Source organism: Lepidothrix coronata, unplaced genomic scaffold, assembly GCF_001604755.1.
Source record: "Lepidothrix coronata isolate B3197 unplaced genomic scaffold, Lepidothrix_coronata-1.0 Scaffold150, whole genome shotgun sequence".
Classification (NCBI taxonomy): Eukaryota; Metazoa; Chordata; class Aves; order Passeriformes; family Pipridae; genus Lepidothrix; species Lepidothrix coronata.
Window position 1 is genome coordinate 66,256 of NW_016690330.1, and position 72,089 is coordinate 138,344.

At 38.4% G+C, this 72,089-nt stretch overlaps 2 long non-coding RNA genes across 2 annotated transcripts; both read left to right on the top strand.

Annotated features, from left to right (window-relative positions):
* The first annotated feature begins 2,704 nt into the window (after positions 1-2,704).
* Positions 2,705-13,662, top strand: LOC108504027. The gene is made up of 3 exons (XR_001876972.1): positions 2,705-2,729; positions 3,467-3,493; positions 13,354-13,662. It is a non-coding gene; the product is annotated as an uncharacterized LOC108504027 (long non-coding RNA).
* Positions 13,663-40,494: 26,832 nt separating this feature from the next.
* Positions 40,495-51,350, top strand: LOC108504029. The gene is made up of 2 exons (XR_001876974.1): positions 40,495-40,528; positions 51,254-51,350. It is a non-coding gene; the product is annotated as an uncharacterized LOC108504029 (long non-coding RNA).
* Positions 51,351-72,089: the final 20,739 nt, after the last annotated feature.

The following is a 72,089-nucleotide window of genomic DNA, read 5'->3' on the forward strand; positions in this document are numbered from 1 at the left end:
GTTCCACCTTTTCTCAGATAGACACACCCTGTCGATACACAACTTCCCTACACTGCAATTAGGATGTTGCAGTATGCCCTGCATGGGATCACCCCTCTTCTTTGTGGAGGTAACTGTTTTCAGAAAGTGTTCTGCACTCTGTGGGATTTTCTGAGCTGTAAAAATCAGCAAACAGAGAACCAAAGCATTTTTTCACGGTAGCCATGATATAAGTTGAAATATAGATATTTAAGTCAAATACTGTTATTAAGCAGAAGTACTTATAAAAAATTATATTGTGTCTACAGTACAATAAAGTTACAACACTGATGACAGTAGTTTTGTTTTCCCTAATACTGTACAGGAATTTTTTGAACAGGATTGTGAGTGCATTACTGATAAATCAACAGCACAAACCCAGCAAATATGTAATAGATTAAATGAGGTATATGGTAAAATCTGCCCTTTAAAACTACAAAACTCCAGGGAGGCTAAAACATGGAAACATCTACATAAAAGTTGCTTGCATAATTCATAGCAAGGCTTAGTATCATCTCCATTAGAGCCAATATAAGGAATACAAAGGCAATTTTAAAACAACCAGTGAAACATTTAAATTTGCTCTGCATTCAGACAGTGTGGAGATTCCAGTGAATCTTAAGAGTGCATTTCTTAGTTTAACATTTGTTTTGCTAATTCCTCCATGTCTCCATGGATTGTATTTACTGTTCTGTTGCTAATGCATTTTAAAGCTTTAAAGCTTTTAACCTTTAATCTCCACTTATTCAAGTGAGGTTAAGTGATCTTTTTCCTTACCTTGTGTCCAAAAACAGGTCTTCAATCAAACATTCTTCTGAAAAGACCACACTCACACTTACCTACATACTCATAAGCTTCCTTTTAAATGCGGAATCCTTTCTTAATGGTAATTCATAAGAAACATATTAAACAGCTAGTGCAGCATTCAAGAGCAAAATAAACACTGTTTTTTTCCCCGTGTCTTTTCACATTTAAAGGGGGAGATACAAAGCACACTTGACAGAGACACATAGACAGGGTGCTTCACAGCAAAAATGATATTACATTTATTTGAAGTAGTAGCGCAATACTACTACTGTACTGCAACCCATAGACTTTGCTGAGATAAGAACCGAGTGTCAGGGAAAAAAACAGAAAATCAGATATGCTGTATCCAGGCAGATGTGTTTTTAAACAAATCAACTTCAGAATTAGTTTTGTCAGTGTAGATACTGAGTTTTACTTAATTCAACAAAGACTTCAGGAAACAGCAATGTTTCTAAACATTCGTTCAGCTTTTCCATTGGCATTCCTCCCTGATTCAATCCCCAACACATTCTACCTTCCGGAGATGCCTTCATCTTTTTCTTGATGAAGAGGGAGCCTGGGAGATGAGCTCGGAGCAAATAGCCAGCCTTTTGACAAAGAAAACTAGGAGTTAGTGTTCAGCCGCCTTACACTACAAAGGGAGGCACACAAGTACTTGAAAAATCTGTCTACTATATCCCCTTTCAAAAATGTCAAGTTCTGCACCTTTGTTCTTGCTGTGCATGGTAAGATAGGAATCTGAGGACAGCAGAAACAAAAGGCCTGCAGAAGAGGAAGTAAGTAGGCAGGAGGCTATACAGGTCCTCAGATGGGTCTCTTAGTGAAAAAAAAAATCCCTTCTACAATGGAGATTCGCAGAGTACCTAAATCCAATTCTTATTTACTCCTTGGCCTCTAGGCTGAAATTGTCAACTAAGTCCCTGGTTAGCTAATCTAATATTTGTTAATGAGATCTAATTACATGATTTGACCATGAAATCTTTCTTCTAGAATTTTCCATATCCTCCAAGATTCTGTATAAAAACAGTATGTGAAAACGGAGATGACATGAAAGTATCAGTTCAGGGAAATGTTGACATGCTGTTTCATTCTATGTGGATTACTGAACACAGACAGTGTCAGTCTTAAAATGAAAACAAGTGAATGAGAAATCCAAACTTAAGAGGCTACAAAAACTGTGACTTTGAATTATGAGAGACAGATTCAAAGCTGGTTGTTTTCCTTAGGAATTTTTCTGCTTACCCTACAATCTGTCAGTCAGCTTCCAGAGAAATCATACAGCAAAATATCCTTTCAGTATCAAAAGCTCAGGGTTGTTGCTTGTCTACTTTGTTCACATGGTAAAAAATTACAAGAAATTTGAAACCAAATTAGTTCGGTAACTTGTGGAAAGTAGAAATACGGTTGACTCTCAGATGATGTAACAACATAAATATTGTGCTCAGGGACATTGCAAACCAGCAAATAGCTCATTTCAGTATCCAATAGTATTAAAAAAAAAAACCTTTAAAAGAATCTTGCGGCAAGTTTGTTCAAAGATAGTATTCTAGGGTGTTTCTTTTTTTGTTTTGGTTTTAATTATAGCAATTGCCATTAATAAAAGATTCTGAGGTAAGGACTTGTGCATTCCATTCACTCAGTGCCGTGTTTAATTCCTATCAGTGTTCAATCACTTGTTACTTTATTTTTAGGGGCAAATTTATAGCAAGCTGCTGGATCACATGTACCCAAGTATTTGAAGTATCTGCAGCTGCTTACATTGCAAGAGATCCAAGCTGCATTCCTGTCATGAATCATAGATTTGTGAGGGCAGAGCCACAAATATATATTAAAAAAATGCAGCTTACAGGGCTTGAAATCAGATTTTAAACCACCTTCCTAAAGGGTTCATACTGCCAGAAGAGGTGGGGCACTCCTTCACCCAGGTTATGGTCTCTTTCCCTGCATGGGGCATCTTTAGCTTCTCATTGTGAGCTTCTGCTGGAATGTTTGCTGGAGACACACCATACTCACTGTGTGACTGTAGATAGAAAGGATAATTAACAGAAAATTAACAGAAAATCATTCAGGACCAACTTCCCAGGGAGGGACAATGGATTTTGCATTGTCATTGACGCAAATTCTTTCCTGCAGGATTTGCTTGTGCAAACAGGACTTGGACCTATAACTTACGTCCTTTTGCTATATATGAGAGTGTCACCAAACGGCACAACAGCTACTGGTGGTGAAATAGGTGAGATAGGAAAGCTATCATGCAAAAAATCAGTCTGTGGTGAATAGATCTATGTATCAGTGAATGTCTGTGTGTGTGAATGGACACAGACAGTGTAGTTCATTCTCAATCACATTCTCTATTTTGAGAATGTTGACAATTGCCAGGTTACTCTGAAAATATTTGGGACTAAAAAGTTTCCCAGCTGCTGTTCTGACTAGATAATAAAAATGAGAGTGATTGCTGTTAGTCACTAGTGATTGTTTTGTGATTCATTTTTAGCTTCCGATCATGAAGGAAAAAAACCTACCATGTGACACAGATATCAACCCAACCAATACAAACAGAGTTAAACAAACAGTTCATGAACAACATGTAGACTGAAATTAAAATTGTTCACCACTCCTTTTGTTTTTCTTTCCTTTACAGATTGGAATAATTCTGAAGGGAAAGAGGGTAAGTTCATATGTGAGTCACTAACCAGAGAGGGCTGAGCTGCTTGCATAGTTTGAAAAATTCTCCATATAATAAGATTAACATAACAATATAAGTATGTTCATTCAATAAGTAATAATTGTAATAATTATACTATGAAAATTAGAATTGATTAGAATCCTTTGGACTTCATAAAAAGTTCTGCAATTTTATTATATAAGACAAGAAGTCTCAAATACTGTACATGAAGGCAGGTGAGACTTTAAGATCACAGAAAGTTCCAATTTAAATGAAAGCTATGTTTGCCAATCTGCATATATTTTATCCTTCAAAATGGCCACAAAAGCACTTGTCTAATTTCTTTCCTATTTTCCATATCTTGTATATCTTCCTGCTTTTCTTTCCTAATCTACAATGCCAGTTTAATGGTTCAAACTTAATTTTTATTCCAGGTCTTCTTTTTAATGGGAGATTAATGTTCAGTCCCCTGACAGTTTATAAAGAAACTGTGTCATCTTGTTACTTGCATTCTGAAGGAGATATCTGTAATTTCTTGATGCAGGGACAACATACAAATATTTTTCTCAGATAATAAGAAAAGAGTGAAGAATAGTAAAAGAGGATTTTCACAAAGCAGTATCTTGGGAAGATGAGAGCAATGCTTTATTTCAGTATTTAAAAGCCTCTTATGTGCTTGCCTGTGTTCAGTGCTAAAAATGCAACACTTTTGACATGCATACATACAATGAAATGAATGTGTCGGTGCTTTTCTAGGATCATGCATTTGAATGAATAGTTACCAGACAGACACAACAGTAGTAAGGCTGATATCAGGAGTACATAATCACATGGAGTAAAAAGCACCTGAGAATAATAGTGGGCTGGGAAGTAACCCGTGCCTTTTTTTTTCCCTTATTAATATTTTTTGTCAGTGCTTTATCTACCCTACAGAAGGAGGGATAATTATGAGCTCAAACAAATACCGTTTCTGAGCCCCTTCATGCACCTTGCCATCTGAGTTTAACTTCCCCTCTAAATCAGCTATTTGTGTGATCTCTTAATGTTGAGTTTGGAGAAAAGAACAAAATGTAGAATGACTTGTGTAAGAATGCCTGTCTTTTTCACTTCTGAATATTATAATGATGTTTTATACCAGATTTTAAAGGCACATCTGTTTATCATTTCAGTGTTCATGAAGTGCTATCAAAAAATAATGCCATATTATTTATAGGTATTGCAAAAGTGCTACCTATTAAAGGGTTTTCTGAGAATAGCTATCTATTACTCATCAATCCACGCTGACTAGCAGTCTTTTATAGACAATTTCCCGCATTTGGTATGTGTATGTATGTTTACATGGACACACACAAAAGCCCAGAGAGATTCTTTGCTGAGTAAGAGGAAGCTGAGTTTCAGCCAGTTCTGCCTGGAAGCTTCATGGCCCTGCTAGTATGGAGTGCTCCTGAGCTAAAATAATCAGGGGAGGTTTAGGCTGGATATTAGGAAAAAGTTCTTCACACAGAGGATGGTTGACCACTGGAACAGGCTCCCCAGGGAAGCGGTCACAGCACCAAGACTGACAGAGTTTAAAAAGTGTTTGGACTCACTTTTGTCTCAGGCACATGGTGTGATCTTGGAGGTGTCCTGTGCAGGGCCAGAAGTTGGACTTCGATGACCCCTGTGAGTCACTTCCAACTTGGAATATTCTATGATTCTGTGATTCTGTAAAATACTCTTTCTTGCACAGCACTCTTCACCATGGAGCTAGGCTCTGTTGTTAAAGAACAATATATATGACTCTACATATTTTCCTAAGGTGGTTGTTTTGGATTGATGACAGTGCCTAAAGAAACACATAATATAATTTCCTTCAAATTACTTATAAAAGTGCGTTCAAATATTTGTTAAAGAATTACAGGGCAAGAATTTTCACAACTAATTTGAAATCCCCTTGATTTCTTTTCTCTTCAAAAATGTTGCGGTTAATCATAGCGCAGAAACAACACCATATGTTTAATCTCAATAAAAATAAAGAATAATTTTGTGAAGAACAAAGAGAGCAAAGATGTATTCAGTGCAACTATCCTCATTTAGACTGCACTGTTACCAGTACAAGGACCTTTTCTACAAGAAGTCTGCAACATAACTATGACACCTTTTGCCCTAGCCTGGTCCAGACTTCTGGTTGCTACTACAGTACAGGTTATGTTTGTCAGAAAACATTCACAAAAATCAGAGCATGTCCCTGTCTGATTCCTCAACAAAAAATATTAACTAAACCACTTTCTTACTACTCCTGTTTTGAAGTATTTGCAAACAGTGACAGCAAAGGAACAAATTAAATCAGTTCTTACGTGAAATCATAAAAGATTATTTTGTTGTATATGACATTCAGTCAGACTAAAGAACTACGCATTTGCATATCCTTGTTTCAGACTTTTATATAAAGTAAATGGTCAATCAGTGTAGAATAGACTAAAAATCAATAAAGCAAATACATTTTCCTTGTAACTTGTCCAAAGGTTGTGATTTAGTTACAGTGCAACTTAAGTTGTTGATTCAGTTACAGCATGTACGACAGTAAAATGTCTTTTTATTGATCACAAACTATGTGATCACAAAACAAAGAGAAGAGAGTTTTAAAATCCCAAGTCCAAAGAAGAATTTCGTCTTAATGGGCTTTATTACAACCATTTCCCTCACTGTGTCTTGATCTGAAGTCCACAGGAGTGGATTTCAACAACTGTCTTTCCATCGACTGCAGTGAGTATTAAAATGGGTTTTTGAAATCTTATACAATTAAAAAATTGTAATAAAACCTACATATGGGAAACTTTCATTTGCCGGAAGCATTTCTCATATGGTGATTGTGTTGATGACAGTGACATTTTGCCATACAGAATGCAAACAGAAGAACTATGTAGAGAAGGAATAACTCACTTGAAAATTAAAAACCCAGATTTTCCTCAATTTTTAAAGTGGAATTACTGGTTCAGTTTTTTAAAAAGTCATCTTTTAATGGAGGAGATTCTTGTCCATTCCTTAAATGGAGGACTTTGCAGACCAAGCCAACCACAGGCAACAACAACTGTGTATGGATTTTTTTTATGTGCATACACAAGTGTATATACATCAAGTGTAAAATGCCTCTTCTTAAAATCAGTTGTAATTTCTGACCTGGGAAGGCTGGCTGAGGGCAAAGGGAGAGGGAGAAGGATTTTGTTACGACAGGCATAAAACAATTCTGGCACCAGATTTGCAACCGCAGAACAGAAGAGAGTAATGATAGTTTACATTTTTTAAATTTCCAGGAGGACATATTTAACATCCTACGGGCTTATCACTTAAAAATATATGCCATCAATTCCTCAAATAAAATTCTTACTTTTAATAACTTCTACTTCGACCTTGCAAAACAGACAATGCCATGATCTTCCTGAAGTCTTCCTTAAATCTCCTCTAAAATGTTGCCTACTCCAGTGAAAAAAAAAGGATCAGGATTTATAAAAAATTTGAAGTGAGATGGTAAGTGACTGCCATCCTTTAAAATCAGGATGGCTTGGACATGAATTTCCATGCACTCCCTCCCTAATGTCAGTCTCTAGCAAACAGACCATTGAATTTGCCTTCACACAGCCTGAACTGTCCCAGAAGGTCCAAAGTAACCCAACCTGAGTAAATAAAGAGATTGATGTGTTCCTGGGTTCTTGTTTTCCTCTGTAGTTCCTTAACACGTGATAGATTTCATGTAGTTAGTCCATTAAGCAAAAGATAGTGAGATTGTGGAAATTATTATAATTTAGAGTCACTTACTGCCTGCTTAAGACAAAAACAGAAATTGTTTTTCTAAGTAACTGATGAGAGTATTTGCCTAAGGAATGGAACATCCAGGTACAAATCCCCACTTCAGAATACCTGTATACCAAATAAAATAGTTATGGCAAGGGGAGCTGAAACCAAGGAACTCAGCAGAATAGGTATGTGGGTGGCCTGGATGCAGTCTCTGCCCTGTATGAGGTGAGAGCCTCTGTCACACTCTCCTAGCAGAATAGCTTCATTATTAGTGTGAAGTAGAAAAGCAAACCCTGCCTATACATGTTGCTGTATTTTGACCATATTCACAGGATCGGGCCCATGATACCCCTAATGTGAGATTCCTGCTTTGTCTTAAACTTAAACAGCTTCAGTGCCTGTGGTGATTTAGACTTTAAAAAGCTTTTCAAGTCCACCTCTACTAAATGTTTAGTAGGAATACTTATTAATCTTATTTGTACATGGTTCTTTCAGTGTTCATTCTTGTCACGAAGGAATTGTTCTCTCATCGGAGAGATCTGATCACTAGCATGAGGTGGGGAAAAGAGAATAGGGTATGTATGCCAAGATATGTGAAGCAGTTAAATACAGAAGTTATAGCCAAGCTCTTGCTTTGGCCTTTGTACAATCTGTGATGTTTCAGTAAAGTGAGAGGTCATGGTACATTCTCAAAGCATCTTAATATGGGCCACCAAGTAACAGACAACAGAGCAACACAGCCATGAATTACAAAGACTGGTAGGGAAGTGTTAAGATTTTAAGTAAAAAGTATGCCAATGCTTTAAAAAGTGCAGTCTGGGCTGGAGGGTATTGGGATATTGTATTCCTTCCTCCCTTCCCCCCCCCACTTTCTTCTTCTATATTCCTGTATTCTATATTGCAATCTGTAAAAAAACTGTAATGCATTTTGTATCACAGCTGCTTACTGTACCAAAATGCAGTACTGAATTTGGAAGAATGCACGGCACATTTTAAAATTATCTGTACCACAGATTCTGCAACGATAAGGGTTGACATTCCTGGGAGGTCAACCGCCAAATCAATTAAAGACAATTCAGATGTGGAGGCTGAGCTACTGATGGCATTTCTTCCCAGAAGATGATATGAAAGAAACACTCAGCTTCCTTACTACAAACTTTCTGTTCTATTCTGCCTGGAGAAGGGAGAGACTTGGAAAGGATGTGTCCCATATATTTAAAGTGTACAATAAGAAGCTTCTAAAAGGATACTGAAAACAAAAGGAAAATTTTATGAAAATTTAATAACAAATAAAGATGAAATAAAAGAATATGACTTGTGTGAACTTGGCAGAGGTAAGAGAGAATGGTTATCTTCTGGGAAGTGAATATGTAAGAAAATAAAAGACTTTGAAAATATATCTAAAAGACTTTGAAAATACATCTTTGGTTTGGTTGGTTGCTTGGTATCATAGTTCTTTGTCACATTAGTTTTTTCTATTATAAATAAATGTTTTGAAGAGATCTGTTTCATGAATTGACCTGCTAGAACAGTACAAATATGCTCTTTCATGTTACCCTCAATTGAATAAATAGCATTCTTTTTTTTTCCTTTGAAAAAAAGTCACTGTTATTCCTCTAGTTCAACAGTCTCTCACTTTCCAGTATTGCAAGCCAGTTTTAGTTATTCTGATGAGTCACAGGGTTGTGCTGCCAGGAGGTTCTTTTGTATAGCCAATGCGTTATTCCAAAACTCTTCATTTTATTTTTGCTAGAACTTTATCTAAAATAACTTTGACCCATTTAGTCCTAGATTTGTCCCACTCAGGTTTCAAGCACATAACTTACACAGAGGAGGTTAACAGCTTCCCGAATATGCAGAAGACACCCTCAAAAGTTAAATCTGGTTCAATTCACCGCAACACTTCCTATTGTCATTTCACTCAATACTGAGAAAGCCTCAAGTGACTGCTACTTACAGACACCTCAGTTAGGTGGAATTAATTCAGGTCCTGAAGTCTTTAAATCTGTACTAAGCACCTATTTTTAAAGACACGCTATCTTTCATACAGATCCCATGGCTCTGATACAAAATTTACTTGTGCAACTCTCATATATTTGGCAGGCTTGATCTTCATAATGACACCTACGACCCTTAAATCTGAGTACCTAGAAATTATGGTATAAGGTATAGGACTGATGGGAAATGTCTACAGGTAGTCTAGCTACAATAATTTTTACTAGTTGAAAAGTATATGAAATGTGAATTAATGGGATATGCAGTCCTGCAATCACCAAATCATGTTGGGATATATACTAGTGGGTTGTAAAATGAAGCAAAGTTTGAATAAGTAACTTCAATTTGCAATATTCTATACACAGCATAATTTGGAATGAGATATACCAAGATCTTAGTTTTTCTTCAGATAAATTTGGGTTGCAAAGATTTGCTTCCCTTCCCTGTATAACTGCATTTTGCTTTGCTATGAAAGACCATTTCCTGATGAACTGACAACTGTTCAGCTTCTAGCAGCACTCTTTGTTACTGTGTAAAGGAGCTCACTATACCACAGTCGCTGAGATTGCTGATATTGTTGCAAAAATTCTTCACCAAAGTGTTTTTTTACATACAAAATCAATGGAAACATTTTCTGAACTTTCAGTACTTCCCTTGTCCCCTCCTTTGTGTGTGTTTGTTCTTACTCAGCCCCATCATCATCTGGCATTGTTCTTGACTAATTGTAATGGACTGATTCTTAACACGTGTTGTCAGTGGATTGTTTGCTGGCATATCTGACAATATTACCATCTACTTCAATCTCTTATGAATTTTGGTGGCTTTATGCTGTGGAAATTTAATAAACAGACTGGTAATTTAGAAAAAGAAATGTCAGCAAGATGTGTGGGATAGGACAAGGCCTACTCTATATCCCATATTCTTCAAATGCAATTGTTTCTTTTCAAAGCAGCACAGCTGTTCAGCAATCAAGGACTATCTGTATCCCATATGCTAAAGCCAGATGTCAATATCACTGTGTGTGAATTTGCAATGCACTGTTCTGAACAGTCAAACCATATTTCAGGGGAGGACATTGTCCAGGGAACTGAAGCGGGAGAGTTTCCAGCACAGCTCCCTGCCAAAGTAGTAATAAATCCTTTCTTTAGGGTTTAGACAAAAGCTTTGCATTATGTGGAAAACTAACTCTTCTTTCTTAACCAATAAAGCAGCAAAACTACAAACCAGTGTTTTAAAACATGCTTACCTCTCTCCACTGCCTAGGAAAGGCACAGAGTATGAGCAGCTCAGATGAAAGCATCTACTTTTTATCAAATGAATCCCACCCTCAGTGCATAGTCACATGTGATTATGAAAGCAGAGATTTACTACCCTCCACCCCTACAGTGCATGCTGTATCTTCCCACTCATTCCACCTCCCTGCATGAGATATGTTCGTCATATGTGTCTTCCCCTCTGATCCCTTTAAATGCTCTTTGCTCAGCCAGTATTGCTGAGGTAGGTGGAAACCTACCACCACTCCAGTGACCCCAGCAGCATTTAAGATGCATTGCTTTCTTGGTCGTTTACTTTCCCATCTACTTTTCTTCTTGCTCCATATCTGAATCCTATCAGCACAAATCACTGATTTAGATAGACTGAGGGAGATCATGGACAGATCCTGTGTCCCTTGGAGCACAACATCTGCGTCAGGGTCGGATGTTGGAGAAGAGCTGTCTCACGTACCAGAATGACTCTAAAGATGATATTAAAAAAAAATTGAGACTACAATGAAAATTCTTCTAGAGATCTATTCTTGTGATGCCATGAAAAAAATCTTTCTGGGGTAAACCAAATGTTGGTAATAAGGCATTGAAATTCCAGGCAAAACTAATGAGAAATGAAAACAGAAGTGATGTGGTATTCAGCATTCTGAATGACAATTCTTAGGCAAAATGAAGGGGCAGAAACTTTGAATACATACTGGATAAAAGGAAATACATTATTGGATTTCCTTTTTTATTCACCAAACCCCTAGGGTCCCATCACATACTGAATTCTCTACAGTTCATTATAATATAAATCTCACCCTTTTTCCATACACAGTGCACTTATTCATCATCAATGAACAACTATCTTACACCATTAATTTTTTACATTTAAATCCAAGGCTATTGCTGGCATGGAAGCTACAAGACCCCCCAGGAGGCAATATAAAATTGTACACTGAATCATGAACATTAGAAGTTACACAACCACAAGTGAATGACCTCACATTTCAAATAGTTTGATCCAGGATAGTCTTTTTAAGTGAGAGAGACTGCAAGGTTGCTTGTGTGCACATAAATCAGTGGAGCACATGGAAATTGCATATAAGAATATTTCAAACAGAATTTTTGCTGTGTGTATACCAGTAACAGTTTGAGAAGCACAAAGCTTTCACCAAAGTTGAAATGAGTCTCTTCTTTTTCATATATGAATATAATTCGCCCCCCATTCTCCCCCATACTATTCAAAGGACAGATGTAATTTACATTTTTCCTTTCCTGGAAGATACCAGATGGTTAACAAAGTGCTGCAGGAGCTGAATTCAGAGGAAAAGAGATAGATCTTATTTCCAAGAACTGTATAAAGTTCCAAATTACTGTTTAAAGGTTTTTACGGCACTTTGTTCCCAACAGTTTATTGCATCCTGACTAAAGCAATTTTGGCATACAATCCCAGTAGGATAGCTTTGTCCTCATATATGTTAAAACTACTTCAAACCTTTGACATCTGATTGAAAATGTTAACTTCTCAGGCATTATCTTTAGCTTTGTTAGCCAAAGAACAAAAAAGAGTACATATTTGGCAGCACCCAGGATACTGACCTCAAAATAGCCCCCAAAGAAGTAAGTCAATCTCTTCTTACTGCACAATAAGGCACATACGGTCTTTGAGGGACTGTATGTAAAGGAAAACTGTTCTAAAGCAGCTGAGTAGCTTGACAGCTACTCAATACATTTGAGTCTCATGAATGGTAACTCTGAGACTTGTAGGTGTTTAGACACACTCTCAGTTTAAAAAGAACCATTCCCAAGGGTTTTAGAGAAGCCTGCTTGACTTCTGAATTGATTAATGAAATCATTGGATAAAAGGAGGTGTTTGCACTGCATGAATGAGCTCTCCTAACAAGAAAATGGCTGGGATCCAGCCAGCAGAAGACAGCATCGACCTATCCCTTCTCCAGAGCTTAGTCCCAGGATTTGCAGAGATGCACGCCTAATTACATCGGTTTCAGGCTGTTGCACACAATCTGACATTAGGCATTCGCAAAAGCCCAGCCTGCTTTTCTAAATCCAGCCTGCCTTCTGCATAACAGTTTATGATTTAAACACTTATGAAGGATGCAGGAAGTTTAGATGCCTGAGTCTTTTTAGCTTGAGCTGTGTCCTAAACTTCATGCTGTAGACCAGCTATGCACTGTACTTTCCTCCTGTATAAACTTTGTTCTTTTGAGCAAGGTCCGGATTTAAGACAGATCATTTTCTTACTGCTGGAAGGAGAACAACAAATAATTCAGGAACCTCTTGGGTAGGTCGCTCAGCTGGGAGAGGGGAGACCTGGTTCAGGTCCTGACCTTAGTCTCTACTTTTTTTCTAAATCTCACTCATGCAAACTGCATAAACATCTCTGGGAGGGGAATCAGGCATCTCCCTGCTCCCTGCAGAGTGCCCTAACTGTGAGGCCTCAGAGATCTGGGCAAGTTATCGCTCAGCATGTGGGACACTGAATCATCCTCTCAAGATGCCTAACTTTCTTACTTGTCTGACTAAGCTGCCTGAACACCTAATTTAGGTGCTTTGACTTATTCCCTGAGCACTGGGCAGAAATTCTGTAGGCACTGCAAAGATAAAGTTCAAAACAGGCATTATCAAACTAGCTCTAAATCACTTTTCAAAGGTCTTGCAGAAGTCCTAAGTCCACTAAATGCACATGAAAAAAAAAGTCGCCCAGAGTAGTTTCTATTTTTACATATTTGTTTTGCCTCAGTCATTCTTGCATCTGTTTAATTGCTAGGAAACTGTGCACTAGTGCAGTCATTTCCTAACCAGGTATGTTCTCTCCAATTGCAGATCCTTAGGTTGGCCTGACAGATGAAGACATCATCATCATCATTGACATGAAGGTGAACAGAAGATGTGGCAAGGCAGAAGAATGGTTGACAATCCGTATGGCAGTATGCCTGGCAGGAGGTGTCAATTCCCTACCACAAAGGCTGCCCTCAGATTCTTCTCCTAAGGAGAAAACAAGAGAAATCAGACCGCTCACAGGGACACAATGTGGAAGAGGACAAAGGGCAAGCCTAAAGAGAATAGCAGAGTATAGTATAGCACTGCAAAGAATACAGTATTCATTCTCTGCTCTTGCCTCCCAGTGATTTTGCTGCCTTGCCCTCTGTACTTTATATTCTTTAGCTATTAAAGGAATTAAAAATTCAATAATGCACATTAAAAACTGCAGCCTTGACCTGAAGGAATGGAAATAACTGTTGAGGGTCTCTAAACTTTCTCAGAGAAAGCACACAAGGACATTTACAAACTTGCAATTCATAAAAGAGCAGCAAATTATTTCTTTATTCTATGCATCTATAAGGCTTGTGTTATTTTTATGCAGAAGGTCAAATTAATTCCACATGTAATTCAACATAGCAAGTGAAGCTGTATTGTGTCTTCATATGGCCATATAGATTACCTAGACTATCATTTAAAAAACAACTAATTGTCACAGTCAAAAAATATTTGTAATAAAACAAATTAACATTTCATCATGTTCCTTCCTATGGCACATTAAAGCTGCAACTGTTGGTCTTCTACTACTCCGTCTTAAATCTATGACAGAGTATTGGAAGTGTTTTTTGGCCTGTGGTTTGAGGAGGTGTTTGGAATATATGTTCCATGAATGCTTCAGGACTATCCTATTTTTTGCATGTGATTGGAAAGGACTGGTTTTGGTAAGCTAGGTGGTCTGTTCTATCCTATGATCTTATCTTTTGGTTTTTCAAAGTCTTCATCATATACTTTTCAATATATCTTTCACACTCTTGGACTGGATTGCTACTCTCAAACCGCTGATGGATAAAATTTAACTGTTTGTTACAGAGAAAAATGTCTGAAGTGTCAACTAGTTGGACAGTATTCACTTCCAACAGTGGGATATCAATCAGAAAAAGTGCATCTCACCATAGGTTAAAGAAACATCTTTCTCCATTTTGTGACTTTAGCTGTATTTTGTTTCTATTGAAAAAAGGTATTTTTCTGTGTAAGGCAAGTAGTTACTACTGTATCCGGCATCTATTTGAAACTCTATCTGGTCATCCTGATTTATCTTTGTCAAATAGTAAGCCCTTTGGCTACAGCCTTATTTTCCCCACAGGTGTAAAAAACGTAAAACTGTAATTTATAAAACAGAAGATGACAGAATCCCATTTGTACTATACATTTAGATGCCAAAAGTAATCTTATTACAAATAACACAATCTTCTCACAGCACTTGCTATATTATTTTCCGGGTGGTCTAAAAAGTTGATTCAGAGAATAATGCCACAACAGCAACTCATAGTTCCTAAGGCCAAATAGCCAGATGTGTCAATAATCAGTGCAAACTGGAAACAGATGTACGTCCTCGTTGAATAACAAATGTAATGAAAATACTTCCTTAGCTCTCTCATGCTTTCACACACACAAGAATTTATGTCTTCCATATTTTTTAATTGAATTTATTTGCCGCTTCATTTTTATGTCACCAGGATCTCTTTCAAAATCTTAGTCACTTCACAATGAAGTAATAAAGATTAGTATATCTGCAGCAATTGCTTAATATCTGGTCGAATAGGTTCTACCTGATCATTTTATCAGCAAAATTCCTTATCATTGAGATAAGATGAAAACTGTTTAAGGCAGATGTGAAGGCCAAGTCTGGGTACTCTTTCGCACCTGCAGAGTTTCTCATGTGTATGAAAGTAGATGGTCTATAGGATTGATAACACAGCTCAGACCACTAGCCAAATCCCTGACATGGCTAAATAGACTTAAGTATTAAGTGAAAGTAAAAACATTCTTTCCTGAATATTTCATGCTATCAGGATCTTTGTGAAACCTTGTATAAAGCTACATGTCCAAACCTGATCTGTACCTTCAGTCCTTGCTTGAAAGTGATGACAGATCGCTTATGTGAAAAGCTACTTTAAAACACAATACCGTCTTCAAAACTGAAAATAAATACTTTGTGAGCTAAGAATCCAGGTACTATTTGCTTAGACTGTGATGTTCAGCGCCAAAAAAAAAAACCCACCCCAAATTCTTTAAAAGGGAAAAGTCACATTTTTCTCAACTAAAGAAGTTTGAAGCTTTTTGATCAGTATTTTACCCCAGATTAAGGCAACATTTTTCACTATACAGAAAATACAGCATTAATGTCAGAACCACAAAGCCTTTATACAAGCTTATATTATGCCTTTTGACACTAACTGGAACTGTCACCTTATGAAATTAAACAGGAAACTGGGAGAAAAAATTATCTGTCTTGTTCCCAGATGCCAGTATGAACGTTGATCCACATCAAATCTTTACCAGTCAGACAAGTTATGTCTGTGTATGAGAAGGGTAAAGAGCATGAAGGAAGAGCTCAGGAATGTGAGTCATTGCCACAAACGGAACCAGGGAAAACACTTCACATTAAAACTCCAGAAAGATGTTAGAGCACTCATCACTTTTGTTAAAAATGAGAACAGGAGGATAAGCAGTGTTGTAGGTAAAAAAGGATTGCAAACTTGTTATACTACTGTTTTCCAAGACACTTTCATCCTTTAGGCTCTAGCTGTCTCCTCTTCCTTCCCCACCTTCTTCCTTCTGCTCCTCCTCCCAGTTGTTCTCCTTCTTCTTCCCAGTGCTGCTGTGCCAGGTCCCCCAACTATACCAGAACAATTGTTTGATAGACTGGGCTCTGAACCCTACTTAATCAGAGCTTCTCTTCAGCTCAGACCATTTCAGAATCTCAGTGCACACTGTAGCTCTGAGAGTGGTTAGTCAGTGCAAAGGATGGGGCCTGTGCTCTGGGTTGAGAGCTGAGCAGGAAGGCAGGGAGCAGAAGATCCAAACTTTTTAGCTATGGCATTGCCCCATAGCTACTGTATCCTGAAACTGCAACTTCAATAACAATGTTTTGCTCTTCTGAGTTTACTGCAGATGAAATCACAAGTGTAAAAAATAATCTGTGTGAAAGGTGTACTAATATTTATACATACACAAGTTTATTACCTTGACATAGGAATGTGACTTACAAACAGCAGCTGTATATCAGCTCCCATGTGTCTCCTTGGATGCTGATAACACAATAGAGAAAAAGAAGGTGGGCAGATTTAGGCAAATAGGAGCAAACTGCACTCTGATTCTTGTGTTAAATTTATAATCCTTAAATAACCAAAACCATGGGCAATTAGGGATGTGTCAAAATATACCCCTTACCCTAGTTTCAAAATCTTTGAACTCAAAATCAAGTGTAACATGGGCTAGATTTGATCTAGCAACATTAATTGTCATACAGCCATAGGGAAGATGAAAATAAAAAAGGTTAGTCACGTTTTCCAGATGACTGCAATTCAGAAAGCAGTCACACCAAAAGAACACAGAGGTCAATGTCCAGAACCACCTGAACATGATTCCCAATACATGTTGTTGCAAAAGGAAACTAAGACATTTCTCAGATACACAAGTAGATTATTTTTAAGCTGGAGTTGGCTGGTGGAATTACTGGTGTTTGTGACATTGAAAAGTCATGTTTCATGTATCTAGTTTTGCTGCTCTCACAGAAATGGATGTTGTAAACATGGTGAGGACACATACAATAGTGATCTGTGATTTAGAAAGTACATCTTATGAAATCAGATGAAAGCCATGCCCACAATCTCATAGCACTGCTCAGTCTTTGCTGCACAGCCATCCAGGCTGCTCTATCTCCCAACGATACCCAATTGCCTGTCATGGGCTTCTATTAGATCACTAATTAAAAATCCAGAGCTCATTATGAGCTATTGTAGAAGCAGCTGATCCTGAAATTTAGGTTTCTTTCGGTAGCAATCTAGGATTGCTTGGGCCTTGTGGTGTTCAGCTCCCAGGTCCTCTCCCACTCTCCAAAATCCTATCTCAGGTGACGAGAGGATTCAATTTTCTTCCAGCAGGGAAGAGATACCAGCTTCACTCTCCCACAAGCTAGGTACATGTCATATTTGGGGAATGCTTTGTGAGAAACGTCCACATCTCATGCCTCTTAACTTGGCCAAGAGGTGCTGCTCCTGCATCACTGGAGATGTGGCACTGGTCAGGGAAACACTGTCATGTTGAATCAGAGTAAATCCTAAATTTATCTTATAGATAGGGTGTAATACCTCTCTGTTTCAGAGGTTACTAATCAGTATAAACACCTCAAAAGTTGTCAGACACAAAGACAGGACCATATAGGTACCTCACAGAAGCAGGTGGGTAACAGCAATCATGAGACAGAGACATTAAGACAGCTGGATTCTGAAGTTTAGAGACCATGGCTGCTACTGAGACCACCCTAAATTTCATAGGCCCCAGAAGTGCACTGACAATTTTTTATAACATTACTAAAGTAGAGATATCCTTCAGAAAGGTTTCCCACCTTGCTTTAGATTTGGAGATCTGGAGAATTTGTCCTATGTGTGTATAGTCTGTTACTAACAAGGGTTAATTAACCTTGTGAAAAACTTCATCTTATTTTCTGCTTAAATTGTGTTGACTTAACTTAGAGCTATTAGTTCATGTAACAGCTTTGATAGATTACAGAATCATTGCAACACTGACTGGAGCAATGCCTAAATACCTTTGAAAAACAGGCCTAAGCTATGTGACCAAGGAAGCCTGCTGAAAGAAGAACCTTGACTTCTCAACTCCTGGACTGGCACTGAAATAATGTGTCCATTCTTTTTCTAACACAGTCTTTCTATGTACAAATAAGAACTAAAATTTTTGTTTATCAACTCTCAGTAACCTAAAAGCCCATTGAACATAGAATTTTCCTTCACTGTTATCTTGTGACAAATGATGGAAAAGAGGAGGTCTTTTCCAAGAGAAGATGACTCATAGAGAAGACAACTCATAGAGAAGACTCTTAGAAACTCACAACTTTCAATACAGCTGTCAGTGAATAAAAAGCTCTTTCTATAATTATTATTTTTTTCAGATCTTCCTTGTTCCAATAGTCACAGAGCACATCACGCTAGTCATGTGTACTTTAGCACATTAAGTTATTATTTCCAGCAGGCTATGCTGATTAGCAAGTTCATACTGTTGATGCCAGCCCTCAAAACTCTAATTTTGTAGGATAAATTAATTTTCACTGAATTTCATTTTACCTTAGTTACACTATGTCTAGTATTTGAGAGAGCTTAGAAGTATGTTCCAATGCAGAGGTATCAGATAGGATTGATATGAGTTAACTTGCAACATTTCTATTTAAATTGGTCATCCTCATCTCTTAATATGAGATAAGAAAATTAAGGCAATAAAAGTAAAAAGTTAATCTCATACTTTTGTAGGTATGTAAAATGACTGTGAAATAAGTTCCTGTTTGTCACCACTGACCACAAAGTGGTAACTGGCTCAAATATTGCTGTAACCTTCATTGTCTAAGGACAAAGGTGAAGCAAAGTTTGTAAGTAGAGGTAATATTTTCTATTTGAACAACTGTTAGTTTTGGTAAAAGTAGCAAAATTTCTGGACTTTTCAGTCTTTCTGATTTCAGAAAAGGCCTTGTAGGTTTGAAGCCTAGTCTTCCTTTCCCAGCTATAAAAATTGACCTAATAAAATTTCAGTCTCTACCAGTAAGTCTGGCCTTAGCTCAGATGGAAATATCTACATCAGAAACCTCTCTGTTTGGTCAAATCCACCTTGACACTGATGAATGTGTTTGTCAAGATGAATCTTTATTCAATATCCAGATGAACAATAATTACTGTTTTAGTTGTAAATTATAATTCGGAATTAAATACAGCCTAGAGGGAACACTCATTCTCAAAGTTCTTGCTTACGCATCTCTTACAACTCTGTACCCTGCTTGCCTAATTTAACTACCTAGTAAATATCTTACCTCCATAAAAGTTACATATTCAGAACGGACATAACACTTTATGGATAGGGAGCCCAAACCCTCCCCCCCCAAAAAAAAGGGAAAAAAAGGAAAAAAGAAAAGAAAAACTGTGCCAGGAAGGTAGATTGACTCATGGCTTGTGAAAGTATTGACTTCAGAGACAAATTATTCAATCCAGAGAGACAGCACCCAATGTGTACTCTGGGCAAGCTATTAAAATGCAACTCATCCCACGTGTAGGAAATTATTCCTAAAGCAGTTAGGTATAATAATATCAATAGGCATAGCTTTCATCTGCATTTTTCACTTAGTACATAATGTTTTTAAATTTGTATCTTGCCTTACTTGAACCTGGAGTTTGTTAACTTGTATTTTTTTTCAAATATCAGGCCCTTCATTTTGTCTAGGATTATGGAACTTTTAGTGACATAGTTTTGCTCTGAAAATCTCAAAACGCTATTCAGTCATTGCTATGGCCCTGATTAATTAGTGGACTTTTTATTGCAAGCTGTACATTCCTCACTTGTATCTCCCACTGCACTTTGCTAGCCGTATTAAAGAAAATCTTGCAGGAGACATGGTAGTTGTTATATCTGATAGGAAGAAGGACAGACAGAAATAATAAAGTATGGTTTTCCCTCTTTCATTTTTTCACACTTTTCAGAATGACAAGATAGGACATTTTTTACTAAAGATCTAAGTGAAAAACCAGTAATATCCATGATACCATCACACTCTTATGTCAAAACAAGGTTTATTAAGAGCCAGATGAGCTATTTTTGCAAAGCATTGCATAGCGTGATACAAACATACTGTCCAGAGACTGATGGCAGGATCCTCAGCCAAGTGATGTGGAATGATTGCATCTTCACTGCTCAAATGTAGCTACATCACTTCTGATCTGATGTAGCATACAATGTCTCATGTTACCAACATAACCCTCAAAGACAGCTAGCATTTTAGATAGATAGATAGATAGATAGATAGATAGATAGATAGATAGATAGATAGATAGATAGATTGATTGACTGATTGATTGACTGATTGATTGATTGATTGACTGGTGTAGCCAGTGTAGTTTAAGATTTGCTTGATAATCCATTGACTTTTGTTCATTTAGTGTGAGATTGAAAATAGTTGTTGTATGTCCTAGGGTGTGTTATGAGGGCACCAGGAGGATTTTGAGGCTTCAAAGCCTTCAGAGGTGTTGTTGGAGGACTGTACGAGGCAGAGAGAGACAAAGCTGTTGCGAGTCTTATCCTTAACTCACCATACTGGAGCTTTGTTTTAGATGAACTACTTGAGTCATTACAGAGAATAACAGCTTGGCAACAAATGAACATTTATGCAACATGGACTGTAGGGGAATAGAGACCCAGGAATGAACTGAGAACCTAAGTTGTTTGATATTGTGAATATATCCTAAGAGACATCAGACATGGTTGATGCAGGTTTAATAAATAAGAGTGTATGACCTTACATAGCAAGCATCTCCTTTTTCTACTTATCCTAATCTTGAAAATACTGCATGCAAAACCGCAGTGATGTGCAGTATAGGGACTCCATAGTTAGATTTCAAACACTCTTTCAGTCTCACTCTTCATCTGAGCCAAAGTGGATTGTTGTAATGGACAATGCTATTTAGTCTATCACTTACGCATTGTGGAGAAATGGATTTGAATGAAACTATGAATGCAATTTTTTCAAGATATAAATTATGCTAAACATTGCAAGACAGTACTTCTTTCAAATGTTGTGAGTCTCAGTTACTGCACCAACTTTATTCTTTTCGGCTAAAGCAAAGATTGAAGTTGGCAGCTACATAATTTGACAGCCTTGTTGTCCTAGTTGAGAAAATCTCAGGCATCATTTTCCTCATTTCAGAATTTCTCAGCCAAGTCAGATGAATAATCCGTCTTAGTTTTCATGGTTACTTGATAGCAGATCTATTCCTGTACACATTGTCCCAAACACTTACATAAATTCTTCTGACTCTGCTTTTCAGGGCTTAAGTCACAGTATTCTTGTTCCCCATTCCAGAGCACCTCTTCTTGCTTTTTTATGTTCTTAAATAGGGGACTAGGCTGAAAAAACTTGCTGAATACAACACAGATGTCTTTTAAAAGACCTGCTCCAGCGACACTTAATGAATTCCCCTGGATTTCTCAGGGTTTTTATCGCACAAAGAGAAGTTTGTAAGCCTGATTTTAAATCTTGTAAGCTGACTTCTGCAAAAAAATTAATACTTCCTTTCCTCATATCATGTAGATATCTGTTAAACAGTAGGTTTCCAAAATGTTCTGAGATCTCAAACGCCCATTCTTAGACATGATAATAAGTGCAGTTGCATGATATTAGCCCACATTATAAAAATGTTGGCAAAATAACTCCGCCGTGTTGTTATAACAAACAAAGAGCTGGCTGGCTGATTTCATCTCCTACAGATAATTGTGCTGTCTCCATACCACTTGAATAGCTTTTAAATGGAGATACAAATTGAATATCATACCAAGTCCTAACCTTTACATGTTTGTATTGTGCAGCAAGTAATTGCACATTGGAATAGGTTAGAGAACTGTCAAATAATGTAACTAAACTGCATCTTCTCTTTTTGCAGACTAGACTGCAAATCATTATAATTCTGATAAGTCATGGGCCAAGAGTGTATGTGTAGAGAGTCAGTAATGGTCATTCAATGAACAATAAGTCAATCACCTGAGCATTTCATATTCTCCAAAGTTTGAATTTTAAATTCAGTTCAGTACACAACAGAAATGCATAGCTCTAGGCCGATCCACAATGCAAACAGTGAATCTCAGTGTACATGATCATTTCTAACTCAGGGGTTTGGCTCTAGGAGTCAAACCACTATGGAAGTTATTTTTGATTATTGCAGTTCCTTCTCAGTTCCATGGGACTTGTTTTCTTCTTTTCCTTTTTCAGAATCACAGAATAATTTGAGTTGGAAGGGACCCACAAGGATCATCAAGTCCAACTCTTAAGTGAATGGCTCATATCAGTATCAAACACACAACCTTGGTGTTATTAGCAACATGCTCTGTTTGTTTGTTTGTTTTGTTTTGTAAGTTCACAGTTGATCATGATGTTCATTCAAATTAAGCATTTTGCAAAAAAAAAAATAAAATATTTTGGAATAGTTTTCATTCCTTTAGTAGTTTTTCATTGGACTTCTATCACTCGAGATAGAACCCCATTTCAATTTAATGAGATATACCCTAAAACTGTTTATTAATGCATTTCCATAAAGAATAAGAATTCTACAACAGCAGAGAATTTCTCAGTAATCACTTTATTGCTTATGCTGTTGAGGTATTTCAGACAACATTCAGTCACAAAAAGATCTACTTTATTCTGTAATGCAGTGAGAAGACTGGAAGGTCTGTCCACCACAATTTCACTTAACAGCTGAATGTTAAGACTCCTTAGCAACCTGGAAGACAGAGCTGACAGATTCAGGTTATCAATGCTTGTCTCCTCCAGTAACAGTGAATATGGTAGCTTGGGGTGGGGGGGCTTACAGGGTTGGAGAGAGAAAAATAGTTTTGTTTTACTTTTTTTCCTTATTTTTTTTAAGCTCAGTGAGTGATGAGTACTGTTGAGAAAGCGCTGTCTCATTTTAGTAGGTTTAACTCAGTGTAAAGGAAATTACAGCTGTCATTATCATGAGGTATGAGTTTGCTTAGCAATTATTCTGCTACTAAAGGCCTGAACCAAAGGGAATTTCTTTGCTAACAAGTTTCTTCATCCACTGAAATTTTCTTCTTACTTTAAAAGAAAGTCCCACTAGGGATAAGGAAGAAAATTTCAAATTTCATGAAATTTTTGAAAGAAAAGAAAAGAATAACCAGCTCAGATATTTTTATATTTTTAGTTTGACAATAAGAAAACATTTCCTTTAAAATCCTATGTGATCAACATAATTTTTATTGCAATCCGTATTTCTAAATAACAAACGAAGAGAAGTGGAAAAGCAGAATTTCAACAGTTCCAAACATTTTCTCCAAATGATTTTCAAGACTCTGAATATATAAAACTTAATTATCTTTTATGAAAAGTTTTGGCTTTGAAGGACTTCCTTTCCCCCCCCCCCAATTAAAAACATTTCATGATAATTTAGTTCTATTCCAAAATCCATTGAAGTCATTACAAACTGCCTTTGATTTCAGAAGTTTTTGGATCAGGTCCACAGATGGGATTTATGTGAGCAGGGTAAAAGAAAAACAGATTCATTGCACTAGTACAGATTTTAAGCTCATCCCTACACATATAGTTTCCCTTTATTTTAGAGATGAATACATGTAAGGGCAACATTTGGCCTTGAGATGTATTTTCAAAAGCAAATGAAATAGAACCTGAAAGTTTCAGCTGAGAAAACAGCTGATTTACTTTTCAAATTATTTTTATTTATGACTTATACACTAATGATAAGTATATTATTACATGAAAAGAACTTAAGAGACTACAGTGCAGATAACATTTTTTTATTAAAACACAGATTTAAATCTCAGCAATTAATTGATTTCTTATTATTGACATCCACTCATTAACCACAACACAGTTAGTTTCTGCATAAAATAAATTTAATAGAAAGGAATATTTTAAATCTACAAAATTTGGGCACATATTCCAAGTAAATTATTTTATTACTAGCACACTCTTATTTTACTTCTCTTTTCCTGCATTGATGAGGTTCAAATCTCAACTGTGCTCAGTTTGTTCTACATGACATTGTCACTGTGCCAGTCCTGGGATGGGACAGCCCTGAAAGCTGTTGATTTCATTGTGGGCACCTGGACTGTTTTTAAGCTCACATCTTGCTGGGGCTTGGCGGGGTGTTCTTTGGGAGTGTAATAGAGCAGCATGTGATCTCTCGTGTTCTGGTAAACACAGTTGGCAAAGTGAATAGAAAGGGATCTAGAGCTTGTTACAATGTCATTCACCATCTTAGGCCAAATCTTCGAGGCTGTTTTCTAGTTGCAAAGCAACATGATCAAGCAATGAAGTATGGAGCAAGTCATACAAGTTTGACAAAGCAGTGCTTACATTGCATATGGGTATATGAACAATCAACCGCAGATACACACAAGTGTACAGCTATCTATTTATCTCTACTATGTTATATAGGTCATATGCCAAACTCAACTCAGAACTACTGTTATGTATACTAGAGTATATGTATGTACATGTATTCAATTTTTTTTAAAAAAGGGTGATTTTGAGGCACTGCATGTAATGTTATGGCATGTCATCAAAGAACACCAAATGTGTACTTGGACTTCAGACGTATACTGTCACAAGACAAATAAATTTCCATGTTTTATTTTGACTCCTTTATATGTATATATATATATAGATAGATATAAATATAGATATATTTAAAAAAAATAGAAGTCTTTGTTTGTCTGAAAGTTTGTCATGTTTATTCACCTAAAACAGCTAGTTACCTTTCATAACAAGCCTTAATTTCTTTGTGTACATAAACATATGCACAGGTACACATAAAAAACTTGTTTTCCTTTTTAATAGCAAGTTATATTGCACACATATGACATCAAAACTCAGTATAAAAGCCATTTTAGCATGTACCTGGATTTTATTTTTTATAGTAACACTTGTTCCACTTTATGATCTATAGTGAAATAGTTCACAAGTAAGCCCCTAGGCATGGATTAATCTCATTTAACATTATACCTGTAAAAGTTCAGAAGTTAGCTGTTCAGCCTCTGTCTTCAGTGAAAGGCAGGAGACAGGCAAATCACCCCTGTGTAGGACAGGAATCTAAAACAGGTAGATGAATCACCAGCTGAACATGCCTATTTCTCTACGCTAAAGCATGAAACAAGTAGTTACATTTAGACAAGCAAATATTAGACGTCCAAAGTCAGCAGCACTGAATCATATGCCATCAAGCCACCAGGAGGAATGCATGGGGAAGCAGAGGAAGGTAGCTCAGTACCTGAGACTGAATGGCATTAACACATTGTTCTCCTCGCACGCACCTGCAATTGGACACAGTCTGGTCTCCCACTCGTGGGTGGTGGGGGAAATGATATCCACAAAGTTTAAAGTGTGGCTAATGTATTTGTTCCAACAACCTAAACATTCATTAACTCTGCCCTTTCAAAAAAATAGGGTACATGTGGGACATCATGCTACCAGGCAGCAACGAAGGACTGTTCCATGGGCTCAGCTGCGGTTTGCCACAGGCTCCCTGCATCAAGCAGGGCTTGTCTGAGCGGCCTCAGGCACATGCCATAGAGCTACTTGGTGATGGGGTGACCAACAAGATCAAAACACGCACCCCTTCAGTACCCTTGTTGTGGATGATGATGACAATGATGAAGAACCTTGCAGTGACCCTGTACCTAATGTAATATATGCTTTCTGATTAGAGGCTCTGTCTCCTTTTCTTTCCCACTCAGTCCTTACCTACAGGAAGCAAGAGAGGAAGTTGTATTTCTGTGTGTTTTGCTCTGTCATACTTTTAATGATCCCAGACTCCTCCATTAAAATCACATGGAATAACAATATTCATGGGCATAGCAGATTTTTCTTCTGTCTACGAAGAGTTCCAGATAATACAGAGGTGAAGAAGGTGCATAAAAATGGACTGAAATTGTGGGACAAGGAATATGAGGCTACTCACTGTATGTCCTATATTCTGATCCTCCTCCCAAGGAACCCAGCTTAATTCTTTCCTGTTATGCAACCAATTTCTCTGAAATGACTGAAGTCCGGTTTCAAAATATTGCTATAGTTCCTGAAATTGTACTCGGAAAACAAGAATACAAAAACTTCTCACTTATACAACTTGTAAAAACTTTCTATGTACAAAAAAAAAGCTGTAATTCACTCTGAGATTCAGGAATGCCATAAACCTCCAGAGCTGAGTTAACATAATTAATCATCAGAGCCACAAAATTAGTTTCCTTGTACTATCATAATCTTTGTCTGTTGTTTTATCATACACATTTAAAATATTTCTACCTTGAGATGCTCTCTAAGACATGTTATCTTAGTGATAACTGAGTTTATTTAACATCAGTCATAGATGATTACTCTTTCTCTCTAAACTGAACAGCTGTTACGGAGCTGCAGTGGAAATTAGCATGACCATGTAAGCTGTGGGTGAAATGGTGCTCCTAAATATTTGAGGGTCAAGCACCTGACACCATACTTCCAGATTACCACATCAGATATCCTTTTCTGTTTCTACTCCTACCTGCTTAGAGTAATGTAACTCAGCTTCAAAGTTAAGTGAGGGTGGAATGGGACATTATTTCCCAACTGCTAAACAGAAATACATGGCTTGAACTCATATAATCTGAGTAAGTAAAACATGTAAGTTAATATTTTTTTCTTCTCCAGAGCTCCATAGAAAGAGAGAAAGAGGCTTTACTTTAGGGTAATTAGTCAATGTAATTGCTTTCAGCAAAAGCCTCTCAGTTCTGATACGCAGTCACTTGTGAATCAAGACACTTACTCAGCTAAGCATTTTAATAGCTTTGCCACTCTTTCAGATAGCGATGGTATCATTCAGATATTTTGGTAAGAGGTTGGGGGAAAAAAACAGCTCAGGTAAGCAAGTGGGGGGTAGACGCTGATCCTCTTGGTCTCCAAAATGGATTGTTGCTTTCTCTATGTAGGCAGTAGGGTATCACGGTTTGCTCAATTTTTCAAAAATATTGTGTTTACCTGTTCCCAGTGAGCTGTAGGCAAACAGGATAGATGTGCTGGCAGTGAGCCGCTTCTACTCCAGGCTGTGCCAAGAGGCACAAGGTGACTAGGCTGCTTTTGCTCTTAACCCCCACTTCTCTCACAGAGGGTTAGGCTTCATTTGGCCATAGTAAATACTTCAGCCAACTCATCTTAGAAGAGAGAACTTGAGTCACAGTGTCTGTGAAATCCTTGGTTTTCATCATTACGAAAATGTATCCCAGTGCCAGAGTATCCTGTTGTTTATTCACTCTTCTGGCATAGCCATGTAAGGGGGTGGATGCCAACACAAAGCAATCTGCAAGAGGCAGACAAACACAGTAGATGAGACTGGTTAGGAGGTACAGACTAGACACCTCCTTCGTAAAGAGCCAGTCTGTTGCCAGTACGACTGGGAGCCCTTTGAGGCTTCTGAAATGTGCCCTTCGGTATCTTGGCTTAAAAGTCAGTTACATGAGAAAATCAATGTATGGTTTTACTATGCCCAGCAACACATCTCCTGCCTCAGGCAGAATTAGATGGCTTGCTTTCTGAAAATAATGGGGGAAACACTTTGAAGTAAGAGATTGATTAATGCATTGGCAGTTATATAAAACGTATGTTTCTGCTGGAGTATCTCATTGTGCTGCCACCATTTTGGCATGCCAATGTGATGAGCATGTCAGTTAACCACATAATTATGAAGAAAATGCAAATAGGACTGTCTCTTGTGCCTTTTTCTTCTTTTAGATTAGTAAGTAATGTGCAATCTCCACTATAGTATATATAACTTTTGGAATTAAATCAGGATTTCATGCATAATGTCTTGCAGTTACTGTCAGTTGCATCTGTTAATAAACTATTTCCTTGGCTGTCAATAATCATTCTATATGTCAATTATTACTAATTTTCTGTCTGAAATTAGGATTTCAATAACTTTTTAATGCAAATACCTCCATCAAGTTATTATATTGTCAAAATCTGAAATAAATTCTTCCTTTCTCTCCCTCTGTCAGAACTACACAAGGCTGTTGAAAAAGTGAATGACATACCCTAACAGCTGTGAAAGTTCCCTTTTACCTAGATCAGCCACATTCGAGTTATAGAGTATTCACATTTTCAAGCATTTCTACAACCCCACTTAGTTTGAAACAAAAGCTCAGACTCTTCTATAAGTATAATACTTCAAGGAGGTAACATTTGAAGGAAATTATTAATTATTGTAAGGGTTCATAATAAAATCTTGAGATACACCAACAAAGAGTCATTTTCAGGACAGAGGGGAGTAAATAGTCTTTAAGAGGATACTGATTGAATTCCAAATTTTCCCTTAGTTACATTATTTTTATATGATAAAATGCCAAAATTACTCCAAATTTTAATTTACAACTTGACACTAAAGGTCTAGCTACATTATGCAATGGAGTATTATTCGAAGAGTCCCTCATCCTCTCCAATGTCACTTTAGAACTGGAAAATATATATGATTATAATAATGCAAACCTATTTATAAGCTAATAATATTTGTTTAGAGGTAGACTGAATTAATATGAGTGCCTGTTCTTGTTCTCTATGCTATTTCATTAGGTCTCAAGAGTACATGTTCACAGGATTTCAAGACATGACATCTAGTGGGAAATGTATCTCTGAAATGCAGCCATTGAGCAGTAGAGATACACCTGGAAAGTAACTAGAATAGATTCTTGAATAACTTGCGATATGATATATTTATTTATAGAAAGAAAAAATACATAAACACATAACAATTTGAGGGCTAAAAACATACATATTGTATTATTTTTAATATGATATTTAGAAAATGCTGTCACTAGGGACTACTTGATGCTCTGTTGTGTTTTCTGGTGCTACAGAAATAATCATAGCATAATATATATAGCAATTCTTCCACAGTGATGATCTTTCCTAAAGCTTTTGAACAGAGAAAATGTCAAAATTAAGAATTAAATATATTAGACCTTGAGGTTTTAAAGCAGAAATAAATTTTATACTTTTCTTGGGAGATAGAAATGGAGTTTCTTGAAACTACATTTTTCTTGTATTCTAGTGACTGAAAAGTGGTCCAGCTACAGGCTCCAGAAGTCCTGTGAGCATCCATATTGTTCTATGTTTTAACATACACACTAGTCAGGTTTTGGTGCAGGCCAGTAACTTGTCAGAAGGAGCCTGGAAACATGGATAACATGAACCAAGGACTGTTCCCTTATGTAAACTTAGTTTTGGGGATGAAGGACCTTTAAGTTGCTCATGAACAACATCTTGACAATTGCCCTCAGGATTAGAGAACAGTCCTGTCTCATCTACCTGTACACAGACAGGTCACCGGGTCTTTAACAATTCAAGATGCCCTAGGATGTACAGGATATCAGCATGTGACTACAAATACCCCACCTCTGAGCAACCAGACTGAGCTACCTTGTCTGTAATGTAGATCTGCAGAGACTTACTCATGAGGCAAAGAATATGCTGACTTCCGAGACAGCAGTTCCGTACTATAAATGACACTGCTATCTCCTCACAGAATGATGGTTGCACTGAGGTTGAAGAAAAGCCTTTCATTGTTTCCCCTTAGTGATAAAAGCCATGTTGACTATAGTTTAAAAGGACTAAAAGGCCCAGTCAAGGCTTACCATCTGCCTGGCTCAAACTGTTTAAATACGATTGCAATACTGATATTGCTCTAACCTCTGTTATGCCTCTCTCTGCCATCTGCAGAGCTGGGAGAACAGGTTTTCTTTATAGTCACCATGACGAACTGTGTGATAGATTGAAGGAAATCATGTTTATATAAATACATGGTGTGTATACAATACATATAAAATAACTTGAACAGCTTGTCTGACCACCAAGTATCCAGGAAAGGACAGTAAGTCACCTCTGCTATCAAAATGCAAACAGAATTTTGTTCAGCCAGAACCTTACTGAAACAGGTGGCACGCAATATTATGTTTGAAGGTTATGTGTTTATGTCAAACTTAGCAACAATAACTGGTAAGAATAGAAAATTCTATGTAATCTATGTTACCTGAAAGTCAAAGTAATAATGTCGAACTTCCTTTTTGATACAGTAAGAAAGTGTCAAGAAAAGGAGAGGTAATCATTTTATGACTGGTGTTGGAATGGAGAAATTATATTGTATGTGTGTTACCATAAAATAAGCCTTTATGTGTAGAATGATAATGAAGAAGTTCATGCATTCACTTTAGCAACTGTCAAGCATATAAAAATATAGGGAGATATAAATAAAAGAGAGCATCTCACTGACATTGGAAAGTGTGTCACAAAGAGATGCTGAGAGAAGCATCTTGTTTGAACACAAACCCTGTGTCAGCAGGGCTGCATGGAACACCAGGGGCAGTCATTTGCCTAGGTATATAATTTTGGAGTTAAAGTGTTATTTTAAGGTACTTGCTGGTCTTTCTTTCAAAGATGGCACTGTAGGGTGACCTGAGAATTAAAATGTCTTCCTTTGTCGTTTGGCAAAACTCTTCAGACCCACACCACAAACTGCTGAGGTCATTACAGACTTTTGATTGAGCCCAACAGTCTCTGAATCATAGATGTCATGTAAGAACAGTGAGAAAGAGGACAATTAGTGCTAGGCACGGAGTGACATAACCTGATAAAAGAGGAGAGGAATTGAGTAGATGTTGACAACGCTCATTTCAAACTGCAGGAGAATTTTAAGGAGGAAAGGCTAAATGTAATCCTTAAACTGGGAGTTCACAGGAACCACTGTTCTGAAAAGCACTACAGCATTGACTGTTCACCCAAAATGTGGCAATTCAACAGCAAATGCACCATCATGAGCCTGCCAAGAACCAGCCTGGTTCTGACTCAGAACAAAAACTATAACCTAGTGATTCATCAGCATCACTTCCTTCTACACATTTAATTTCCTGAAGAATTTCTCATCTGCTTTTCCTTTCCTTTGAGATCTAGCAGTGGCATGGCTGAAGATCAACATATGAAATTTCACACTGACAAAATAGAAAGAGGAAGAATAGCTCTTCTCAAAACATGTACCAAACATTCTATTTATCTGTATTTTATGGGAGTGGCAGTAGAAAAGGCAAGACAATTTATAAATTAGGCCTGCTTTCACAGTGTTGTTTTCCAAGTGAATCATCACCTTGAGTTGATTGCATTTTCTAATCTAAAGAGTTTAAACATGCAGAAAAATGTACTTTTTCTCCCTTTATCTTATCAGGTACATCATCAACACACTACCATCCTCTTCCACTAAAAACATTATCCAGCATGCCAACTATGAACATGCCTCTGGCTTATTTCTTAAGAAAGATTAAGTATTACCTCATAGAGTGCATTGAAAATACGTCCAACAACAACATAACATCTAAGAAAAATGCAGAAATCATTATTTTCTGTCAGTGGGGTTTGAAACCAATTTTCATCTTAGTCTGGGGAAAAAAAAAGGGACAGTTTTTCACTTTACCATTTGATTGCACCATTTTAACTTCATGTTCCTTTCAGCAGGTTTACAAGTGAGACCAGACTGGTCAGTTGATTTTATTGTATGTATATTTTCATTGTCAACACCTAGATTTCAAATTCTTATGGAAAGCAACAGATAATAAAATCAAAGGTTCACCTTATGAAATGATTATTCATTACAGTTGGCACAACTCTCATAAAGTAAAGAAATGATGAAAACTATGGAAAATTTCGGCAAATAAGATTTCCCTTTGGCTAGTAGGGGTCATTACTTTACCCTACAATAGACACGGCTGTTTCTAATGATTTGTCCATTTGCACTTCACTCTTGGTGTGACTGAATTTCACATATCAATGCTAGAATTATGTTGAGTAGCCTCCTCCACTAAGCCTATACCTACACACTAAAGCTCCTCTACCCCTTTCACCTAGATTGAATTTTCTTTTGCCGTTAGAGAATTCAGGTGCTATAAAACCCCACAGCAGTGAGAAGGAGAGCTGGTTAGGCAACATCTCAGAGAATACTCGCAGTTACTACAACCATTTTATTTTATTATGCCGAAGGGAAACCCTAGTAATGGAAATTTCCATAGCTGATATCCTTTCTTGACGTCCTTGTGATTTCTGCTGCCATGACTCACAAGCAATGACCTGATGTACAGGAGGTGAGAGTACTTGGAGATTACCTTAAATAATGGCTATGGGACAGTTCTGAGAATACAAGGTTCAAATTTTAATTTTTTGACCAAAGAAAAACGATGTGTAAATCTACAGCATGATCCCCAATCTTGTCCAGATTTCCAAGATAGGCCCACTTCTCAGGGAAGCCACAGAGGTTGCTGAGACTCCAGTGGTGGCATGATCTCTAGCCTGGATTGGTAGATCTAATCTGGTTAGTTTACAACAAACTTAACGCAATTAGACACCCACTTAAAATAGCCTCTGGCTAACTGTCTGACTTTCTGTCCTATCTGTGAAACTGGCAAACAACATTGGGGTATCTGAAAACTTTGGTCCTATCCCACTTTATAAAAGATCTCCATGTATATCCAGAATATACAATCTGGCTTCATTTTGTGTGGCTTCATTGTGTGAGAGTCAGGCTTCAAAAAAAGAATAATCAAATCAGTAATCCGTTGCAAAAGTAAGGATCAGACCATGATACGTAAAAGCTCTAACATGAGACAAACAAGAGTCTGTCCTTACAGAATTCAGTGGTGTTACCGTGCCAGCACTTCCCTATTTCATGGGCAAAGGGAAAGATAAAAATGCATGAGTTTCATAACAGTTTCTTAACAGCATCTGGTTTAGAGGTTAGTATTACACTTGTCATCATCCAATACACATTTCTCACTACCTTCAGCAGTCATTTGCTAACCAATGAACTAACTGTAGTATGTAGGAACATCCAAGGGTAAGTGAGACAGGGTTTTCTCTGCGTCATCTCTAGGCATTTCTAAGTATCTCTATCTGAAGAAAGCAGTCCTGAGATATTTCCTACCTGTCTTGCCAAAATTAGGGTTTCGGGAATCCAAACTGCTTTTGAGGTTAACAAAAAGACGGTTTAGGGGTTCACAGGACACATCTACACAAAGCCATTCCCTCAAAAGAGAGATCTGTGGCCTGACAGTCTAAGTACTGCAGGGTGATTTACGGCCCTGTTGGCTTAGACTTCTTTCGTGCCAAGTGGGAACACCACAGCTCCCTTGAAGCTCTAAGGCATAATGTCATGATTTAACCTCCAGATGTCAACTCAGCCCCACACAACTGCTCATTCACTTTTTCCCAGTGGGACGAAGGAAAAAATCAGAATAGTAAAAGTGATAAAACTCATTGGTTGAGATAAACAGTTAAATAGGTAAAAAAACCCACACAGACTAGCAAGAAAAAACAAGACACCTCTTAGCAAAATTCTGGATTCTAGCTCTAGGCTCTTTCCATTAGAATAATCAATGATGATATTTGATGAGGCTCATTCAGACATAGGCAAATACAAATGATTTCACTCACTGTTCATCTGCTTGCTGATCTCAGGTTCTGGGAGAGATGTGAAAAGTTGAACTTCACATTCTATATTTTAGTGGGATAGGGAACACCAAGCTCTGAGAAATTGTGTGTGGGCTTTTGGGAAGGATTGCTTTTTAAAAAACATGTAAAACCTCATCTACTGCCAAATATGCAACAAACACAGAAGATCAAATTGAGATTTCTGAAACAAAATGGTATAAAATTTCTAACAAGAAGAATTAAAATGATCAGAAAGTCCTGTGGGAATTTTCTGAGGGAACGTGGAAACCATTCTTCTTATGCATTTTCTTTTTAATGTTATTTGAATATACATATTTGAAATGTGTTTCCTTTTCTTATAAAAACATGTTTTTCCTAGCTTAATGTGAAATAAAAAAAAAAGGAGAGAAAAAGGTCTATGTATTATGCTGAACATATCTATCAGTTCTGCAAAACTTAAAACTTTCATTTATAGTGAACATCACCAACGCACTGATCCCGCCATGTGTTTTGAACTCAGTTCATGTTTATGGAATTGTAATAATAACCAATGGTAAAATAAATTAAAATATTTATGTGGATGCATAGGCACAAACGCATCAGAGCTGAGCAGGACTTGCTGTACTTCGGTTATGGAGAAAAGGATGGAGCTCAAGAATTTCTCTTCTGTTTCCCCTGCCCCTTCACAACAATTCATTCATTCAATTGTTAGAGGAAGCACATGGAGACGTCATGCAGAATGAATTTCTTTGATGATAATAAAAATCTCAGTATAATGTAAATAATACCTTATCTGTGCTGTTAATTGAGGGCCAAATTGAGACCTGAGAGACAGTAAATGGACTGGGAAATAAGGGAGTGTTTGATGACAGCAAGAGTGGCAGAATTTGGACCTTGGAGCAAGCTTCCTCAAGTGAAGACCTGGAGGCCAAATGCAGCTCATAATGCCCAGTCAAAGCTCCCGACAAATTTGCCTGCCTGGGGAGTGGCCTCAAATCCAGATGGGATGAGTGATAAGAGCCCTGGGATCTTACTCATGCATATGCATGAGGCAGGGAGAAGTAGGTGCAAGTAGCAGCTATAAGGGCACAAGCACATCCCATTCTTCCCATTCATACGTGCTTCTGAACATACTCCCACTTGGGTGTTGATCTGTCTACTCTTCATTATTTTTTTGTCCTTTCAAGAAAGAACATACACTTTTATTTTTTTCCCAACTACTCTGTTCTGAGTGAAAACTTAAAAGCAAATTCCTTGAAGATGTTTCAATAGTACTTTACCTCACTTTTTTAAAAGAAGCCAAAATTTGAGCCCTAAAGTACACCCATGAAGATAATTCTCTATGGTATTTCTGCATATGGTGTTTCTGCTTCCTTTTTTCTTAAGCTGGTCCATTGAAAGAAGTGCTTTGGCTTGAATTCAAAAAATATCATAAAATTTTCACATAAATAAATGCTTCAAACATAGTTCCATTCTTGTCAGTTGGTGAATATGTTTAAATGATTGTTATAAAAATTGTTATACAAACTATAAACAGAGGATTAGAACAGTCGATGGAGTACGTGCATATTGTACATTTACACAGCTTGCAAGTTAGAATAGGATTACCTGCAATGACTGTTTACCTATGATAAGCCACAATGGGTACCTTTATACAGACAATCTGTTAGTGAATTTATGCATCAGACTCTTGATGGTCACACTGCTTGTATCTTAGCTCACTTCTTGGCCTTGTACTGAAGATTGTCCCTCCGTGCAGTCTCTGGGATGAGTCTTCTGTAAGAAGGGCTGATGCTAGGCAGCACTGATGCAAGACAGCCAGCGTCATCTGGCCTCCAGGTCAGGGAATGGTCCCTGCTTTTTTTTTAAGCCAACATCATTTCATACACACGCTCTGTCGCTTACGCATGAGATTAACACACTCTTATCTTTACCTGGCAGTACACGTCTTCATTTCAACCTGGCAATTATGACCTTAGGTTAATAGGAAGACAGATGGGGTGTCAGCATAGCAATCGAATTTTGAGTGCCTTTCCCTGAAGTTGCCCCTTAAGTGTTGAGGCACTAGAGGCATAAAGGCTAAAGAAACCTTACTACCTGCCAAACTCTGCTGCGTTAACCTGTGAGATATTATTTTGGAACTTATTAATATAGAAGATGCAGGGAAATAAATGAAGTTATATCACTCTGCATGCCCCTTAATATGTCCCTTAATATGCCATATTAATATGGTCCTTATAGGGCAGAGGATATCCTGTCACTAGTGAATTTCCCTAGAGAATGCCTTGGATGATGGGACACCTCAGTTCAGAGCCCAGACTTGTGAATGAAGGTCAAAACCCTACTGCTCTCCTTACAATCAAGGCTTGTCCTGCATACCATACTATCCAATATTATTTCAGCAACAAGTTTGTGTTGCATATACTTGTAAGGTCCACAGGTTTATTATTCTAGCTGTCATCTTTTTGGGGGTGGTGTTTTTGTTTGTTTGTTTGTTTGTTTGTTTGTTTTAAAAAGTAAATCTTCTAGTAAATTTTTTATGCTACAGATTCAGGATTCATTCCAGCTTGGCTTTAACACAAAGTTTTTCCACCCACACAGAAAAGCATGCCAAGCCTCCACGGTTTTGCAATATTCTTTTGTAGTATTACTTTTATCAGGCAATCAAGTAAATATTAATATAACTCATTTTTTTAAGGAAAAGCAACTTTTCTTGCCAACTGCACAACTTTCCATGTGATAATTTGAAGTATCAACATGTATCTTCTTTGAAAAATTCAACTTTTATATTCCTAAACATCTGTGGTGTTAAATTGCTCATGGGTATGAACTTAATATCACAAGCATTTTTACTTTTGTTTTTTTTACATAGGTTGTTTGTGTTGATCAGGACTCAAAGTCTGTTCATTTTATTCACTTGAGCATTCCTATTTGACTCAGAGTAGGTAAAACCCAGCAGCTTTATGAGCACAGCTATATGTTCTGTTGCAAATAGTTATGCTGGCATGTAAGTTTTAATGTTATTATAGCTTATTCTAGATCTTGAGAGGGCATAACCTGCAGCAGTTTCAGTACTTCCAAAATGATAATAGCATTATTTAAACTGACGTATTTTACCAGTTTAACAATATAATTAAACCAGAAAAACGTTCAGGTCTAAATCTGATGTCAGAGCACAAGAATCTGGCTCATATGCACTTCAAATGATGGGGTTTAGATGATTATTTTAGAGACGGGTGAAAACATAGATACATAAGATATACTGCCCAGTTTCACAATCTTTTTGCATGATGAATCATTTTTGCTCACTTACATAGGTGAATAAGTATTGTGGCACTTCAAGTGAACACAATCCAAAGTAAAAGTTGCAGAGTAGAACCCATAAAATACACAGTATACCAGATAAGCTTTTCAGTCATGCTGCAAAATAATTATTTCCTGTCATATCACTGCATGGCAATTTTTAGTTCATGATCCAGTAGTTCCTACTCAGTATCCTCTCTAAGATTTTTAATACACTGCAACAGGAATATAGCTACCATGCTTAACCCATGGTTACAGCTGCATAGAAGTGTAGTTCCTTGTCATTAACAAACTAGAAGAAACACGTGTTCCTTATATTAGTTAACAAACACACACACACACACACACACACACACACACACACACACACAGAATCTGTTTCAGGTTAACTGAAAGGAATTTACTGTATAACTTTCAGTTCAACCACTAAACCCCAAAATCCATTATTTGCACAGTCCTATTTCCAGCACACATAAATATGCCACTCGTGTTCATTATTAGTACCACAACCTACCTCTGTCCTTTCTTCCCTGTGAATAGGGCTATTCTTCACACTGCCAGCACTTGTTTAGCACTTCCATTGCATTCATTATGAGATATTGAGTAGAATTCAGCTTCCCTGAATTTGAGCTATATAACACAAGTGTCTGTATCTGAGCTTGTCCAAGTCCCCATCAGAGTTAGGGGAAAGCTCAGATCCAAGCCAGTTTCCTGGATATAGATTCGTTATTGAAGTGTTAGATGCTACTTGCTGTCACCCTCAGGCTGCTCCAGAAGAGCATGGATCTTGGGTCTTACCTTCAGGCTTTATGAAGATGTCTTATATTCTTGATGGCATCTCAAATGACGTTAGAAAGGTTGTGCTTAGGCAAGCTTCAAATTCTCCATTAACTTTAATAGGAGCTTAACACCCAAGTGAGGTGCAGATACCTACACTGCAGACACCATAAATTAGGTTGAGCTGAATCCTGCTCACTGAGATCTGAAGAAAACAGACACTCATCTGTTTTGGGGCTTGTGGAGAGTTCTCTGACTAACCTATCTTGACTAATTTGGGGCTATTCTGCATTCAGACATCCTTCTCATGAGGTGCTTTTTCCTTTGCAGTTATGCCTAAAAGTCTTACACATAGGCTGAAAAAAAAGTAATTTACACACTTTGTGCATCCATTTAAGTCATTGTGATCCATTACTATCTGGCATAATAAAACACCCAACAAAGCAAAAAGTCAAAAGGATTGTCTACACACAAAGTGTGAACTCTGCACCAAGGAAATCAACTAATGCTCAACTGTCCATAAGAACTTTCTTTAAAAGGAAACATACTTTTTTCAGACCACAGTCAGCACCATCTGTAGCGTCATTGCATTCAGCAGTGTGTAGGAGAACACTCACGCTTGAGTGACCAAAATAAATGGTCATTCCAAAAGGCTCTCAGGACTCTAAGAACAAAATATCTTTCTAAGACAGCAGACAAAGTTTTAAACAGCACTGTTCCACTCTTAATGCAGACAAATGGAATAACTGCAAATTGAAATGAGGTGGTTCTGGATCATTTATTGACTTCTCTCAGAGCTCTGCAGTGAGTGTCTCAAACCCTGAGCTATCTAAGCCTACAGCTGCTTTAGCAAATCCAGACCAATGGGAAGAGGTGCTGAGGAATGATGGGTACTCTGCACACATTTCAGGGGTTTGACATCAGACTAGTTCTAGTTTAGTGCTGTTGACTGAAGTTCCATTAGCAATGCAAGGGTGTTACGTAGTCTTCTGGAGTACATTTTCTAGTTAATGTCGTTCAAAAGGAATCTCACTTAAATGCTTTAAGAGGCTCTGTGATGCAAACCAAAGCTTCACTGAGCAGCAGGTTGAGGGAGGTGATTCTGTCCCTCTACTCTGCCCTTGGTGAGACCCCACCTGGAGCACTGTATCCAGTCCTGGAGTCCTCAGCAGAGGAAATACATGGACCTGTTGGAATAGATCCAGAGGAGAGCCAAAAAAATGATTAGCGGTCTGGAGCCCTTCTCCTGTGAGGAAAAGCTGAGAGGGTTGGGGTTGTCCAGTCTGGAGAAAAGATGTCTCTGGGGAGACCTTATTATGGCCTTTTGATACTTAAAAGGAGATTATAAGAAAGATAGGGAAAGACTTTTTAGTAGGGCCTTTTCTTATAAGACAAGGGATAATGGTTTTAAACAAAAGGAGGGTAGATTCAGAAGAGATACAAGACAGAAATATTTTATGATGAGCATGATGAAACACTGGAACAGGTTACCTAGAAAGGTGGTGGATGCTCCAACCCTGGAAACATTCAAGGCCAGGTTGGATGCGGCCCTGAGCAACCTGGTCTAGTGGAAGATGTCCCTGCTTGCTACGAGGGAGTTGAACTAGATGAGTTTTAAATGTCCCTTGCAACTGAAACAATTGCCCTGATTCTGTGATTCTATACTAGCAAGGGGTGGTCAGGAGATTCCCCTCAAAGTAGCACTCACAACCCAAACTAAAACACTAAAAGACAGCTGCCTGAAATATCTCCTTCTCCTATCTTCTGATTGTGGTAGTAGATTCTGTTTGTAGTTCCTGGGATGCCTTTGTACACTGTATATATTTATTAATCTCCAGAGATACTTCTGTTCCCTAACTGCAGTATTCATTGGGATAGAAAAAAATCAGAAGTCTGGGCAGACATGGATATTAGTGTCTTTATATGATATGACTGTGGTTGCCCAAGTCCATTTCCCAAATTACAGATTTACATTGAAGAAATTATTTAGTAACACTCTTCACCCAAAGTTCAGCCCAATCTCCAGAAAATGAATTGTCAGCATTGTAATACATTAACTAAGCTGGGTTTCAGTGAGAGTTTTGCATTGCACTCCTATGACTGTACTAGTCTTTTCTTGTCACAACAAATACCTGCCACCTTTTGCCATTTCTTTGTATAAAGGAGTGTATATGTATTTTACTGATTTCATAGTCACTGTCTTCCTGGCATGCTTCATTCATAGCTTCTTTGCATCTTTACATTTGGTGATGTAGTAAATGGAGGATGAAGGGTTAACCAGTTTCCAAAGGGTGCTGTTAAATGATGGTTGTCCTTCTGAATCATGGATTAGCAAATAATCATTTGTTCTGATGATGTAATATTTGTAACTTACAGTAATGTTACTAAAGGGAGGAGTTCTGTGAAAATTGGTTTGAACTGGTCTCTCTGGTTTATGATCCTTCCTGTTTCCCTGCTAACGCACTGGCTTAATCTTACTCAGTAAACACGTTTGTTTCCTAATTCTCCTTCAGACCTTGATTTGCAAACATCTCGGGGGAATCCTATCCTGCTTTTAAACCCAAACGCATCAAAAAAAAGCACACCCAAAACAGCACTTTTGCACTAAAAAGCAAAAGAAAGCACTGATTTACTTCCAGTCATTGCATTCTAACTTGGCATAAAATTAACTCCCTGGAGATTGCTGATAAATACATTCATCTTCCTAAGTTTTCATTTGGCTAAGAATCTAAAGTATATCAAGGGTTTCTTTTTAAGGCAGTTCCCGAGAGGCAATACTAAATGTTATATATTGTTACAAGAGGTAAAAAAAAAATAAAAAACAATTCATTTATATTAATATATTTTCTACTGGAAGCATATAATGTTTAAAGCACTTACAGACAGCAAGTGACATTATTTTGTAGTTGCTAAAAGTTACTGTTTCATTAGGGCTGTAGACTTTCTCAGCAATATCTTGAATATGTACCGATAAATCCTGAAACGGAATTCTGCATTTTTTCTCGATTTTCTGCTCCTTTCCTACCACAGGGAAGTGAGTAGGAGTAACATCATCTTGTACTCATTCACCCTGTCAGTGACCATTATTGAAAAATCAACAACTGTTATCTGTTGTCATACCATAACATGTAAAGCAGATGGTGACTTTCAAGTATCATATACCAATACAGATGGTATTTCTGCTAATGAAGACTAATAAATATTTAGTTTCTAATGATGCTATCGTGTGCATCCAATTGTGTACAATAAAATATAGCACATGTGAAAGACGTTGCATTCAAGATGAATAGTAATGCTTAGACTGTGGAGTGGACAGGATTGAGGAAACCATTATTCTGCATGATGGATTGTGTTTGTGGATTTGACAGTTGCAGGGTGGGTATTCCTAGCACATGCCAAGCCACTTCCTCTGTGTGCAGCTGGAACAAGCCTCAATTTACAAACCAGCTTGAATATATAGTCCTGGGCACAGTCCACCACTGATAACAGATACCACTTGTATCTGTTATCTGTAATAGCACCACAACGTCTCTGCTTACCATCACAAGAGAGATTTCTTACTAATCAGAGAAAGTGGATTTTTACAAGAAATTCAGTGATATCAGTACCAACTCCATGCCAACAAGAAGCAGCGGAGCTGCTTTTTTACTATCACAGTTTATAAATTATTTTCTCAGCTGAACATTAAAGATTATGTGTGCTATTCAAAAGAAGGGCAAGTTAACTCAAAAAAAAAGTGAAGTAGGCATATATGTAGGATTATGTGAGAATGTTCCCAAACTGTGAAATAACTCAAATAGATTGGCATGCAATGATGCATAGGTCAATCAAGTCACAGCATGCTTCTATTTAGTTTAATAGTAGATGCTCTAACATTTGTAGTTGCACAGTGCATAGTCAAACAGTATCACAAATGGATTTTTTTTGTGTGTGTTCTTCAGCTCATATTCTATTAAAAGCAATGTAAGGTTTTTCTTTTTCTGAATCTTTTTTTTTTTACAGCTGAATAAGTCTCTAGTTACTTTCTTACTATTGTTAGAAAACACTTTGGTAAGCAGCTGTATTTAATATATGTTGACCTTGAATTTTTCTGAAGAGTATTCATCAAATCCTTAAGCACTTAGCTTATTTTTGCATCTTAAAGTCGAATTATTTGGGTAGTATCCAGTGGTTAGTGGCAATGCGGTCCATTGGCCCACTGCCAACAAAGATCACTGAAATCACGGGATCCCTTGCTTTCCAATGCTTCACTCAGTCTTAAAGATGAGAACTGATATATCAATGGCCCTCTTGTTGCTGGAACAGAAAGGTTGGTTAAAGCTGTGAACACAGTCCATGTTAAATATAACTTCAAAATTTGCTTTGGTGCTGAGTCACAACTGAACCAAACATTTTAAAAATTGCCACAGAACAAAAAATTTTACATTTTTATTTTAAAAATTATCTTGGAGAGGAATTCTGATTTCAACCCAAAATTTCTCATTGTTAGTAAAAGTTACAGTTATTTACTTATTTTTATGGCTTCATTGTGGAAGTCCATAATAAACCATATACCATAACATATTGTTTGAAACAGGATTGCAGGATAATGGAAAGATATAGTAAACAGTTGGCTTCTCTAATTTGTATGTTGTATGTTTACGTGCTCCTTTTGTTAAGTACCAAACTGTTTCATCAGGACAAAATCACAAGATACTTTGATCTGAAAAATAAGGTAAGATGTTTCAATGACACATTGCAGCCACAATTCATCCTACCTAACATTAATCACCTATGTAAGGCATGTAAATTAGGGGGTTAGTCACCTCAGACTCCCTCTAATGTCGCAGGAGGATGATGGGCACTTTCTCAGGGTGGCAGGGAGACTTGGTGGCTCCACAAGAGTGGAGGGAGCCAGGGTGGCTGGGCTGTAACACTGGTACCTCAGCGGTGGAGCCAAGAGTAGGTTCAGGCACTACCTCATACCTCCTGGTTTCCGAAACAAGTCAATGAAATAGTGTGATTGTTCCTACTTCGTAATTCACTTAGGAGATGGGTTTTCTTTGGTAGGAAATATAAGTAAAATCTTTCTGATTCTACAAAAATTTCTGCGCCATTAGCAAGCAAATTACATTTGGTCCAGATAATCCCACCAGCTTCAGCTGTGAGCAGTGCAAAAGTGCTATATTACCAATTCATAGAGGGAAAGGTGTACTTTCATTCTTCAGTAAACTACATTTATGACTTCAGAAATGGGCTTTAACAGGATCTGGAAAGAAGCCAAATCAATTTGCCCTTTAGCCTACAGGCAGATCAAGCAGGAGTGATGATTTTGAGGGCCAAAATGGGAAGATTAGGAGGACACCTGAACTGCAAGATGAATTCAGCAAGAAGCACATAAATCCCCTAGCTGGTTTTCTTTTTTTTTTTTCTCTGCATTAAACCGTTTTTTGTTTTGCTACAAAAATGTGAACTCAGAATACATTATTGCAAGCGTATGGCAGCACCATTATGGGATAAGGCAGACACATATATGTGTCATCTTGAGCAAAACTAAAGGGCAATGGAATGAGGCTGGTATAGTGTAAGGTGTCAAAGGTAAAGAAGCCTCTATGACTAAAAGCTTTCTAGATTCCTAGAACCAGAGATCATGGAAAAACCTGTAGGAACAGAACTCTGGGGGTCATCTACAGCAAGCCCCAGCTCAAAATGGAACTATTGCAAATACTGGAGCATCTCAGCTGGGCCTTTTTCAGCTGAGACAGCGTAGAAGTCCTCCAGGGATGGAGATCCCACAACTGCTCTAGTTTTTGTACTAGAGCAAGTCACACAAAGACATAGAAGATTACCACATGGTCACTACCTTCAAATAGATCTGCCTTTTCAAAATCAAAGGTTGATGCTGGATGGAGAAAGAGGTTATTGTACTTTGTATGTATCACTGCTCCCCTGCAAAAATTTTGAGGACACTAGAGGTAGAAGCAGTAAGGTGGGGAAGATGAGAGACTGCCTCCATTTCCTTAGTTCCACTCTGTCTAATCTCAGAGCCTCTTTTCCTCCAAACCTTTCAGATCTAAGTAATTGTATTTCCTCAGAGGACTCCACCAACTCCCAATTAATCTGATGTTCTTTTCCTGAGGGGAAATTTCCTCCCCTGGTGCAATTCCCAGATTTTACACTTTGCTCTTCTAAGTGTCGACTATGTCCTGACTTCTCTCAACCCTTCCTCTGCTCTTCTGCAGAAAAATCCCTCCCCCTTGAATTTCCCACATACTCTCTTTCATCCTTTCAGACTAACCCCCAAACTCAAAGTTTCAGTTTTTCCTGTCCATCTAATTTGACCTGTCACTCATTGTCCCTCACTTGGACTCTCTTGCTTCAAGCTTTCCCGCTCCTGCCAACCCTTCCTTTCCCCATATGGAAATGACTCTCCTGTGCCACTGCCATCTTGTGCTGTCACCATCACTTTAGAGATCAAGCTCCCACTGGATATAAAAACCCAGGGCATTCTCTGCCTAACCCTTCCTGCTTTCTGGATTTCCCTAGTGTTTCCTCTGCTTTGGCAGGGATTTAAAGACCTCACATTCTTCACTAAGAATACACTTTGGTGTTTGCTTAGTGTTTACATCCAAGAAAAAGAGAAAAGACAGAATCCATAGATACAGTAGAATATAACCTTCTTGCCATTGTGAATATTTGAAGTCATTGTCAACAAAACTGATCACCTATAATGGAGGTTAAATGAGAAATATGTGGGTTCAGAAAGAAAGTGCACCTAGAAAACAGTAAAATTATATAACTAAATGAGAAAATTGCTGGGTTGTTGGTTAAGGTGCAAAGAAACTCAGACTGGCATCACTTAGTCTTACAAAGAATAACAAAAACCAAGTACAGTTGTAGCCTGTGCATCTCGGCATTGGATGGAAACCAGAACCAATTAATGGAGCTTTAAAAACACAAATAGGTGAGGTGCCCAAGACAGGATTCAAATCTACATTAACATCGTATTTCTCATGCAGGATCTTTCAGCTACTTTACAACGAATACAAAGGCAAAGATATATCTTACTTGGTGTTCAGAGACCAGCATCTGGAAGAAGGTGTCTACATATCCTCTTTCTGAAAGCATACTTCTAAAATGGGTTGGTGATGGAAATGTTTCTGTCTATTTAGTACAAGTAAGGTTATAGAGGACAAAGTGGGAGACCAGAATTTAATCTCCTCCAGTCTTTCGAGTGCCAGATGTCCCACTTGTTTAAGTTGAATTGAAAGGGTGTTGACCATGAAGTGTATAAGCAGCCAAACTACTGCTCAAAACTACTTTGTGCAGGCTACAGAATAATGTGTCTATTTGGAGGTGCCTGTCTAGAGACTTTCGAAGTTTTTTGCTACACATTAATACAACTTGAAGAGAAAGAGTAGACAGTGTGCATGAAAACCCATCTCTTCCCCTCTAAAGAAAGTCAAATCTGATGAGAGGACATTTTCCTTGGAAAAATGTTAGTTTCAACCCCTTCAGTCAGAACAAAGTGTTGAATCTGAGCCTAACTTCCTTAGCAAATGACTTAACCACAGAATTTTGTATGAAAGGTGGGTGGCAGATCCTCCTCCACTGTCTGTTCTAAAAATCACCCACAAAGCTTTTTCCAAGGAGCTTTCTGGGTGTGTGTTGGGTGTTTTTTTGAGAATGTCTGCAGGTTTGAGCCCCCCAGGAGACTTCAGCAGAGGAATTCCTTGCTTCATTGGTGGGAGATAGTAATCAGACTGCTTAAACTGTTCTGGGCACATGCCAAAGCAGTGCTCTGGACACCCAGAAGAGCTGAAGCTCAGACAGGCAGGTGCCTTCAGCTAGACTCAAATAAAACACCTAAGCACTTATGGTGCAAATGGAGAATTTCATCAAAGAAAGTGAAAAGTGATTTTCCCTATAATGTTTGCCCCACTAAAGTACTCAAAATTTTCATTATAAAATTTACTTCCATGCTTAAAATTACCCCACTGACACCTTGACTGAACTAAATACATAAACCACCATTTCCCGGAGTGTGTTTGGGATTTACAAAGCAGGTATTCCACTTGGGAAATAGGTCATGTCTAATACATATGAACAGCACTAACTTCAACACGGGACTGAGCTGCCACGATCACTTTAATTCAAAAACACTGGTGTAGGAGAAGCAGTGGTGGTGGTGGTGGTGGTGGAATCCACTTTTGCATACTAGCCTATGGGATTGACCGCCTACACAGCCATGGATAACCCAGGTTCATTGAATTCTGGAATCAGACTGCAAGCATGGAGAGCAGATAAATCCTTTCTGGTGAAGCCATGGTGTTATCTGGCAAGAATTTTATAATAAGGTAATTATTGGGGTTTTTTTTATGGTATTCCTAATTAAGTACGTTTTGAAGAATTATGGAAGTTTTTCCTGTCGCAGTTGATGTCCTGCATGGACCAGTTTGTCCCACAGTTAAGTTAATTAATCTTTTCTGTTCAATAAGCTTCCCTACTCTGTAAAAGAATAACTCAGTCTAACGTCATGTTCCAAATGCACCACATTTGGGACTGCACCACAGCCGCCTACCCCCATCTGCAACTAGGATGAATTTAGCCCATTGCCACTGAAAAGGGCAAACAGTGACAGCAGCTGTCTGTGGGACAGGATGTTAACAAAGTGTGAATACAAGCCTCCTTTTTACGTAGATATTATGCAGATTATTCTTATTTGGTAACACTTGGAGTATACTGAGAAACTTAAACACATGCTGTTCAGTTAAGTAAACTATAAAAGAATATGGGAACCCAAAGGCACTGCAAAAAAAATAAAGCTCAACCTCATTGCCAGATTGGATTCAAAGTTCTGCAAAGCTGGTGAAGGTAGGCTGAAGAAAACAAAAGACAGCAATGCTATCTATGACACAAGAAGAAAAATAGGAAACTCAGCACAGGGTTTCAAGATCTCTGTGGAGGTGGGTGAGTCACTGTTGCTCACACTTTGAAGTGAGTGAGACAAGCCTGAGCATCATATGTTATTTCCTCTTAATCTGCAGAGAACAGGCCATCCCAAGCCATTGATGGAAGCCAAACACTTCAAGCACAAATGAAACGTGACTGGACACGGGTTTCTCTTAGTCAAGCATCCTGGGAGCCTAGAACCGCAAGTCAGACTCTGTCAGCAGTTGAAATACCTTTGGTTTACAGGTTAGCAACCTGGCGATAAAAATGAACTGTGGCTGAAACTAAGCCTACGTGGGCCTAATGTAATTAAGAGCCAAGTTTCATACCGCTATAGGGCTGATACTACACCCACTGAAGTCAATGATAATCTTTCTGTGAATTACAGAGGCAGATCTTTTCATCTCTTGATACCTGCACTTATAAGACAGGGATAACGGTACTTTCTTTCTCCTATGTTTGCAGCCTCAGAAACATTTTACAAGGACTGTCTCTTTCTAGGCATTCCATGTGACATTTAACACCTCTAGGTTGCTCTCTTGTTTGGAATTTGAAGCTAGAAAAAGAACACTAGGACTGGTATGACATTTCCAACAGATATGATGTTTGTTGTATACAGACTATCACAAACTTGTGGGGATGTGAAGATATAATTCTATGGCTACCAATAAGTAAGTAAGGATTACTGGCAGTTTTTGAAACCCCTGTCTAAAACTTCTGGTTGTTTTATTTCTTCTTATTTGATCTACTACAGTGGTATAAAGCCTGTGAAGGCAGCATAGCTGTTACATATCTCAGAATTTTGTAGGACTTTACAGGTGCAAGGCTGACTCCACTAGTGAAGATAACTGCTTAGCTGAGTTGGACATGTATTTTTTATTCACATAATGCTGTTTAAATGTGTAGCTCAACGTTTACATTAAGAACAGTTTCTACCATGTGCAGGACGTATGGCAAAAGAAAGCCTTGCATGATCTCTACGGGATTGATTTGTACTGATAATTGAGCTGGACTCTTCATTTCATCTTTAAGTCATTTATATGAATGTATGCTTGGTTTGTTTTTTTTTTTCCCATTATGGGAAGCAGCTATACCTTGCATAGACTGCTATTATTTGCTGCTTTGGAAGACATACTGGCAGACTCGTTAGTTTACATCCCCTGCTGGGCTTGGGTCTTCTTTTTATTTTTTTTTCTTTTCAAGTAAATATATGTTTAGTTGAACATAACAAGCTGAAAAAGCATTTTGTCACCGTTTTGTAACAAAGCCCCACACCATCAAATACCATGTAAATATATACCCTACATCAGAGGATATTAATCCTTATTTAAGCTTAAGTCGACAGAATCAGGACCTTTCTAGGGTGTAAGCATCTTATTAATGAACACGATCAAATAAAATTATGTTGACGCTTGAGACGAATATTTCCTCAGAGTCCTGAAATGTCCTCACTTAGACCTCTAGACCCTGACAAACTATTGTTACATCGCAGCATACTTGAAAGGTCACAATTTCAATAGAAAAGCCAGAGGTAACAGCCCACCAGTCCTTTGTAGCTTGCTGAGCCCTTCCATCTTGAAAATCTGGTGTCTGTCTTAGTGGAACTGCACATTTTAAGGCTAGAAAATTCTCTCAAAATTACAGACTCTTTTAAAACTTTTGTAAGCCAAATACTTTGCTGTTGCACTTGGAACAAAACAAATCCTTGGGCAACTGAGCATAGAAAATAGGGCTGAACAACCTGTTCAGAAATCCCAACCTGCCTAAACACAGCAAGTTTCAGCTTGAAGCAGACTGATTGTGCTGAGCATGGCCTGAAGCCCATGTAATGCAGTTAAACTTCCGTGTCAGTTAGTTATGAGTTTCAGTGAGCTGGGGTAGACGCTATTCTTTAAAGAGAAGGCTCCACTCATCTATTTGAATCTGATTTAGTTCTGCTTACAAAATACAAACAAGAAAAAGAAAAAAAAATGTGCTGAAATAACCTGGGTGGCATTTTTTCAGTATTATAGACATCATAATCTCTTGAGATGATTGTAAGGGTTTTATGGATGCCAATATCTTTCACTGCTTACTCGGAAAGGTCCCAGATGTGGAAAATTTCCTTGAATCTCTCATGGTGGCAGTGGAAAAATGTAGAAAGGAGCAAAGGGTACTGATTCACTACATTGTTTTTTTCCAAAATGACACATGGATGTAATATTGCTGGGATCAATTAAGTCACATAAACATAAAACTGGGCCAAAGAGGTAGTGGATTTGGCTCAAAAGGTCTATTAATGTTTTGAGGAAGGGGGGACTGCCTCCTGCTACTTCAAAATAGACTGCAATGTTTTTTATGTAAAACAACAGTGGCTGCCAATAATACACCAGACTGGTTGAAAACACTTTCACATGACTACAGGTAAACATATGTTATAAACTAGCTGAGACCTGGGAAACCACTCTAGGCAGTGGTAGGCAGACAGGTAAACTGAGCTCCATGCTTTGCTTTTAGAAGTTCCAGTACATACTGCCGCAACCAGTTTTTGTTTTGTTTTTCTTCTCAGAGAGTCAGTCTGTAACCACAGACAAATGTTTTTCTCTGTTGAAACTCATCCTTATGGCACGACAGCCTGGCTAATTCTTGGTTATACTGCATATGTAATAAGAATGCTTGAACATAAAAGGGATGAAAGACCAAAGCAGGAGAAAATTTCCCTGCTAAAAAGCCAAATCTGGCATACCCAGATCTTTTTGTTGGTTCTCAATGCTCAGACTGGGGATGCGAACAGTAGCCATTGATGCCATTTAGGTTTCTATATGTATTTAAGAAATCTTTCTCTTAGGTTTCTCCTTTGTCATTTTTTTTCTTCCTATTCTCTCATGCTCTGGATTGAACTCTGTTTAATAGCCCATGATATGCAGACTTTGTCTTCTAGTTTCTGTTGTCTAGAACATGTCATCTAGTTTCTGTCTTGTTCACCTTTTGTGATCAACCTTGGAAATCCTCCCTTAACTCACTTGTGTAATTATGCCAGTAAAAATTTCAACAAAATGACATTAAGAGGCCTTATGTTCATGTCCTGTGACTGTCTCAAAATAGTCTAGTTAGCAGTTTAATATGAAAAAAAAGTTTTGTTCTTTGTTGCTTGCCGTAAAAATTCATCCTTGACATCTGAAAGTCAAACTGCTCCTTCTCCATACATTTAAAGAGCTATAAAAATTCAGCTATGGAAATCTGGGCCCCAGTTCAGCAAAGCACAACTATTTCCTTAATAACGAGGTTGATCCAGCTCACTTTTCTATGCATGAACTGTGCAAGGCCAGCCAGAGCTAGGGAAGTAAGAAAATTTTTTCATAAGCAGTACAGGTGAGCACAGTTGAAGGAAAACTTAGTCATTTCATTGAGCACAGTTGAAGGAAAACTTAGTCATTTCATTCTCATGCGTATTTGTATTCCCACTTTCCATATGGTCACGGATCCTCTGGCTTATGCAGGTGCTTACCACATTCCAGAGGGGGTTTGGAGCTGCCATTATGGACTGAGATGGATATTGCCGACAGGATCATTCTCACACAGAGATGTTGTTCAGCTACACAGCTGCACCAAAGGAGCCAATACTGTTGTTCAGTCATATTCCAACTATCTTTACTCACAGTGAGTAATTCTTTTGAAGTCAGTGTGTCTACGCAAGTGAGTAATGGCCTCAGGATCTGGCCCTTCAATAGTGTATGACGTGTTCTGTTTCAAATGCTTCTGCACTGTTGTTTTTCATTGCAATTCACCTACTGGAATTATCTTCTGAATAGCTTCTTTCCATGGATTCCATTATGTATATTCTTTTATTTATTACATTTTCACTTTGATCTGCATGCCAATCAAGATAAACTCAATAAAGATAGAATTTTAATGAACACAAGGAACTATGTGTAGCTGCAACAGCCAGTTTTACTAGTTTTATGGGTGTGTGCATTTATTTTTACTTGTGTAATATCCAGCTTGTAAGGCTGCGGTGTGTGAAACACTTCATATTCGTTTGCTTGTTTTCAAAAATGAGAAATCTCTATAATTTTCACGACTATCTAGGTACCTCATTTTATCGGTTTGAAAATTTTTCTTCAGTTAAAAAGAATTAAAGGAGACTGTTAAGAAAAACTAATACTAAATAGAATCATGAAAAAGATTAATATTTTTCAGAGAGGATACCCAGTAGTCTTTTAGAACAGGGACTGTTAACTGTGAAAGGTCTACCACCTGGCTCCAGATAGGTTATAAATGGATGTTTCCAAGGTCAGGATCAAAGGAACTTAAACCTGTTAAATCCCTTTGCCTGGAGAAGAAAGGCTTGGAAATAAGCAGCAATAGTTGGGTATCTGTATCTTTTAGTAGGCGAGAAGTGCAACAGGACAGAGAGGAACATGTGGAAAAACACACAAGGAAGGACTAAGGCTTAGATGGAGATGTTCAAGACTTTCAGCATCTTTCTTTACTATGTCTTTTGATAAGTAATGCATGGGTTACTCAAATAAGGCAATCAACACATCCTCTTGGACAGGCGTTTTTGTACACGTCAAAGGCAATTAGGTTATGATCAGGAGATAAAGTCCAAGGTCCAGCCATAGAGCCTTTAGAGTGACAGTTTCTACCACAACAGACAGGGGCCAGGAAAAGGAGCAGGTTCTAATTGTGAGAGATGTTTAAAATTGTAATTTCAACCAGAAGTAAATTTTTTCTTTTGAAGGAAATGTTCTCTTTATACAGCCTAGTTAATGTTTAAAAAAAAAAAAAAGAAAAAGAAAAAGGGAAAGAAGAGGGGTCTGTGGTAGAAGAGTGAAAGAGTATCTAAAACAGAGTTTTCTCTGAAAACAATGGAAGGTGCTTTAACAGGTAACAATGACCACAGCTTTGTAGGTATATGAAATTCATTATAGTAAAGCTATAATGTTGTGGACCTATCTCACAACATGTTGATTCTGGAAATGAAGTTGATACCAGCTGCCTGTAAAAGTAGATTTCTGTACAGCCATCCCAGATTGCTTTGCCATTGCTACTAGAATTTTATGCTTGTGTAGAGTGCTGAGGGATGCTTGGAGGTTTTGATTTCCCCCTTTTGGAGATACCTTGCACCACTCACCACTGTTGGTGGAGTGCTCTGAAGGGAGCACTGCAGCCTCAGCCGACTGGGTGCACTCACATATGCACTGCACAATTCCTAAAACAGACAAAAGGCAAATTTGTGCATAAGCAATCACCTCCAGAGTACTAAATTGCTAACATAGTTGCACTAGTTGAGTACCCACCTACCTGTCTGGGGAAAAACTGACATGAACCAAACTCATTCCCTTTTCAAATTCTCGTGACAAATACTTTATATTTTTCTTTACCAGAGGTTTACTACAGTTCAGCAACAGACAACAAAATCAGCACCATACGTCTAACCAGCCCTCAGTGAAACAGCAGTGTAGAATGTCTCATGAAGAATTGTCTCAGACTCACCATCATAATTCTTTTCTGTATACTAAAAGTGTTATGATAAACAAGGTAGATGCAACTGGCATCCAAATTAAGAAAAAAAAGCAGATTCTCTTTCCTAAATTTTCCTACACCACCTAGTGCAGTTTCAGAAGCATGAAATATCACAGTTCAAAGATCATTAAATTTTAACCAGTTTCAAGAGTTCATCTGACTATCTTGATGACAATAACTAAAATGCTTCTCTAGAAAATAGCAGAAGGATTCCAGCAATGTAGAGGTTGTAGCAGCTCAAGCAATTAGTGCCACAGAGATAATAATAATATTCAGTGTCCCTGAGACAGGGAAAGTGTGGAAAACACAGTTCTTCCTGAAGGATCAGGAAAAGGAGAATGGAGTACACAAATGATGAGACACAGCATGTTGTTGAAATAACCGAATATATTATATTATATACATTAGCCAAGGAGCAAGAAGGTACGCTTGCCTCGCAGTGATGCAGGATTTTTGACTGTTCATGGTTTGTCAGTGCTTTGTCATAGAAATTGTTTATGCTTCAGTCTGAACGCATGTGTGACAGTTTTTGGTCCTAGTCTTAACACTTTGCTCAACCCCCCATCTCTTCTGTCAAGCTCTTTCTTCTTTTTTTTTAGAGCTGGACTTTTCCTCAACATGGCTTTAATGTTTACCCATACAGCCAAAGCTTGGTCTGTGTTCAGCATTTCTGCAGGGACAGTTCTGTCACTACACATGGGATTTCCAGTTTTCAAAAATGTGGACATACCAGTAAGAGGCTTGTCTATACTGGCCGTAGGCCTGGAAGTATACCACTCTTACACAAGCTAAGTATTCCAATGTAGATTCATAGAATAATGGACTGGTTTGGGTCGGAAGGGATCTTAAAGATCATCTAATGTCGTGGGTAGGGAACCTTCCACTAGACCAGGTTACTCAGAGCCCCATCCACGCTGGTCTTGGACACCTCCAGGGATGGAGAGTCCACAACCTCTCTGTGCAACCTGTTCTGATGCCTTACCATCCTTAAAGAATTTCTATATTCTATAACAGAGAATATTTCTATACTCTTTACTTGAAGCTTTGTGGACAGCTTCAAGTACAGAGTACATATCTCTGTATTTTGTTCAGATGTGATCACAGTCTTCTGTCTTGTTTCAGGGAAAGTATTAGTTTGATTTGAAAAAGTGGAAGAATCTCATTTTTCAAGTAGAAATAATAAAGTAGGAATCATTTATTTCTCTTTACTCAGGTCTATGGTATAACAAGGTTTGAATTCAAATCATTAACGGAAATCTATTGCTAAAATTTGGGATTAACAACTGGACAAAAATCCATACAATAATAAAAATAAAAAAACTCTCTCACTGATTTAAGAAACGAGAGAAGTGAGTTAAGGTCTTCTTTGGTCCTAATGTGTACTTTGGTATAACCTGCACAGTTATGGCACAACAAGGTATAAATATAGTTTGGATACCAGCCTCTGCACTTCCAAGAGCCAGTCCTGCTTCATTGGCTTCAAGTAAACCTAAAGAATGAAACCAGAATATGGTGCCCTACAGGCTGGGTAAATACACAGCAAAGATGTGCAGCTTTGCAAGTTTCATCAAGGAAAGCCAACAGCAAGAAAAAGGTGTTTGCCCATTACCTCAAAGAAAATGAATGGTATACACCAGGCAAATAATTTCACCTCCCTAACCCTTGCCTCAAAGGGAAAACAACCACAGGAGGTGCACCCTTAGTGCATACGCACCTTCCTAGGTGAACGGGCTGGAATAACGAGCATGTCTCCTGAGATCCCTGCAGCACTGTGGAACTGCCCGTGAACTCTTACCAAGAAAGAGTCAAGTTTGAGTTGGTGGAGAGGGAATTTCAATGGAATACCTGGCAAAATCTTCCTGGGCAGAGGAAGCATCCCATCTGGGCCTGCTGACAGCATGAGGAATCTACCAGTGGCTTTGGCAGCTGTGGGGTGGTTTCTCTGAACTGACTTCATGCCTCAGAGACCCAATGATGAGCCGCGCTGCCAGGCACCTGCCTTGCTTGTTCCCCAGGGCTGCAACACTTTCTCCACTGCCATGTCCCTCCAGGAAAAGGCTTCTGTTTTTGATTGGGCTGGGAATCCATGGCCTGTGGGCTGGGCTGGAGCTGGGGTTGGAGCTGGAACTCCGTTCCAGATGACCTGCAGCCACCCCAGTGGGAGGAAGGCGGTCACAGATGTCTCACTACAGCACAGAAGGTGAATGTTAATTGTATTGTAGTTATCACAGGAGAATCCTATTGTGTGCATTAATGTGCAGCCCACAAAGAATGTGTCAAAACCCCAGATAAATCCTAGGCTAAACAAAAATTCCCATCCTGTGACTACAGAATCTCCACTGTCCATGAATCTGTGGCGAATGATCTGTCATATCAGCTGCAGCAATGTCTGATCCTTAACATGCCTTAAAGCAGATAGTCTATCACCTAACTCTCCACACGACAGAGCCTATGTTATTATTACAATAAGCATAACCTTGACTCTGTCAGTCATTAAATTATGTTCGTCTCTTCAGTTAACAAATGGATTTTGTAATAAATGCTATTGACAGGACACAAGGACTTTCATTGGAAGAAATGTGGATTTAAAACAAAGTATTTTTTAAATTACTATCACCGCCTCCCTAAGATCTTGCTTTTGTATCCTCTCTTCTGTCTTCATCTTTTAGACCAAGGAATTGTCTTTCTATGGCTCTTCTTTTGTGTGTCATGTTTTCTAAACCTCTTACTCTGATTCTTATCCTCTCCTGGAGTTTGCCTACATCCTTGTTCAAGTCCAGCACCCAAAAGTGGGCAGAGTCTTCCAGGTGAGGTTTCATCAATGTCAAACAGAACTAATCAGTCAGCTCCTGTCTCTTATAGATGATGTCCTTGATCACATCATACTGAATTCTTCTTGTTCACAACAGCCTCAGATTGCTGACTTGCCTTCCTTCACAGTAATCTCCAAATCCTTTCCTGCTGCTCTCATTATTCTTTATTTTATTTCTGTGGGGTTTTTTCCCTCTGAACTGTTCTCTGGTTTTCCCCCTGCTTAGTTTCTCTGTGGATTTCAGGTCATCCCTCCTCTTTGCCCATTTAGTTTCTGAAGATCTCCAAAGTGCTTGGAGTATCATCCTGTCGGTGCCATCCGCAAATTAACTGTGTGTATGTATGCTCTCTAGCCTGCTGTCTAGACCCCTCCTGAAAAACCAGATTAAGGCTGGGCTGAGGACAAAAGCCTGTAAGGACCCCACTTGGAAGGACTTCACAATTTTGCAGTGAATGTTTACTCTTTAAGAAAAATGTTTCAGGCTGTCCTTCTTCCCAATTAGTTATTATAGGCTGTTTTTCCTTACCTTGCTCATTACATCATGAAAGATGGTGTCAGAAAATTCTCACCAAATATTTATCTGCTGTTCTTTCACCCTTCAGCAGGTTAGCTATCCACTTAAAGAAGGAAAAGGGCAAATTGCAGTAATACTTTCACACTGAATCATACAATCCTTATATTCTAAAAAAATATCTAAAGTAAAACTTTTTTTTAAATAAATGCCTGAACTTTTCTATCAGTGATTTTAAAATCTTCCCATGTTAAAAAAAGAAAAAATACAATAAAGACACACCACAGGTATTTATAAATACTTCTGATCAGACAGCAAATGAGTAAAACTTACACTTCACTTATAAACTGTTTGCTTTGGCATCTGCCATATAATGTGTCTGTACAAAGAGAAGGCTAGTCATGCAATATAATTATTTTCCCACCTATTCTTGTCACAAAGTTTCCTGAAAGTGCAGTTTATTTCTTCACTCCCTGTATGTAACCTCAAAATAGTATCTCATGGCCACAAAACTCTTATGTTGTGTAAATATCTTCTGGGGCATTTGATCTTTTCACTCTTCTTTCCTCCTCTTCCATTAGCAGTTTTTATTGCAGCCGCTTGAATACAAGGTAATGAAAGCTCATGTTTCTGTTTGCACTGGGTCATATTGGTACACAGAACAAGAGAGGAAACAAAAAGCCTGGGCATCATTATAGAGGTTGTCATCAAACAACCACTATAATTTAGGAATGACACTTCAGGACCTGGTATTTCATGCTTTAAAAGGACTTGTTCTGGGATTCTTTGCAAAATACTCTTATTTCTGTGTGCAGTGAAAGGCAGCACATTTTAACTTGATAAATAATTTAAATTTGATAATAACTTATGCTTGTGCATGATACATGACTAATTAGTGATTTGTGATTGCACAATGCTTTCTTTTCTTCAGACAGGGTAGGCGGCTCCACTCAGCATTACACAGGAACAGGAGGTGAACCAGACTGTTACTTGTATATCCTGGGAGTCCTTTGGACTTTTGCAGGAGAGCAGAGGAAAGTCTCCAAGGGTGCCAATAGTGCTGTTGTATCACACAAAGGATAATGATGACAAGAAAAGCCAGGCAGAGAGTGTATCCTTCTTGCAGCTGCAAATTCTTGATGTGCATTAAGAATCGAATATGGCAAGGTTAAGATAGATAGATAGATAGATAGATAGATAGATAGATAGATAGATAGATAGATAGATAGATAGATAGATAGATAGATAGATAAATAGAGGGAGGGAGGGAGGCAGGGACAGATCTGGTATGAGGAACTGTCTGCCCTCTACAAAGATATGCGGTAGGGGAAAAGTTCTATTTGTATTCAATCAGTACATAAATATTACAGTTTCCATGGTGTTGGTATTTGTCAAACTACTTTCTAAGGAGAAGTTCAAATACTGAATAGTTAAATGACTAAGAATGTCATTTGAATGTTAGTTACTTCAAAAACTTAGTATGTAACAATATCCACCCAAAGCATTTACAAATTCCAAACCACCACAATTATTTTTGAAATTATAACCCCTCCCATGAAATATGTATAAACAGAACTCTCCCTAGTGAGTGCTTGAAAATCTGGCCCTTTGGCCCCAATCTTTGGTTCCTTGGTTAGTTAATTAATAGGCTTTTCCCAGAAAATAAATTTCATACAAATCCAAACAATGGACAAATTCATGGAAAACGTGAACAGCTCATAGGCAAATCATGAACAGAAGAAACAGTTGGAGTTCTTCAAACAACTTGATAGACCATAAAGTTTCTTATTTTGCATAGTACCAGAAAGAGTAAGATCCTAATATTTCTGAGAGGCAGTGTGGTAATAAACCTGTAGACAGGTAACTTAATTCTAGAGAGGAAATGACAGTCATGTATTACAATCATTCAGTCTCTCTCTGTTTCTGGCATTCCTGTTAAATTTAACCTGTTTTCCCTAATTCTCCATGCTACAGAAACTGCAATTTGTTGAAATACATTACTATACAAGCGGGCTCTGCAATTGTTATTCTCTAATTACTACATGGAGTAGTAAAGAAATCATTACAGAATGAGTGACGAACATGTTTAAGCACCTTTAAAAATCCTGTTGCACCACATCTGTATTTTTAAATGCTGTTTTCAAGTCCACTGATAGCTCATCGCAGAGAGAGGATACCGTTCACACACTTGAAATTATAAATGTTCCTGAGTGCTTTGCAAAATAAGGGTCTCCTTTATCTATCAAATGGAAATACAAACAGCTGGAAACTCTTTATTAAGCAGCCGGAAGGGAGGGAAATAAAATGAGAATTTAATAAAACATAAAAATGTTCCAGTGATTGGTTTTGCATGAAAAATTCAAGCAAGCTCCAAGCATTTTGGGATGGAAGTCTCAAAGGCACATTAATGTATTTTGAGTAACAAAAACCGACCCTTGCACTCACATATTTCATTTACCCGCTTGCTGGCTTCATCCTGCACTTTTGAATAAGACAAACTCTCATTAAAACTAATGGCAGTTTTGCCTAAACATGCACCTGCAGGATCAGACTTCAGTTGCTGAAACTCACATTTATTCCCTGAAACTACCAGCAGATCAGCATGTTGATAAGCACTGAATACATTACCGCAGGAGAGCATACAAAGCTGCATTTGAACAGGTGACATTTCCTTTTCAAGGCAGATCTGTTCAAAAGTTTAGCATTAATCATTTGCAAGCAAGCACAACAGAATTATCTACTATATCTGTCAACTTTCTGCTTCTTATAAAGGCAAAATTCTTCAACCTGTAGAAAGTGATGTCAAAACCAAAAAAATAGGGCCACTGATTAATGACTCAGCGCAATTTAACAGCAGCGTCAGAACTTGCTCTATCAACAATTGCTACAAGTCAGCAATATATATGTATATATGTATACATATTTATATACTGCTTGAAGTAAGAGAAAATATTTGCTTTGGTTACCTCAGGCTCAGTTCTGCAGAGCACTATTGTCACAACTGACTTTCCACAGATGAGTGAATACACTGAACACACCAGACTGGACTAGCAACCAATATCCATGTAAACTACAAGAGGGTGCCCCAGATGCACCTGTGTCCTATTTTGAAGGGCCTTCATGAGCTTTGTTTCAAGTACCTGAACCTCTATAATCTATTGTTTGCAACAAACAAAAAGGAAAAGCACTTGCATGCAACTAGCAGTAGCTGTAGCACTCCAGAAGCACCTATTAGAACCCACATAAGTGCCTATGAGGCTGGGAAATAGGGTTGACCTCAATCCCCCTGGTTCCTGTTTGTCCTGGTGTGCCTGGCAGAGCTGGCTTTGAGATGGGAGGCTGTGGGGTGCACCACAGGATTGCGAACGGAGCGTGAGTTTCTGGGACTCTGTAAAGTAGATTTCAGCCACAGCTGGAGCTGTGCTTGCTGATTTTGTTCTTTGTGCAGCCCAGCTGCACTTAAACTAATGAATGACACTTGCATGGGACCAGCATCCAAACTGGCCAACTCACAATGTACCATGCCATTAGTATTAAACTCTCTTACTCCCCTAACCAGGGTGGCCAGACCCATATGGCCACCTGGGAACACTCTCTGGACTCTGCTGAGTCCCCATTTGTATCAGGGAATTGTTTCGGGAAGTGCTGGGTGGCTCAGGCCAAAATCATGTCAGCAACCAGACTGATGAGTTAAGTTCCAGTGCCCTGGCACCATTTAATCTACTAGTGGAGAGGCGAACTCGGTGCATGTGGTCTTGGGAGCAGCCTCAGGGAACATCTCAGAGTGAATGTAGAAATATCCCCTGAGGCTATTGATGGGACAAGTAACTTCTTGAGCTGAGCAAGATTATCAACAGCTGGCCTATAATTAACACCACTGTCCAAGCTGGCAATACACTGATAAAGTAATACTTAGCACTGTTATAGCTTGCTCTGTTTTGATTAATGAGTATGCATTTAACTAAACAGTACTATTATTAACAGCACATTCATTGTTAACTGCACAGTACCTAAACACTTCATTAGATAATTGTCTCTCCATTAATACATTAATCAATATGCCTATAGATTACATTATTTGAAAAAACCCTCATCTGTATATCAGAAATAATTATATTAAATTATTACTCTGTGAGGATACTGATTAAAGAATTCTGAGCATATAAATTCCTTTCTTACTGGGATATTTTAACTAATTTGGCTGTGGAAATGCCACTCTGCTTATATGATCACCAAACAGTTACCACATTCCTATAACCTCAGATCTTATCACCATCTCTACAACCTTTGCAGCTCCAATTATTTACTCATCAAGAAACTCTCATTCCATAATAAAAAAGAATTTCAGTGCCAGAGTAATACATGACTAAGTCTTCCTGATAACCCCAAATCTAGGAGGTTTTATTTGGAATTAGACTCTTAGGTTTCCATCTCTATTTGTCTTTGACAGGAGGATAAGCAAAACTGTATACCCAGATATGACTGCCAAAGGCACTAACTTGAAAGACCAAGCTAGACAACAGAGTGGCTTATACCACTTTTTGTAAAACCTAGACAAAGGAAGAGCTGCCAACAACTGCTTTGTATACAACAACTTAGCAGTTAGCGTGTTCATGAAGAACATGGAAGAGATATGGAGCCTATAGGAGTTTCCCATCTGGAGAGGTTCAGCTACCCATATTCCAAGCCCCCAGTCCCCTAAGGGAGTGCTCCAGCCACCATTGCATTAAAGTTGCCACACTGCATGAAAAACAAACACAGAGACCTACAGAGAGAGAAAGCAAAAAAGGGTATGATGGCATCCATCACCGAGGAGAAGAGTCCTAGGTGTCGGTCCTTGTTCCAAGGGTTGTTTGTATATTTTATCTAATGATTACTTCAGGAAACGCTCCTCGTATCAGGGATGTGAAACTCTGGGAGCGATCCAAAGCCCGTTGAAGTCAATGGAAATCAAAGTTAACTGAAGTCAATAGAAAGTTTTCCACAAATTTCAGTAGGCTTTGGATCACTTCGGGAATACTTCTTGGGTGGTAAAGGCTCCATGCCAATGCACTGGAGGCATGGACCGATTGCATGCTAACACACACGTTGTTGTGGCTTATTGCTATATTGGAACCAGCCTTTGAAAAGTATCATAATATCTTGAGGCAAACTAGAGAGTCAATTATTCAAAATCTTGGTCTTGGATGTTTCAAGGCCCAGTCATGGGCTCCTTTGGGTAAGTTCCCACTGCCTGCAGTGAGAACTTGCTCTGAGGAGGATGGGCAGAGTCACACTCTGAGATTCACATTTGCAGAGTATTTTGATGTCCTTGGCACAGCCACAGCTGCAGTTGAATGTAAAGGTAGCCAACTTGACTTGAAACCTTGTAATGTGGGTAGCAAACACAATTTAGCTGTATTAGCATAGCACTTCACATGGGTTAATTAGTCCTGCCAAGAGGCAGAGTTCATTAGCCTGAGGAGAAAACTGCATGAAGATAGACTATTTCCGACTCATTTAGAGGTAGCTTTGCAAAGCAGTGCTTTGTGCCATGTAGACCTGCTAACTATCCTGTTCCAAACAATATGCACCTGATGCTGCAGCAGCTATGGTAATTGTCCACTTACTGTGGACCCCTCTGCTCTGTCCATGCAAGGGTCTGTCATGCAATTTTATATTTCCATTTCCAGAGTGCACACATCGTGGCTTCTCTCTCACCAGGTAAATCAGTCCCAGGATGAAGATTGGCATACAAAATTTTAGCAAAGAAATTTTAATTACCTTCTTTTTCAGCAAAACAACCCAAACTAAATCAAACCAAAACCAAGCCAAAGATCACTCATCTTAGTGATTTCAGCAGTGCAAGTCTTAAATTCCTGGAGACAATTTCCAGCACAAGCCCGCGTAGTCTCACCACCAAGCCTTAACCATGTCCCTCATTCCTGCCTGGAGTTGCATGAGCTGCTGTTTCACATCCCAAGATTCCAGTTCAGAGTCCCTTTTCTAAAGACACACCTTCCATTAAAACTGTTTTTCTGGCAACTATGCAAGTCTAATTTGCTCAATGCAAGTTTAAGCTTTGTTTATTAATTTGTACAGAGTTCCAGGTAACATACAAACCATCTCAGTATCCTGACTGTAATAGCACCTAACACTTTACTCCAGGAATAAATTCAGATACAGTACATGATTCTGCAATCCATTTTATGCATTATTTATACTTTGGTGTCTTGACGAATATTTTGCTGGATCTGCCCATGTCTTTGACTTAGGATCTCCTCATGGCAAGTGTCAACGTCTCACTCCAGTAGCGTGTAATTTGTGAGAGAACTAAATGAGAACTGAAGTTGCTCAACTCAGAACTCCACAGGATTTTCCCCATAAAAGGAGATAAGATCTTTGCCGCTTAGAGTTAGAGATGAATTAAACACTAGCAGACAGATAGACCAGACACATGCCATATTTCTCAAGTAAGTTGCCACATTGTGGGCATTCATATTACCAGCTGGTGAGGTACAAGAAGAGGGAGGAGCAGTGTTTGATTTGGTGTGAACCACCTTCGTTCTACAAGCATCTGTACCGAGTAGGCAGTGCAACGCAAAGTAAATTTTTTTACAGCCACCTCAGACTGTTTGGAAGTTGCTGGCTGAACCATGCGCTTGTGCAGAGTGCAAACTGCTGGAGGACATAAGGAAGACATGCTTTCCCCCTTTTGGAGGTACCCTGCATCCACACTGCTAGTGGGTTACTCTCATGTCATTGCTGCATGACTCCAAGTACAGACACAAGGCAAACAATAACTCCCTCAGAGCACTAAGTAGCTAACATAGACAGGCCCACCCAGTACAGCAAGCACTTCCTTATGCAGGCCACCAGAGCTACCAAGGAGGAAACTGCAAGGAGATGCTAAGCCCTTTGCAGGTTCTGTCTGTAAATTTGATTTCATGTCTGGCAATGAGTCATCCATTGCTATGGCAAGACACCAATGCAAAGACAGTTCTTGACCACTCCTGCTCAAAGCTGTGTTTCAAAATCTGCTCAGACAGTTGCACTTAGAAAAATAACTTCTCAAAACGACAAAGTGATGTCCAGACTTAGAGAGGGTGTAAAGAATAGAGCTGTCACCATAATATAGATGCAGTTCTGTACTCAGGAGAGAACTGTGCGCTAGTTTTTGTGAAAAATCTGGATATTTAAAACTGTGATAGCAAACAAGGGTTTCAACCATCATTTACAGCATTCAGAATTTTCATAACTTAAAACTCACAAGAGTCCTCAATGGGCAAACATACTGTGTGCTTGTTATGTATTCATTTGCCCAATAGGCTGTAAAACTTCAAAGAAATTTACTCTGCTGCATGCTAAAAAAGCCTTTTTAACATTATACACCTTCAAAAATGTTATGGTACATGGTGCCAAGAGGCTGTATTTTTAAAATTCCCTACTTCAGTCTGAGTTCTGAACCCATTAAACTCAGTAAGAGTTTTGACTTTGACTTAAAAGAGTGGAAGATCAAACAATTACCTGACAGACTGTAACAAGACTCAGAAATAATTAGGGAGTTTTGAAGCCTATGCAGGGGATTTTTCTTTGCTTTAAATAAGAAATGTATGCACAAATGTATTTTGGAAATATTAATTTAAATTTAGAAGTGGGAATATTTAGCATGAAGGAAGATATTTGACTCTAGTTTTTGGTCTTGTTTCATATGTTTTGTGCATTTCTGACATCTCTTCTAATCTAAATAAGACTAGAGGAAGCCAGGATGACAGTAAAATTGGTTCTAACGCAGTCAGGGATGGCATCTCACATAGAAATACACTTCAATTATAATTTTTAAATTCTTTCTTTTTGCCCCAAAAATTCAACCTAAGTCACGGAAGACATCATGAGAACATCATTTCACTGAAGTGTGTGGGCTGCAATAAAATTTTTTGTATATCTGCAGTTAAAGTGTGGGGGTAAATTGTTTTAAAAATTGAATTTATCAAAAGAAAAATATGTGGATTCATACACAGGTCCTAAGTAGTTGATTTCTGCTGAGACATATTGTCAAAACACAGTGTATATTAATAGATAAACTTGCAGCTGTATACAACAAAGCAACCATTTATGTTGTTCTCAGGCCCTCAGAAAAAATTGTGGAAAAAAGCGGCCATAACCCATTCCAAGCCATTACTGTAGAAAAGGCCAACCTGTTATTATCAGATGCTGCTGCTGATATACCACCATACTCTCATCAGTCTTCTAGAGCTGAATAGTAGCTGGTCCCAGTTGTGGATATGTCCATGCCATGGCCTTCTGAGCAACCAGCTGCCCAGACAAGGTCTTTCCCAGGTCATACAGATGTGGGGGACTGTGTGTCTCTGTTCCTCGGGACCAATATGACTGGGAAGTATGGAAACAATTGTGTTATTGAGAGAACTTAGTGTATTTGCAGGTATACACACATGCACACTTTACCCTTAAAGGAGAAGATGTTAGCATGTCTTTAAAAAATCTCTTGGGTAATCCTTGAGTATCTCCTTTATTCTTCACGTGGCTAAAACTATTGGTGTCAGTAACTTTTCTGACAACACAGACTGCCTGAGTTTTTCTAAAATGTGCTATTATTCTTGTCAAATCTACATATAAATTTTTATATATAATCTTTTTTACGTTGAATTTCTTTAGTACATAGATACCAGCACAAGCCCTTTTTCTACCACTATGTGCAGCCATAAAACCTAGAATAAATGATAAGATAGTATAAAAACATTGATTTGTGTTTCATGGTTTGTAAAAGGCAAACTGACATATCTTCTTATTGTAACAGGATAATCAATTTTGTTAACAAAATAAAATTCTAATAACTGCATTGCCTCCTGCATAGAAAGACTGACTTTCAACAAGGGGAAAAGTATCAACATGTAAGGCCCAAGATTTTGAAGGCAAAAGTTGAAGGCCTTTTATTTTTTCGTTTGAGTTTAACTGTCAGACCAATCACTACCTGGCAAAACAACTACCTCCTTTCATGTATGAAAAGGGACAAGTAAAAAAATGTGGCTTTCTGCTCCACAGAGAACTTGGACAAGTAGCAGGGAAGCAGAAGACAAGGACTTGGACATTTCCTTCCCTCCCCAGTAAATCAGTGCTACTGTCCAGCAGTGAGAACTTGAGCTGCATGCATACTGCAGTCAGTCATGTGGAGGGAAACCAGGGGATGGGACTCCCAACTGCCTTGCAGGACTTTGGGAAGGGTAAATCCTCGCATGCTGAATGGGTCCCTACTGTGGGTAACTACATTTTAGTGAAGAAAAAAAAAAAAGGAGATACTTTCTTCAGGTCCCATCTACATTCCACAAAAACATTACATTAATGGTTCGGTTTCAGCTCATCAAATTGCCTCAGATTTGCTCAATTCCCTGCATACATAGCTGTAGATAATTCCTGGTGTTTGGGGGGTATTTTTTGCAATATTCAGTGTCATCTCAGGCAGTTCATTTAAAACTCTGTATAGCCACTTGTCTATGAAAACTGGACTATACAATCCATTCGGTGGGATCCACAAAGCTATTCAGCTCATAGCAAGAATGGCCTACCTATCATGAAGACTTACCACATAGTTCTGGACCCCACTGTGTTGGCTAAAACTTAACTGACCCTGCTGGTTTCTCATGCACTTGGCTCCTATGTTGTGCCTGTAACGAGACCTAAGTTCAGGTTTCTACAACCTGAAGCTGAATCCCATGCCTTCAAACTGTCATTTAGGGCTCAATTCAGTTGCCTGGACTCTGATCTTGAGAGACTTCCAAGGTGCTGTGATGTATCTCACATGGCCTCCAAAACATACCAGCATTCCTGTGCCCTATAAGCTTGCCCCATCCTATTCCCTTGGCTGCTGTGAGAAATCCAACGGGCATCACACACCAGGTGCTCATCAAATGGCACTAGACACCTAAGTTCACACACCTGACTCAAGCCCTCAGTTTGCACAGACATAGCCCTACATCAATGAGGCCCTTCTTTTAGCTGCAGGAGATGTTCAAAAGGGGAAATAATCAGCCAGATTGCATAATCTTGCTCATTAACTGATATTCTCTCAGCTTTGTGGCCCTTGCTCAGTGATTTCAAAACCCTCCATTTTTCCCCCATCAAAATAATTTAAAAAATGTTACTTTAATTGTAGTTTGATTTCTTGAATTGTCACCCCGTGTTTTCAACCAGTAGTGAAGAAGGTCTCCATGTGCCAGCCATGTGCCTCCCCAGCAGCACAGGTCTGGGCTGGACGGCATCCCTCTGCAGGCTGCCACACTCAGTTCTCTGATGGGGAACTCATCAACCAGGGTGGAAAAGATAGGAAGGGAATTTCTCTCTCCTTATTCCATGTCTTCTCTGACTGAACCACAGACTTGCGAAGGCAGCGGTATGAGAGCAAGGAATGAAAAAAAGCAGAAGATAATATCTAGCACACAGTTCAGACACTGAAGGATCCTGTCTTAAGTCACAGGACTTTGTTCCTCCTGAGTTGTCAGTGGCCCTTTAAGTAACCTAATCTGTTCTAGCTATTGTTGAGATCGCTACTTTAAAACAACAGGCTTTGTCAGATATAATCCTTCCAGTTTAAAATAGATACAAGTTCAACGAGTTCTATATTTTATTTCTTTAATCCATTTCCTTATGGCCAGCATTTATGAGAAAGCTTTAAACTTTTAAACTTGCAACTGATACAATTTCAAACATCACAGATGCCTGTCTGTTACACTAAAATAAGAACTGCTGCTCTGCAGGCATTGCTGACATACAAATAAGCCCTTACTACAGCCTCAAAACCAAATAAAAAATATTTAAATAGAGTCAGAATAATGCAATATTTCTCATTATGCCATTTACAATCATACCAGTAGTCAAGGACCTGAAGTTTATTTACTCGAGGGGGAGACATTTTTTCGAATTCTATTATTTGGGACCTGAGTGGCTTTTACATAAATTTACTCAGCATGATTTTCAAAGGTCTCATTATTTAAAGCCAATGGTCTATACTTATGGGTATCCTCAGTAAAATATTCATGATTTCCCACTGAACTTACTTATAGGTCTTATTAGACTTATGAAACAAAAAACAAGTGTACAGTGATAGACTTGGGCTTAAATGAAACACACAGACACAAACGCCCACAAATGAGATCTAAGCAATAACTTGGAAAATTCTTCTAAATATCTGGTTTGAACCCTTCGAATAAACACATTTGCACTAACCACTGTATTCAGAAAATAGACGCACGAGTGGAACAATCTACTGAGGGATCAAGAGGATTCTCCATCTGAGACCCCTAAATAAAAACTGGATCAATCTTTGGAAAGACACATCCCAGCTAAAGTGTCTGCAATGCTGCAGATTTGCTCATCTCTTTGTTATATTCTGTTTTCGTTAATCAAGTCCTGAAGAGTCTGCTATTGCTGTATACTTATGTTGTGTTCAAATTAAAAGAGATGAGTCAAAATAGGTCAAAGTAACTGATGGAGAAGTAGTCACAGCATCTCATTTAGAACATATCTTTTCCTCAAACAAAACTGATTCGGATCTTGTGTGGTAAATTAAGTGAGTTCCACACAGTCAGCTCTTCCAGAAAGGTGGTTTTTTTCAGGATAACTCTGTGGTATTTGAAGTTCTGTCTCCTGCACCTCCTAGACATCAGTGCATCTCATCCTTTCCGTGGTCTTTAGAATGCTCCTTTGTAGTTTCTTCTCTCCTGACTGGTTTTTCCTTTTGAATACCAAAATAACCAGATTGCCAACACCCTTGCTGTATTTAATAGAGGTCTGGCTGCTGGGACTTGTTAAACACACGGAAGTTTTGAGTGCCCATTGCCTTGCAAAATCAGGCCAAACTTTGTATGCTAGAAAAGTCTGACATGAATTAACCATGTAAGATCTCAGAGAGTTGTCAAGTGCTGTCTGTTACTCCTTTCATGATTGAATGAACAAGGTTAGAAGTAACAAACTGATAGAGAAAATATGCTGTGGTTTCTTGACAACACAGATATTTTCGTCAGTAATTTAATTCCACTTAGAGCACTTGTATGGTGAGCAGAGGGTAAGGGAGTGGGGCTTGTTCAGCCTGGAAACGAGACAGCTGCTGAGGTATCCAAGAGCAGACTCCAGTACCTACAGGGAGGCCAGCAAGGATATGGAGTCAGGTCCTACACAGTGGTGTGTGAAAGGAAAATGAAAGGTGGTGGCCTTAAGTTGAAGAAAGGTTAGGTTCACAGTGGCTATGAGAAAAAAAAGTAAAATCACAACCATCTCTTGGAATTTTTCAAGACGCAACCAGATAAAGCACTAACAACCTGGTCTGAGTTCGTGTCACACCTGCCTTAGGCAGGAGGTAGGATGAAAGACCTCCCGAGGTCTCTTCCTGTCTGAGTGATTCTGTGATTTGTATCTTTTAAGAGAACACGTTTCCAGGTTGTATGCATATATGAGCACAATGTATGAGACATATCTACCTTTGTCTGAACTCACTGCAATGATTATCCCAGGACAGAGAGGATGATCTTGTATTTTTGTACAGGCAACATGAGGTCAGAAGAAAGCTATATACACATCATCTACGTTTACTATTTTAGATGTGCAGCACAGGTGCAATTTAAAATAAAGTGAGGGACTTGTGATCTTTTTATATAATCTTTACAAAGATAGGTGCCTCCAGAAGGTGATCAGAGCATCTATTTTGGATTCATAAAGCTATGATCAATGTCTCCTCAGTCTTCAGGTTGTGCAGGTCATTGATTTGGATGTATATACGTACAGAGACATAGTTCTCTTACTCCTTTCACACAACTAGTAGCTATATATGGACACTGTTATTTTGATCAGCAACTGGTGCTTAGATATAGCATCTTCCTGTTGGCTGTTATATTTTCAGCTGTGTCGGAGATGTGAGTAATATGTTTATTTTGTATGTCAGTAATTTGTAGTTTGCATTCCATGGTACTTTCTGTGTGTTACTAGATTTCCCTTTTTTATCCAAGATGCTTTGTAGAATGACCTGTTGAGAATTTAACTTTATGATGAAGATACTTTTTAAAATTAAAAAGTTAAAAAGGTTTTACATGAATAGATAGCTTTAGAAAATAACTGGTATGTGCATACATTTGTTTAACCCCCTAATGTAAATATATACATTCTGAAATGTATTTTAGTCCTCTAAAGAACTAAGAGCAGCTTTCAAGATCACATGACAAGCAAAACATTTGTTAATCAGAGAAACTACAGCCTATTCATGCTTACTGTTTGATTACTTCCACTCTGAACTCAAAGATCCCATTGTTGATTGAACTAGTTATAGTAACTTCTATTTATTTTTACAACTAGCTATTATGAGTGCAAACTATCCTTATCTCCAAGTGATTGATAGGCACATTAAGAAGCTGTTCAACAGGTTGCTAGGTTTGAAGAAATGCTTAAATCATGATTAGTTATTCCTTATCAGTCAAGAATGGGAGCTAAGCTCAGATAAATACATGGTGACGAAAATTAGATTTTCAACATCAAGTGCTCTCTCACTGTTTTCTGTTTGCTATCATTAAGCAGCAGTGCTACAGTTTCCTTTCAGTTTTATTTAAGGAGCATTTGGGCTTTCTTAGCAAACGCAGTTGTCCTGTTAGTGTGCTTAGGAGAGCTAAAAATCTTGTTCGATGATAACATGCATCAGGGCCCCTATGTAGCTCTAACAAGTGGTGAACTGTGATTTATACTAATACATATTCATACTTTCTTCTTTAAAAATTTGAAATTACTTTATGGTTGAACATTTTAAGTGTGTGAATGTGAGGCTTAAATTCTCACAACGGGATTGATAACTTTATTTGTGCTATTGGGAGCATTTTGATCAACCAAGGCCAGCTGTGCAATCTGAGGACCAAAAAAAAAACCCAAAGAAAGGCAGCTGTAGGAGGTATAGCTCTCTGTGTTTTACCAACATTGTGAGTCTCCTGTATTAATTGTCTGAAGAAAACTCACACATTTTGGTACATTTCTACCTTTATTTCAACACTTATTACTCCAGGTAACATGCAGTGTGATTTGATACAATTTGTGAAGTCAGTATATGGAAAGAGGCACAACTTATATAACCAGAAAATAAAAAGGAACTCATATCATAAGTTGTTGGTTTTGGAAAAGTGTGCTGGAAAACTTGAAATCAGGTGTCTTAAAGGAGGACTGGTTTAACATATTTGTCAAAACGGACTCTACTCAGTTTCTACTCCTTGAGGTGTATTTGCAAATAAAGTCACAAAACAAAAACTGAGAACCAAGTTGCAGGAGATTTTCTGCATGCAAGGTTTGCCAAAGCAGAATATTTCCTTTTCCAGTTTTGAATCACTATTACTCCTAACAAACCTTCAAAAAATTAAAGGGCAGATGAGTGCAGGGACAGAGAACTAAAATGAAAATATCAATCTGAAAGCTAAAAAAGTTTCTGTTTTTCCTATCAACATCTTACAAAGGGTGAAAGGGCTGAGCTTTCACTCCAGGGTACACTCAGAGTGCCTGGAAGGGGGAAGGGAAAGATGGTTTTCCGGTGGTTCTGAAGCTATGAGATGCTAGAAAGACAGAATCTGAAAGTAAGGTATTTGTATCCAGGGTGATGAAGGCCTCAGGTAGGACTGTGTGACACAGCTTGGTAGCAAAGCCTTCATGGAACGTACACACATCAGCCATGCTCTACATCCAGTGCTCAGGGAACATAGAGCAGGTAGGACCATGAACACCAAGCCTGAGTGGCTGAGAAAGGACACAGTACCAGATGCTTCTATATTCAGTACTTCACACTTAAAGCACTTGCTCAAAATATTTAAGAAGCTGCTTGCATCCCTTTGTGAGCCAGAGGAGGCTCACAAAGCCTCCTTCACACATTCTCCCAGGTATCCCTGCCATCAGCCAGGGATACCCATGACATACACATGGGCTGTCTGATCCTTCCCTCAGAAATGGCCCCATATTTAACAGAATAAATAAATATTAATTAAGTCAGGTACAGAAAGAAAAAACAGAAACAAAAGAACACAGTGCTATGGCAAGCAAGGGCTGTTGAGCAGGAGAGAGAGATGGATGCCCCAAAAGTTCCTGCATCCGCAAATCTGTTATAAAAGAGCAGTGACAAACTCATTAGAGGTTATGATCCCCTCCAGTTATCACAGAACCATAGTTTTCAGGGTTCCAGATTTTCCCATGGAGACATATAGCAACAGTATGCAGGAACTCCTTCTTGGGAGTCAAGCATTGTTGACTATGTCACAAGAGAGATGCTGCACCACAACACCTAACACAGAGAGATTAGAGAAGTCTCTGTGTGTGGCTGGCCTATGAGGTTTACGCAATGCAGGTATTTTTGTAGGCAGCCCCCATCTCTGACTTGCCAGTCCAAATGGCTGGGTGTCCATACCCAGCAAAATACCTCAAACGCTGCCATCTAACTGTAAAAAAACCCCAATTATACTAACAAACTTCCAAATTTTCATCTCCTTACTGATTTGTGTTTATCTTATGCTTCTCCTTGTTTACAAATGTCAAGCATATGTGCGATTGCAGGATCAAGGCAATGCTGGATTCTCCCACTGTGTCCTCAGTTTGCAATTGCTTCCAGCATCAGCACAAGGTCAATGCTCTCTGTCACACGGCCTCTGCACTTTCCATCCCTCCATGCAGCAGAGGAAAAATATTTGACCCCTGGACTGTAAAAGCCTTTTCTATGCTGTCGATCTGCCCACCTTAGAGACATACTACCTTAAAGGAAGGAAACTTCATATGGAAATTACAGATTCAAAATCTGCCTTAAGGAAAAAAGTGGGTGGCAGCACATAATTAATAGAAGAAACCCTTCAGAAAATACTTGCTACAGACAGAATCAGTCTTTGCAGGAGACAGCCGTGACAAAAGCCAAACTGTAATCTAATTTTTGTGGTATGTGCATCTGAAAATAAATTAAAAAAGCAGTTTTAAGAATACCTCTCCCATTCAAGTCAGACTAGAACCTGATACAGCTGTGGAACAAAGAGACTGTGAATTGCTTGGGTTTGGTATGACAGGTCTACCTGAAAGTCCCAGCTCTTCTTGGCTGTAGTAGTCAGAGGAGTATAAAGGATTGGGGATTGTTAGGTTTAGGCTGACTTGGATGTGGTATGAGACCTGAGTTGTTTCATTGCGGTTTGTGTCAGTCAGCTGGTAGACTTCAACAGCTTCAACAATTTTCATACACACCCCAAAGGAGCCAAGGAAACACCAAGACAATATGAAGTTAGCAAGACCTAATGCAAGGAGCTAGTGAAGTGGTGTGTTGGAGGAGGGGAAAATACAGAAGTGGGAAAAATAACACTGCACAAAGGGAATGAGACAGCAGTTGACCCTCAGCAAACATCAGCTATTTGGCAGGTCCCAGAGAGGTGTGTATGTGTGGAGCCTCTCTGAGCTCCTGGGTTTGGGAGCACGTCCAGATTCCACTAAGAGGTAAAACAGAGATGCACACTGGCTCCTGGCTGCTTGGGCAGCCCCAGAAGGACCCCAGCAGATGTCTCAATGTGAAACACCACAGCTCAGGACTGTAGCCCGCCATCAGGCAGAGTTAAGTGTTGAGAATCAGACTCCAGTGACCTTACTTATACCCCTTCCCTGGAAGTGTTCAAGGACAGGCTGGATGG